At 38.7% G+C, this 63683-nt stretch overlaps 2 pseudogenes; both read right to left on the bottom strand.

Annotated features, from left to right (window-relative positions):
- Window positions 1–14243: 14243 nt before the first annotated feature.
- On the bottom strand, window positions 14244–25255 carry LOC115439489 (PI-PLC X domain-containing protein 1-like; annotated as a pseudogene).
- Window positions 25256–28704: 3449 nt separating this feature from the next.
- LOC115439229 (pepsin A-like) lies at window positions 28705–50337 on the bottom strand (annotated as a pseudogene).
- Window positions 50338–63683: the final 13346 nt, after the last annotated feature.

Genomic DNA, 63683 nt, shown 5'->3' with positions numbered 1-63683 from the left:
TCAGTTTCCAAAAAATGAGACTTTTGTGGCTTGTTTCCAATGGGTCAGGTTTTACAGGGTTAAATGAAACCACTCCAGGCCACTTTGTTCCAGTATTTAATTTGACGAACCCAGTGGTCTTATATATTCTACCTATACGGCTCCTGTGCAGTCACTGAGTGAAATGCACAACGCCAAAGATCGAAAGGAAAACTCTGTATGTATTTTTTGGATCTGTCTAAAGCCTTTAATACAATTAACCATGTCATTGTTCTAGATAAGCTTAACTTCTCAGTATAAAATGAGTCATTGCTGTGTTCACTAATTATCTAACTGACAGACACCAAACTGTTAACTATACACTGTTAAAAAAAAACCCCAAACAAACAAAAAAAGAAACATAAAAAAACGGTATTATTCCGGCAGCAGGGGTGCCAAAAAAATACTATTACATAACGGAAAAATAACCATTTCATAAAAATATGGTAATTTTCAATATTTAAATACAGTTTTTTGCTCTAACTTTGCATGAGATTTTGCATATTTTTTGACTTATTAATGTTTAAAAAAGAATATTTACATGTATTAAAACAATCTAATTACCGATAAATATAATATATATAAATTTTCAATGAGACTAAGTTGACTAAGTGTATGTTTTTTACTATGTGAAAATGTAATTCAAAAAAACAAAATGTGTGCCTTTACCCTAACATCAGTGACGGTGTACAGGCCGTGGTAAAAGTACACCCTGGTGGGGTCAGAGTCATCTTTCTTGCGAGCGATCCTCAGGTCCAAGAAACGAACCCCAGCATCCAGTTGTTGAATGATGTTCACCTCCTGCAACACAAGGATCTCCACTGGTTGAACAGAAAGCTGGTGTTTTTGTTTGTTCTAAGTGTATTTGTTGTGGCTGCTGTATTACCTGAGTGGTTGCCCATTCTTTCACTATTTTGTGGACTACGGAGGCCAATATGTTTCAGAATATCAGGTTCTATTATTGAGGAGTTGATGTCCAAATCATAACTCATGGAGTCATGGCTGCCTAGATATAACATAAAAAGAAAAGAACAACAACAAAACCCACACACATCTTAGTAATGTTAATTCAGTGAAGTAAAGCTTACATGAATTCATTGCTTCACATATTTCCCCCTAATGGTTCATTCATGTAAATTCCATGTATACACTGTAAATAGTGAATCTAAGTTGAAGTAATGGAACAAAATGTGAAAATATCCCAGAGTAAAGGTTGTGTAACACATATGAAGATAAACTGAATATAGTGAAATCAACAACTTCAGCAACAACTTCAACACAGTAAAATGAAAAGATATGGAAATATTTGAATAATGAAAGAGTGTTGACTTCCGGTGGCGATGCGGCGAGGAACGGGTGCGTGCTGAAGAGGCAGAGACGTTGTCGGCCAATTATAACCGTTTAATTTCCGCCAAGGGTCTTAATTTTTGTTATAACTGCGCTGCTTAATTAGTAAAAATGAACAGAGGCAAAAACACACCTCGAGCCCTAAAATCGATCAGATGTTGTCGTCGCAGCCCCATGATTACGAGGCTAACGCTGTTCAAGCTAGCACCAGCATGGAGAAACCTGGTGAAACAGACTCGTCTGTCATAAACGAAATTCGCAACATGAAGCGTGAACTACAGGATAAAATACAACTGGTCGGAACAGATGTGACTACAATTAAAATGAATCTGGACTCACTAAAAACTGATGTTGCCTATCTTGGCAACAGGATTGGTGAAACTGAAAACCGAGTGTCACAACTGGAAGATGAGAATGTGCAACTTGCCCAAGTTACATCAGAACTGAAGAATAAAGTCGCTCAACTTGAAGCTCGGATGCAATATCAAGAAAACTACAGCAGAAGGAACAACCTGAGGATCAAAGGCGTACCAGAACACATAGACAAAGAGAAAAGCGTGACGGAGTGTGTGAAGGACATACTGCGGACTTTACTTCCAAACGAGGAGGATCTAAACCAAATTGTCATCAAGAGAGCCCATAGAATCCCGACTGCACTAAAGAAAGACCGACAACTCATTCCGTTTGGACCCCGACACATCCTGGTCAGATTCCTGCGCTTCTCGGAGCGGGAGAAAATCCGACTCAGAGCCAGAGACCTGGGAACGTTTAACTGGATCGGGAACAAAGACGACTTTTTTCCGGACTTCACCAAGGAGGTACAGGACAAGAGGAATAAATTCACCGAGGTCCGCCGTATGTGCAGGGCAAAAGAACTGAAGTACACTCTGCAGTATCCAGCAGCACTCAAAAAACTGAAACGCTGACTTTAATTAAATTTATTTTGTCAACAGGTTCCACGTAAATGTATTATGTTAGTTGAAAGCAAAAATGTTAAGTTCATCTAACTTAATTTTAGATGAACTTAACATTTTTGCTTTCAACTAACATAATACATGTACGTGGAACCTGCTGACAAAATAAATTTAATTAAAGTCAACGTTTCAGTTTTTGAGTGAGTGTTCTGGGTCACGGTCGGCCGTGAACGGCTCCGGTTTGAGGATGCTGCTGCGGCAAAGAGGAGGGTGGACAACTACCAAGGCCAGAAGGAAGGTGAATGAACGGACAATCTACACCCGACTACCGTAATAAGCTCATGTGAACTATTAAGTTCACTACTGAGGACATTTAATCGGATCTGTTTTCAGACTTCTTGATATGTTGGGCTGACTTATTTGTGAATTTCTTCTCAATATCCCATCAGTTTTGATTATCACTCCTTTATGTTGTAATGTTTAGAAGCCCAGCTCTGTCACTTATTTACCATACTATTCTGTTCAATATCCTTTGGTGGAAAGCTTTATATTCTATTTGATAAATTGATTATTGGTCGTGACGTCTCACTCGGAAGACCTCTATGCTTGTCTTTAGGACTAAGGTTTTGTTCTTTCTGAAAAGGGTTCATAGTTTTGTAGTAGTTGTTCTTGTGGGGTTTTCTAGCCAGTCATGTCTTTTATTTTTGGTGGGCACTATTACAGTAAGAGTTAAACTGGACTTAACCCTGTTAGTCTTAACTACTACTGTGTTATGGGCACCATAGTTAAAATATCTTCCTGGAACGTTAATGGCCTTGGCTCCTACACTAAAAGATGAAAAGTACTTCAGTATTTAAAACAAAAGAAATCAGATGTGATCATGCTTCAGGAAACACATCTATTAGAGAAGGATACTGTAAGAATCAAAGATAGGTGGATCGGCCAAGCCTATCACAATACTTTTATACAAAAGAAGAGGGGAGTGTCTATTATATTTTCTAAATATCTTAGAATTCAAGTGGAGAAGGAATTTAAAGATGAAGAGGGGTATAATTATTCTTTTAGTAAATTTAAATGGACAAACCATGATTATGGAAATATACGCACCTAATGCAGAGGACCTGACTTTTTTCTGCAGTTAAAGAGAATCTTTTTAGATTTTGGTGACTACCCTATTATTTTGGCTGGAGACTTTAATCAGGTACTGGATGTATTTTTGGATAAGTCAGGGAAATCGGTCCCTAAGGCCAGCAAAGCCCAGGATGCTATCAAAGTACTACGTAATGACAATGGTCTTCTAGACGTGTGGAGGCTGTTGAATCCATCTGCTCGGGATTACACCTTCTTTCAAGTAGACACTCTGTTTACAGTCGTATAGACTATTTTCTGATTTCACACTCGATCATTGAAAGTGTTGATAGTTGTAATATTGGTACAATAGCAATAACCGATCATCTCCCATAGATTTGGTCTTACAGCTGGGGTCACATCAGGAAAGGTTCAAAGGATGGAGGATGAACACAAGTATCCTAATGATAATAACTCTGTGTCCAATTACAAGACCTTATTGAATATTTCAAATAAATAATAACACTGCAGAGCAATGGCTCAATTTGGGATGGGTTTAAAGCCTACATTAGAGGTATTTTGCTACAGTGCTCTTCCTTAACCAAAAAACAAGACAAAAAATTAAAACATATGAAGACATATAAAAAATGGAGAAGGAATATTGTGAAAATTCCAATCCTTCGGTTCTTAATCGTTTAGTCAGAGCAAAATACGAGCTAAACACAATATTTTCTAAAAAAGCAGAATATTCACTTTTCAGACTTAAACAGAGGTGGTATGAATCTGGTGATAAAGCCAGCAAATTGTTAGCTAGTCAGCTAAAGACACAACACAGCTCGTCACATTAGCGCTGTTAAAAATGGTGTTGGGAAGATAGTCACTAGCCAGAAAGAAATCAATACAACATTTAAAGAATTTTACAAAAACTATACTCTCAGGAAGTCAATTTGATTTAAATACAGCTGAAAGTTTTTTGGAATTTTAACTTTTCAAACGTTATCTGAAGAGAACGCCAACGAATTAGAAAGACAATCACTCTAGAAGAGCTGAATAAAGCCATTAAAATTCACCTAATGGGAAAACCCCAGGTTTGGATGGTATACCCAACGAGTTTTATACAAACTTTATATCTGAACTTGGTTCAGAAATTTTGAGAACGTTCAACTCGGCTATTGCTTCTGGTCACCTCCCCTCTTCAATGAACGAATCCTTGATCACTCTTATTTGAAAAAAGGGAACGACCCTCTGGAGTGTGGGAGTTATAGGCCAATAAGTCTGTTGTGTTGTGATGCAAAATTATTTACAAAGATTTTCGCATTGTGAATTAACAAAGTTATAGCATCAATTATTCACCCGGACCAGGTAGGTTTTGTCAAGGGCAGAACATCCTCTGACAGTTTAAGGCGTCTCTTCATTTAATCTGGAAGTCCCAACATTTAACTTGTCCTGTAGCAGCCCTATCATTAGATGCGGAAAAAGCATTTGATAGGGTCAGCTGGAGTTACCTATATCATACGCTTGAAAGATTTGGGTTTGGAACTTCATTTCAAGAAATTATTAAAATGATTTGTGCAAATCCAAAAGCGGTCATAACAACCAATGGAATGAGATCATCTCAATTCACACTAGAACGCGGGACCAAACAAGGGGATCCATTATCACCACTACTTTTTATTATTGCACTTGAACCGCTGGCACAAGCTGTCAGACAGAGTATACAATAAAAGGTGTAATAAAGGGTGGCCGAGACAACAAAATGCTGATTTTTGCAGATGACGTACTGCTTTTACTGTCTGACCCTCAAAAGTCATTACCTCCCTACTGGACTTGATTAATGCTTTCAAGACTATCTGGGTACAAAATTAACTGGACCAAATGCAAATAATGCCTTCGTCAAAGTTTGCTGCAAGAGCCATGTTCAAAATTGGACTTCCAGTGACTCCAAAAAACCTTAAATACCTGGGTATACTTTTGAATCCGGGATTGGAAGATATTATACCTGACAATTTTGAGCCGACAATAAATGAGATAAGTCTACTTCTGAAGGGTTGGGATAAAATGCATATTTCACTATGGGGTAGAGTTCAGACAATAAAGATGGTCATCACACCAAAATTAAATTATTTGTTCAACCTATTACCCCTTAAGGTTCCCAAATCTGTGTTTAAGGCCATTGATAAAATGATAAATAATTTCATTGGGCTGGGAAAAGACCCAGAATGACCCTGAAAAAACTCCAGAATAAAACAGAATATGGAGGCCTACGGTTACCGAATATGCAGCTTTACCAAGAAGCCTTTACAAGTGCACAAATAACAACACTTATATCAACAAAAGATAACAGACCGATCTGGGTGGACTTGGAGAGTGAAATAAACTCCCCATTTAAAGCTGCTGACTATCTGTCTCAACACCCTAATGATAAAGTAAAATCTAACCCAGTTATGAACCATACTAGAAACGTACGGCACCGTTTACATAAAAAAGACAATATCTGCCCCTTTCTTCGGGTGGAACAACCCAAAATTAAAGATTGGGGAAAAAATGTTCTTCAGGGCGAGCTGGCACAGTAAAGGTGAGAACATAAACTGCTTTTTTCGAGACAACACCCTATTGTCTTTTCAAGATCTACAGAAAAATGGCCTTAATAGTACTGATTTTTGGAGATTTCTACACTGAGAGATTGCCTCTCAAAATTAAATAAATCTGAAGTAAAGCTATTGGGTGAATCTCCATGTACTCTATATTTAAAAATTAAGGGATTTACCACGTTTAGTAAGCCGCATTTATAACTACCGTATTGAAGACATCAGGGATGTTAATTTAGGGCTCCAAAAGGTGTGGGAAATGGATTTAGGGAAAACATTTGGGGAGGATGAGTGGGATGTATTAATTAAACAAATGTTAAAGCCAATAAGAGATGCACGGTCCAAACTCATCAATTTAAAATTCTCATAGACTATATGGACACCTGTCAAACTATATAGAGCAGGAATATGCAATTCTAATATCTGTTGGTGCAAACAAAGTCCTGGAGACATGGTTCATATGTTTCTCACCTGTCCGAGTGGCATAGTGTCATGGGAAAGATAAGTCGTACTTTAAATTGAATTTGGTCCTGACACCTGCGTTGTGTCTTCTGAATTTCCTGGAACATGATGTTCATTATAAGTCAAAAGAGCACATTGGCTTAAATTGCACTCACTACAGCTAAGAGGTCATACTAAGGCACTGGAAGGGGCAGAACAACCCTACTTATTCTGAATGGTATTCAGCCTCATAGAGACCGCCTCATTTGAAAGACTGATCCACAAGGTAAATGGACAGATGGATATAGATGGAAGTGTGTGGGAACCCTTCTTAACACAGATTGGCTCATATTGAGGGATGCTGATTGAACTCAGCTCATGCTGGAAGATCCAATGTGCCCACCCTTTTTTTTTTTTTTTTTTTTTTTTTTTTATGACTGACTCGCTGGGGGAGAGGGGGGATTGTGGGAAAAAAAGGAAAAGGAAGAGTTGTTCCTTCCACATGGACATCTTACTAATGTGTGTTCTTTCCAATTTAGTGCAAGATGCAATGTGTTCGGCTTTGTGTTAGGGCTGTGGACTAACTGTGATGTCCTTGATTTATTTTCTTAAATGTGACTTGTGAACTTTTGAAGGATTCAATAAAAATAAAATAAAAGAAAAAAATAATGAAAGAGTGTCGCTAAACGCCACCTCTTCCTTCATTGGAAATCTACAACAGCCCCTTCCAGCACACAATGGGTTAATGAGGTCATGTCTTTTAAAAGCAGAGAAAGTTAGAAATTCAAAATGAGGAAACTTGAACAAATTCTACAATAAATGGCAACTGTTTATGGATTTTTTTGAGTCAATGTAATTCCCTTCCCCCTCCCTTTTTTATTTATTTATTTATTTTCTGATGTTTATGTCTCCAGTTTAATTATTTTTCAGACTATGTCTTAGTATTCTTTTCATTGCATTGTTTTTCTGGTTTCATTGTTATTTGTTCCTAAAAAAATTTGCAAATCTGAAAGTAATGGTGTTTCCAAACCTGGTTAATGTTGACATCAGGTTGCCATGGTGTTGGCATGGACCTTTTGTTTTCTTGTATACACATCAATAAAAATATGAAACAATAATGAAAGAGTGATGACATGGATGCTGGAAAATCTTATTCCGTATATCAATAAAAGTTAAAGAAATATTTAACTTGTTTTCCATGCACTGAATTCATTTATAATGGACTATCAATTATTGAATATTTGAAATTCTTGAAAAGGATTAAAAGGGCATGTTTTGTAAAATGCATAATTATGTCTAAAAAATCACTTTGGACCATGTTCAGTGATGCATGACTCAGTTGCTGAAGCAAAATAGTAAAGTAAATTTTGTTTACTATAAATAAATAAATATATACATATATACATATATATATATATATATATATATATATATATATATATATATATATATATATATATATATATATAATTTAATGCAGACTGTAAGCCTTTTCCTTTCTTATCTTCTGTAGCTTCATACCTGGTATGGTCAGTTTCCACAGTGGAATGTTCTGAAGTCCCTTTGGTAGATTGGACATCCAGTCACCGGTGGCTGTTATCGATCCTGTTGGTTCTTTGGTTTGGTTCTCACCTGTAGCCATCTCAAATCTGTATCAAACACATTTCAACTCACTATGATCATTGGAATTTAAAATGAGACTAGATTAGATTAGACAGAACTTTATTGATCCCTTGGGCAGGGCCCTCAGGAAATTAGGATTCCAATAGCAGCACAAACACCAAATACACAATAAAAAAACAGTATGAGAAAATAGTAAAACAATAAATAAATAAATAAATAAATAAAAACACAGGCAATTGCACATTTAAAAGTGTGGGTAAAAACAACAAATACAAAACAAATAACAGAGTAATAATAATGATAATAAATAACTAGTATGTTATGCATGATATACTGTATATAATCACATGATAAGTTATAGTAAAGTGCAAACAGTAATAGTAGTCATAACAGTGATATAAGTAATAAGTAACATAAGTAATAGTTATAAATAAATGATATAACAATGACAGACTGGTGCAACACTACTTACTAAGCTGAGGTAAATTCTTGCTGGAACAGATGTCTCAGACCTGAGAGTCTTTGTCTGTGTGGTAAGGCTGCTGCTGCTTTTATTCTGCAGCTCTCAATGAATCGTAAGGTATTTGCAGGTGTTCAAGATTACTATATGTACAAGGAAATAGAATAAATGAAATTCCACTGTGTTGAGTCTTCCTCATACTTTACAGCTCCTTCCTGATGTTTGTGACACCTGGCAGTTTAACAAAATAAATAAATCAGGAATGCCTTTCTGTCCTCCCACACAACCATTTCAATTCCCACTTTGAAGGTGAATGATTGAATTTGGTTAATTACAAATGCAATAATAAACTTGTTAATATAGGCACGAGAGAAAGGATTTACCATGATTACAACAGAACTTCCTTGAAGAAAATACCTGGCACAAATATTCATTCAGTAAAAATTCAAGCACTGTAAATGGCCCATGTGTCCAACAGAGACAGAGACTGACTTTAAAGTGATCAATAACATCTGTCAGGTAGGTCACTTTCTCAGAAGAAGATTTACTTTGGATGTTGACCCTTGTTCATTCTGTAACATACAGGAAAAAACTGTAAAATAAACAGTGAAAATTCTGTTAAATTACAGATTTTTTAGAGTGTGAGAAAGCACTAAAAGAGGCCTCCTAAATAATTCTTCATGAATAAGTCTTCTACTACACATTCTACACTAACACAATACAGTCATACGATGGTAAAGTACAGTATGGATAAGCAGCAAAGGGTCGAAGAACCAAAGAAATGTGTTGTGTTTGATGTTTCAGCTGTGTTCTAGTGTCTCCATTTGGCTGGAGAATTGTATCTATAATTAGTCATGTTGTCTCTATTGATCCTTGGCTACACTCTAAAAATGATAAGTTGGCTCAACGTAAAAAATTGAGGTAACAATTTCCATTCATGTTTTTCAGTTATTTCAACTTGGCCATAACTGCTTGAATTTCACCAGACTTCTCTAGTTTGGCAAACACTTTAGTGCAAACAACATGATTTGCTTTTTACTCTACAGCTTAATTAAGTCGAACCAACTTGATTGTAATTGTGTAAAACCTCCTCCATTTAGTTAAACTGACTTATTGTTTTATGTTTATTCTACTCAAAAATTAGTGATGTGACGTTCACGAACAAATCAAATCTTTTGAACAGCTCTTTGAAATGAACGATGGGAACCGAGTCTTTGTATAAAAAAAAAAAAAATGAATGGCTCTTTACAAAGACTCGGTTCCCATCGTTCATTTCAAAGAACTGTTCAAAAGATTTGATTCGTTCGTGAACGTCACATCACTACGAGATGCGCTGAGGAAAGGTAGGTTCTGTTACTTTCTGCTGCAATTTCAGTAACTGTTTTGGTTTTATTGAATATTGTGTAGCAGTGTGCATTTATGTGTGGTGGTTTATGTTGCAGATGTGTTGTGTGTCTAAATGTTACTTTTACAACAGACACATGTGTTCTAATGCTGCAGGGCTCTGTGTGCAGCTGTGCTGGAGGGAAAGGCCGCTGCCGTCTGCACAGACAGTGTTTTAATAAGTCACTTTATTGTACAGATGGACTGAAGGAAGTCAACTGCTGAGTCTACAACCGCTCTGGTCCCAGTCCTCCTTCATAATTAACACAACACAGAGTACTAACGGGTTAACGGATGTGCCGCCGATTCCAAGCAAGCTGGAACTAAGAGCCAAGCACTCCCGTTACATATGTACAATAAAATGTTTGAAAATGATCACCTTTTCCCAGGATCCTCCCAGGTTTTCCCTGGATCCTCCCAGGTTTTCCCTGGATCCTCACAGGTTTTCCCTGGATCCTCACAGGTTTTCCCAGGATCCTCACAGGTTTTCCCTGGATCCTCACAGGTTTTCCCTGGATCACAGGTTTTCCCTGGATCCTCACAGGTTTTCCCTGGATCCTCACAGGTTTCCCTGGATCCTCACAGGTTTTCCCTGGATCCTCACAGGTTTTCCCTGGATCCTCACAGGTTTTCCCTGGATCCTCTCTGGACCTGCTGCTGCTCCTCCTCTCTTCTCCATACAGTTCTGATAGTGTTTATTCTACAGTTCCACAGATGTTCTACTTCAGTTTTCTGTGCATCCGCTGCATCCATGTGTCTCCCCCTACGTCCCCCCCCTCTCCCCCAGTCTCTCTCTTTCTCTATCGCTCTCTCTTTTCTCCTCCTTTACCTTCTCTCTTTAACCCCAGCTGCTCCTGTCACTCGTCCATCCTCCTCAGTCTGCTTCTGCTCCAGGTTTCTGCTGTTACAGCTCCTTTTTCCTTCCTCTGTCTCCTCTCACTAGTGTTTGCTTCAGTTGGATTCTGTTGGTTTCTGTAAATTGTCTTCAGTCTGGTTTGGACCAACTCTATATGTACAGTGTCATGAGAGAACTTTTGTTATGATTTGGCGCTATATAAATAAAATTTGATTGATTGATTGATTGATTGGCTTTGATGACAATTTGTCAGGCAAACACATTTTTTTTGTCTTGTGGGGTACACTGAGGGTGATATTTGAAAATAGAAAGGCAGTAAGCCCCAGAATATTATTCTGATACTTTCCCCTGTGTGTCAGGATACACCATGCAAAATTTCAGACTTATCTGGACATTTATGCACTTTCAGTACCCTAATATATGCAATTATCATTTTGCCAGAAGTTTTTCCCAAAAAGTTTTTTTTTTTTGGCCCCTGATGCCAAATGGCCCTGAGTTGGGGGTGGAGCTTATCAACTTGTGATGGCCCAAAGTATGAGATAACAGGAAATAAGAGTGAAAAAAAGGTAGAAAAAAACATCCTGAGTGGTGGACCTGGCTCCTGGCCTAAATACTTTTGGCCAAATACCACATTTACTGGAACAAATGGAGATGGAAGAAACCCTCCTTCCCTTCCTTTTTTAAAATTTTTTTGTTTTGTTTTTTTTACCTCCGCCAGTTATTTTTTGCCAGGGTTTGTTTCCTGTTTTTTTTGTCTGGTCCGTTAGTGTGCACATAACTCAAAAAGTTATGGACAGATTTGGATGAAATTTTCAGGGTTTGTTGGAAATGGGATAAGGAAGAAATGATTACATTTTGGTGGTGATCGGGGGTGGGGGGGCCCACGGGGGGGGGGCCACTGATCAGCCTTGGCAGAGGTCTGCGCTCTCCGAGTGCTTCTAGTTTCTTTTAATTATTTGGAAAAGCAAATATTACAAAACTTCCCTTACAGGTACAATTCAATTTCCACATGTCAAATGGAAAAAAGATGCTAATCCAAGATTGTAGTCACATGTAGAACAAATAACATAAATAAAGAAAAGTGGGCTGGAGCAGAGGGCGTACTCCCTACTTCATCAACAGATGAGACACATTAAGGTGTGCATGTTTACATTAACCTAATACAGAAATGTATATCATATAAAAGTATTCACATCACCGATGTATTCATTTCACATCCATTACAAATTTAACACAGTTTGTCCATTTTGACCAATAGTGAATAAAGATTCCTTTTGACCCTTAAAACAAATGTCCACTTCTCCAGAATGTCAGTGTCCTGTACCATGTCCATCCATTCTTCTGTTGTGGGTGCTTCAGGTTTTAACATTTTCTACTTATAGTCTTTTTACTCCTTGCCAATGAAATGAAATATTTCCTAAATACATGGTTTAACATTTATAAGGAATTTTTTCCAGTAAAGATGTTCTTTAAATGTTCACACAGCTGTTCCCAAAATGGTTCGGTCACTGGACAACTCCAGAAAATATGATAATGACTGGTGTTCTGTGTCCCACAGAGACTCCAACAGGTGTCTCCACTGCCCTCATGTTTTTCCCTTCCCTTGTTTTAGGAATGAATTTAAACTGTATTTTATAGCTCTCTTACTACTTTGGAAACAGGAAAATTGCTAGAATCATCAGCCAACACATGTTAAAATTCAACAATTTTGATCTATTTGCTCCTCCTTTTGATATTTGTAACATGAATTTGTTACTAACTGCTACTGGTTGGCGCCCCCTTGCACATTGGTAATTGTCAGCGAGTGTTTGCATTATGTTTTTGTTTGGCCAAAAATAAACAAATGAATCAGCCAATCAAACACCATTTGTATGGGGCTGATTAAAACCATGTAAGATGAGCACGTGCACCATAACGCTAAGTGTATCATCGGCAGTAGTTCGAGCTTTGGGTCCGTGTCAGAATCACCCTCAGCTGTTCGGGGCAGATGATGTTTGATGTGGCTGCTCAGGCCCAGAGCAGAGCAGAAGAGCCAGGGACACTTTGTGCAGGGCAGGGTGGGTGGACCGAGGAAGGAGGAGCCGCTCTTTACGTTGCTGTCTCTTGGCCTCTGCTTCAGAACGTCGTTGAATCTCCATGCAGGCTGTTGGCCAGTAAGCTAAAAACTGTAACTGTGAATAACCACAAAATTTCAATTTTTTAGAAGAAAATTATTCTTTCTTCACAGAAAATACAGTTAAATACAGTAAAAAAGTTAACGTGTGGAGTAAACTACCTGTGCAGCCCTGTCTATTGGTACTACACATAAAAATCGGACCAATGGTCCTGTATCTTAGCGTCCAAATTCAAAGCTTTGGGAAATGTATCCAGATCCATTTATTCTCCCCCAGTTTCGTGTATTTATTCAGAAATAGTCCATGTTTTGCTCATATTCCAATCAGATCTGTAAAAAATTCAAATTCACACTTGATATCATTGATACTGATTTATTGGATCAATCCACTTCCTATCTCTGATAATGGGAACATTTTTCAAAGTGGCACCAAATCCAGAATCAGTTCCAGATCCAAATAATTTCACTAACTTTTGTTGACATCATCATACAGAAGCTGTATACCAAGTTTGAAGTCAATCAGAATTGTAGTTTTGGAGAAGAAGACGATTGAAAGTTTTGTAATGGACGATGGACGCCGCATGACGACAGTAGCTTACGGCCTGTGGGCCGGTAAACTAAAAAACAAGCACCAGGTTAACCAGTTCCATTCTTTTATTGCATATGAGGAAATATGATCATTTATAAAAGACAAGTTGTTCCAGCATGTTGAAAATCCATCTACTACTGCCCAAAGTCTACAATGAAAATCAGAAAAGCACTAGATTTGTCCCTCTTTCTAAAATCAGATACAGAATTACATCAGTAATAATAATGATAACAATAAATGTTCTTGTTGCATCTGCCAGAGGTGGGGCTATAATTCTTTAATATGCCTATAGTTTTTGTAAGGGTGAAAACATGGTGCAAAAGGGAAATAAATATAAAAAGAAACTTAGGCAAAATTCAGACAGCAGGTCTTCATGCACAATTCAGATTTTTGGTGAAATCTGATTTTTCTCTGTGCTCATTCATATTACACTTTAAATGTGACTTCTATCAGTTTTGAGTCTGAACTGAATGTGACCCTGAAGTGACCCACATGAGCAAAAGAGGTCCTGATGGAATACGTGACCACGCAGGCATGCACTGTGTTTATGGATGCAACACAGTGGAACGCAGAATTGTGACGTTTGTCGCATTTCAGTGATATAAAGGTCGGATAAAATGCAACCTGACCATTCAGGCTGAAGTCACATTCCAAATTATCAGATACGTATCAGGTTTAGGACCACATATGAAAGTGGCCTGGGTCGGATTTGACTAAACTGGCTTTGTGCTGTTCCAACTGTCTTTAACAGATTGGATACAGGTCACATATGGGCAAAAAAAAAAGGGATTTAGTCCACATTTGGCTGTAGTCTGAACCTGGCCTATGACGTAAACGTACATTTTAGGTATTTAGCTGGATGATCGTTGAGATGAAGTTGGCCTGTGTCACGAAATCTGACGCTACGATGTTCAGGTCCGTTATCTGAGCTTGTCTCTGCACCCACATCACCAGCTGTGGGAGGTTCTTCAGTGTGACCACGAAAAGGCTTTTCCAGCGTAAGATGTACTTGAGCGCACTGGCATTTTCCGGAAGAGTCAAGTTCAAGCCACAGGCGAAGAACTCTGAAAGTCATAAAGATAGAAGCGCTTACATTTACAGGATCTAGAACACATGCAGGCAGAACCCAGTCTACTGAACACACCACCTACTGTTAGACGGAGCAGTTTTCAGATCCTTGGACAGTTGTTTCTTTACTTTTGCAGGGTCCATAGTGTCGCCGTAGTAATATGGGATTTTACCCCGCAACTCAGGATGTGTCCGAACTTCTGCATCAGCGTCATATGACACGATGACATTTCTCTGGAGGTCCCAGCAGCGATTAAGTGTTGGAATGTCCTAAAGATTTGAATGCAGAATAATAATAATAATAATATGTTATATATAGACCATTATAAAGGGCTTCTAAAGGCTTTATAATTCTCATATTAATTAGGTGGTAACTACTCAATAAGTTCTCAGTAAACAGCAGTCATATAGATGCTTTTGAACACTGTTTGGCGGACTGCTGCTGTTAAATCTGTGCTTGTACAGATTAAATGTAAGAATAATAAACCCGTCGCTGCTGAATGAGGAGGTAAAACAGCGCACATTAGCAGGTGTCCGCATTTTTTCAAAAAGGGCACAGATTCACCACAATAATAGTCTATTTATGTGCAACATACATAAAATATGCCGGTCTTGCATGATTTCATAATCCCCACATTTTTTCACATAAAGTAGAAAAAATATTGTATTGTAACTTGATACAAGTAGTGATGTAATATGCGACGCACAACGTCATTGGCTGGCGCGTCCACAGAAGGTAAACTAACCGCGAACTGCAGAAAAAATCCTGCAAGGTGATGAAAATGCAGCTCATTTGCTGACAAAAATATCTGACAAAGACAGAGCAAACCAGTAGCAGATGTCCTACAGGAAAGCAGGTTCATACTATCTTACAGCCCATGCAACTGTACGCTGGAACATCAGAGAAAATCGATGCTGGAGCGACTTTTACAGCGTGAAACCTTTGAAAATGGTCTACGATCTATTAACATAAAGGCTCTAACAGCCTTGAAACAGATGGCCTGTTCTACGTGACTTTAGTGAAGCAGGTTCTTTTATTTTTGACACTTGTGACTCAGGAATGTTAAAGCCATGTTTGAGCCAGGCTTAGAAAAGCAGACCCAGCCCTTTGTGGGATGTAGTGTATGCTTACTGCTGTAGGTCTGTTTATCACAGGGTGTAATCAGACATTTTTCATTTAGTGGTCAGCCCTGTGATGAACTGGTCACATGTCCAGGATGAACCCCGCCTTCGCCCATCAGTGGCTGGGAGGCTCCAGTGACCCCCGAGACCCTCATGAGGATAAAGCCAGTTCAGATAATGAATGAATGAATGAAGGATTTCATAGCAGCCTAGTTAGAACAGGGTGTGGGAGAAGAATTTTTTTTTTTTTCTTTGAAACGCATGTTTTTCCAGTTCCTGCATAATTTCGCAACTTTGCACATTTTTTGCAGATTCCCACAATTTCAGCCTCATACAATCACATAAACCCCTGCATATCCGTCGCAGAATTAAAGATTTTGCCCACATTTCTTTGGAGGGACTGTATAACATATGTGTCATTATCTGAGTAAATGTACCGTTTTTAAGATGAGTTTTTGTCCAATAATCCCTTGATGAAGCTGATGAGATGGTTGTGGACTGTCCTGTTAAATCCTTTGAAGTGGGACAAAGCCAGGATGAGGATCTCCGTGGAGTGATTCTCTGCCCAGATATTTATGTCCCTCAGAGCAGACTGAATGAAATACAACAAAGTGATTGTCTGTTACAATTTACATAGAGAAGTCTGGATACTGTTAGGTGATCATTATAAAGGGCTTCTAAAGGCTTTATCATTCTCATATTAATTAGGTGGTAACTACTCAATAAGTTCTCAGTAAACAGCAGTCATATAGATTGTCATATCTGTCTGTTTTCTCTGCTTTTTTCTCTGCTTCTTTCTCTCTCTGACCTCTTACCCTGACACACCTCCTAATTATCATGATTCCATTCACCTGATGAGCGCACCTGCGTCTCATTAGGGGTGTGTATATATTCACTGCTCTGATGTCTGTCGTTGCCAGATTGTTTTCTATCCCGTGTGAAACTCTCCAGCGTTGTTCTTGCCTGATTCTCCGTGCCTGATCCTGTTCGTCCCTGACCTGTCCTGCCTACCCGTTGCCTGATCCCCTGCCTGATCTGTCTGCCTGGTTTTGCCTTCTTCGTCCGTGCCCTGGTACTCGACCTGCCTTTGCCCCTGACCACGTCTCTTCGTCCGCCGCCTGGTACTCGACCTGCCCTTCCTCCTAGACCACGTCTCTGACCGCCGCCTGGTATCGACCTGTTTCCGCCTCAGACCCTGTCTTCAGTCACTGCCCCTCTGGATTCTACGGTCTCTCCGGTTCCTGGATTATCTGCCTGTCCCCGACGCCCCCCTTTGCCTAACCCCTGTTGGTTTACTGAGACTGTGTTTGTGACTTTGTTTAAAACTGTGAACTGTAACATTGAACTCCTGCTAAGCTTCAGTAAAAGCTTTTCCAACTCTTACCTCAGTGTCGGTCTGCATCTGGGTTCCCGTTGTACCCGTTACATAGATGCTTTTGAACACTGATTCATGCTCACTGTTTGGCAGACTGCTGCTGTTAAATCTGTGCTTGTACAGATTAAATGTAAGAATAATAAACCTGTCGCTGCTGAATGAGGAGTACAGCTCAGGTGCAGCTTCCTGGTACTTTCCCTCTTCTATATATCTGCATTCTTCCTGGTGTTTTTGAACATTTACACCGCAGATGGTTCTACCCCTTTGTGAAACAGACTAGGGTGATAAGTTTACGGGGTATTTTTTACCTTCCTGTTCAGCCTGTTATCAGAGGAAATGTAAAACTAAACCTGTCATTGTAGAATGAGGATGAAGTAAAGCTCTGGTGCAGTGTCCTCATACTCTGAGTGTTCCATGTCACTACTGTTTCTGATGTTTATATTATATTATACACAAAGCACTTGTCCTCCTTCCTAAACTTATTACATAAAGTCTGGATACCATAATAACATGAGAGCGCAGGTGTCGAACATGCGTCCCAGGGGCCAAAGGGTCCAGTCCGGCCCTGGGATGAATTAGTGAAATGCAAAAATTACACTAAAATATTTACAATCCTTTTAGTTCAGGTTCCACATTCAGACTAATTCAATCTGCAGTGGGCAGGACCAGTCAGATACTATCAGAATAACAGAAATAATGACAACTCCAAATTCTTCTCTTTGTAAACATAAATATTTTCATGTATTTACACTAAAACAAAGTATAATTTTACAAAAAATGTGAATAACCTGAACAAATTTGAACAACCTGAAATGTCTTAAGAGAAGTAAGTACAATTTTAACACAATTCTGTCTGTTATTAAATGTTTTGTGTGTTTGTAGATCAGAGGTATTTTCTGTCAGACTGCAGTGGAAGCTCAGCTTCCCCTAAAATTACAAAAGTTAAATGCTCAAATCTGTTCAGTTGTTTTCATTTCATTGACTCCAAATGTGTTGGAACACGTTCATCTCTCAGACCAGTTGGTTCAGAATCAGTTTGATCCCAGATCAGTGGACTGGATGTTGTTCACTTCTCCTCCATTCCCGTGTCTGTGTTTGTTCATTCCATCTCTGCTCAGTGCATTTGTCCGTAGACGCTCAGCGTCCATGCACTTCAATGGGACTGAGTGGAACTGCTGGAAACTGACTCTAAACTGGACACTAATTGGATAAATGACACCATGTTGTCCCGTCCCCGGACGCTCGGCGTCTCTGGGGGTGAATGGAGCTGTGGGTGGAGCTCAGCCGGGCCGGATGCTGAGCTTCCACGTGCTGATTGGAGGATCAGTCCAAAGGCTGAATCCCATTTGATTGACAGCTGTTTTCAGATCTGCTCCTTCACTGACACAGTTCAGTTTAATACCGTCACACATTCTGCTGGGAAATCACAGAAACCAAATGAACTGTTCATTTACTGACCTGGAAGAAACACAACCACTGGACTAACTGGTTTCAACTTAACAGAATTTCAGCGTTTTCTTGTTTTCTTGGTACGATAAGGTCACTGAGCATTTTCTTAAAAAGGAACAGAGGGACGAATTTATGTTTAAATAACTGGACCATTTTTTTTATGTAAGCGACAATAAGCTTCCCCTGTCTGAAAGACGAACAGCCGCCACTGTTGGAGATCCACTGTGATCTGTCAGTTATAATGAACATGTGGAAATGATAAACTGAGGCAGAATAGGGTTAAAATTACACTTATTTGTTCAGTTTGTTCATGTTATTCACATCTTTTGAAAGGATAGTTTGTAGATTTAAACCTTTTCATGACGTAAATTTACTTTTTTTGCTCTAAAACATAGAGAAAAGTTTAGAATTGACATTATTTCTATATTATTCTGTTATTATTTTCCTGGTTCGGCCCACTGCAGATCAGATTGAGCTGAATGTGGAACTGAACTAACATGAGTTTGACAGCCCTGTATTAGATGATCATAATAAAGGGTTTATAAAGAGTTTATATTATCATATTAATTAGGTGGTATCTACATAAGAAGTTATGAGTAAACAAAGTAGTTTGTACATTTATTCATGCCCACTATTTGGCAGACTGCTGCTGTTAAATCTCTACTTGTTTGTTGCTCAGTATACTTGTTTCTTTATCCACTGACATGATGAAACAGTTACAAAGACTTTCCAACAGTTTAAAACTTGCAGAAAGTGTAAAATACATGACCAATTATTAAAAAAGTACCAACTTATATGATCCTCACAAAGCTCACAAAGCACTTGTACATTTTACAACCTAATCCTAAACTATACAAATGTCCATAATCCTTCAGTGTGTGTTGAGTGAATCCTGTTGAATCTAGGGTGACCAGGTGTCCTGCTTTGTGTGGGACTCCACAGCATTATGAGCATTTTTCTACATCCCACAAATTGAGATGATGTCCCACATTTGATTGGCTCTGTCTGTCCACAGTGCAGGTCAGTCACCTTTCTCCAAACATGACTTTCATTTTATAGCAGAGACAGCACTATCACCATTGGCTGTGTCCGCTGTCAATCAACCAACATACAGGTGGGGTCAGGAGTCTATCAACCTGTCACCTGTGTCCTCCTGAGCTCCGCCCACTGACACACAAAAAACAAAGGGAAAGACAGCGGCATGCAAATACTGGTGGAAATGAAGGAAACTGTGCACAAAAAAAGAAAATGCAGCTACAGAAAAGACATCGGTGAAAGCGGTGGGGGATGATGACAGGGGTATTCTGCGAACTATGTCCAACTTATTTCTTCATCGCACATGGAGGCGAGTACGACCTGAAGCCACACACTGTCTGTATGAGATGTTTGGGTAGATTTAATCCATATCCCCTTTAACTATTTTTAAGTTTGGAGTTTGAACTGAGAGACTTGAGGTGACAAAATATGCTTTTGTTAAGTACGTGGATATTTATTTTTTGACAAAATTCCACAAGATATTTCCTTTATCTTATTCTATTCTTATTACTGTGTTAGAATGTTAAATATTTGACTGTTGTGTGTTTGGATGTGCAAAGGTTTTAGGTCCCAGTAATGTTAGTTTGGCTGGAAGTAGAAACAGCTGTTCTAATGTTCTCAGTTCTGCCTTTTGTTTTATTGCACATAGATTCATTTACCTTCACTCTCAAAAACAGAGGTACCAGCTTGTACTTAAAGGGTACCATGCTTGTCTGTGGGGGTGTACTTTTTCAGACATTTCTTTCAAAATGGTCCATTTTTGTACCTTAAGTACTTTACATAGAAAGAAAACTCTCATATAGTTGATAATGCCATGATGTTTAAAGTTTGAACCGGTGGACCAATTGAGAAAAAAAAACCCAAAAAACGGCATAGGCAAACTACGACATCAAGACATGGAGGTGTGAATGAAAACTGGATCAAACAGAGATTATGGCAATAATCAGAGGTTCTAATAAGAGAAATAAATTATTAGGCTATTATCATTGAGCTAATTGGGCTGTTAAATTAAAACACAAATTATTATTAAATATAATACAGAGTAATTACAGTATGATATAATAAATAATGTGCTCAGCCTAATGTTTGAACTCTAGTTGGTCCTACTGTTCAGTTCTAGTCTAGAGCCTGTTCTCATGGTCTGCACACAGTTTGAATGCTGCAGGGTTCCTTAGAGTCCACATGTGGACTGGACAGAACTGTGGAGCCTTTTTCACAGTCTAAAGGGGACACTCTGGACTCCTACAGACCAATACTGTACTTTTGAGAGAACAGTCTGAAAAAATGGACTTATAGGAACAGAAATGTTCTGATCTCATACCTCTGTTTTTGAGGGTGTTTGAGGGTTAAGAACGTACTCAAATTAAAAAAAAAAAAAAATTACAATATTTGAAGCTTGAGCGTTCTTTTTCCACTTTTTACAAGCAGATTTTTTGTTTTGTTTTTACAAACAAAAAAAGTTGTTGAAACTTGTCAAAAAAAAGCAAAAATAAATGCCCACTGCAAAAATATGCATACTGTGTGCAACCAAATCAAACTGTTGTTCCTCATATTTCTAACCTGGACCATCACATGCACCTTGTTTAAACATCTACACTGTGTTCCAGCATTACGGTTACGTGTCCCACATTGTCCCACACAAACACACTCCTTGTCCCACATGTGGCTCATCAGCGCCTGGTCACCCTAGTTGAATCCTGTTGGTAAAGATGGAGCTACCGATACCTCAACATCAGTGACCGTGTACAGGCCGTGGTAGAAGTATGTCCTGGTCGGGTCGGGGTCATCTGGCTTATGTGCAACCCTCAGGTCCAGGAAACGAACCCCTGCATCCAGTTGTTCTGTGACGTTCACCTCCTACAACACACATCGCATCAGTAAAACAAACCCTGGGCTCCGTAGTCCATGTTGTTCTGACGGATTATCTACTACCTGTGTGGTGCCCCATTTTTTGACTATTTTGCGGACCCAACGGATTTTGCCAAATTTCGTCAGGATGGTAGGTCCTATTATTGCAGAGTTGATGTCCAAGTCATAACTCATAGTGTCATGGCTGCCTGGGAATGATTAAAAAAAACCACACATAAACCATTTGTCAGTAATATAATAATAATATTTTTTCTGTTCCTGGTACGTACAAGCATAGGCAGACACAAACTGTATTATTATTGAAACTTACTTTATGGATCTCCAGGGCAAAGTAAATTTTCTATCAGCTCAAGAAAATAAAAGAAATTAAGATTTTTTTCTTTTGTCAGTATTGACCCTTTGCACATTACGTCACGCTCTGTTCGCGCCGCAAACAAGCACCATGACGGACGGCGGAAGTGCCAGACTGCACACTGGACGGCAAACTGGCTAATATCGAATTTGATCTGAACGGAATAAAGTAATAAGGTAAAATTATAGGAACACTGATATATGAAGTGATGTGATTAAAATATGACCCAGCATGAATGTGTTTGGGATTGTGTGCTGTCCATGGTGCTGAATTACACATTCCTGTAAAGAATATGTGAGAAAACCCAGACCTGCGCTGTTGAACATAATAAAAATCATAATAAGACATCAAATTTGAAGTAGAAGGTATAAGAATAAAACAAAGAAGAATAACAGTGGGAACTGAATGTTAAAAACACTAACTGTCTGTCACCAAGTTCCTAACCCTACACAGCAAAAACTGGAGAGTGTAAATTTCAGGGTTAAACATTTGAGAGTCAGTTTTCACTCTCAAAGTGTAGTTTGAACTCACTGTGAGTTAAATGTGACTCAGAGTTGGGGTTAATGAAAAGAGTTCATCAAGCCTGTGGAAATTATCTCAGGACAAATGTTGTTTTGCGTCTCTCCAGTGTTAATTAGCCTGGCCCCTGCATTTCAGACCAGGTGAACCTGTGCAGTTTCTGTCAGACTGTCACTGTCAGAGAAAAAAGGAAAAACAAATGTTCTAAAAATGCATCAGCTGTCTCTGAATCATCCTGTTCACATTGAATTTGAACTCATTTTTAATGGATTCACTTTTTTATTATTCAAATTAACAGTACTATCAGAGTGAAAATTCAGTCAAATGAGTGTTATTTTTGTTCCTTTCATGGTGTTAATTTAACTCTGTTTGAGTTAAAGGTCAAACTCTGACAGTGTCAATAATAAATCCATATGGGTTCATTTAACTCAGGTGGGTCAGATTATGAAGGGCGGCTGTGGCTCAGTTGGTAGAGCGGGTCGTCCAAGGACCAAAGGGTTGGCGGTTCCAATCCTGGCTCTGACTATCCATGTGTCAAATGTCCTTGGGCAAGGCACTGATGTCACTGTATGAGTGTGTGTGAATGTGGGAATTGTAAAGCACTTTGGGCACCATGAAGGTGTAGAAAATGCACTATATAAGTTCAGTCCATTTATGAACTCTAGTGAGTGTTGGTAGTTAAATCAGTCAGTGTTAAGTTAACTCAGGTTTCTGAGTTAAAAAGCCAACTCTGGCATAGTGTTACATAATTAACTCCAATGAAAATGTTAATTTAACTCTGTAAAGAGTGGACCTATAGAAACTCTGAAAAAGAGTTAAAATCAACTCTGTGGGAGTTGATTCAACTCCAGTTTTTGCTGTGTAACAGTCTGTCACACACGTTCTGTCCATCAGCCTGATCCTCGTCACCCTGTGGACTCTGCATTATGTCCCTCCAGGTTTTGCGTTGTTTCTTCAGGTTTATTTTTCTGTTAATAAAACACTTTCCCTTCAGCGCCGTGCCTTTGAGTCCAGTCATTCACTCAGTCTTGGCAATTTGCAAATGACCCCCTCACAAATGGCACACAAATGCCGTACTACTGCCTATTATGAACACATTACATCAGTGTTTTTCAACCTTACGGGGGGTCGCCTGGAATTCAAATGGTTTCAGCTGAAATTTCTAGTAAATTGATAAAAATAAAAAACAATTACAAATAAAAAGTATAGGGTGAGTTGAAAGAGACAATCCCAATCCATAGCAGACAAACTGTGGTTGTGAAACTGCAGCACTGTGGTTCTGTTTCTGTGTCACATGTTCACTGTGGTCAGTTTCAGATGCTGCAGCTCTTTCATCATTCATAGTTTCAGTTCTTGTTTGTTCAGTATTAATTGTCCTCCTTGTAAATCCCAGCTGGACTGACTGGACAGATCCTGACCTTTAATCTACACCTGGATTTACTGCCTCTGTCCACAGTAATAGACATTATATAGACTAAATGTTGTCTGAAATTAACATTTATTTGCGAGATAGTATAGCAAACTATTACATGATCAGAAACAAATTAGTTTTGGCAAAAAAAAAAGTGTCTGTTTTTGAATGTCCTTCGGTCGCCAGATGTGATGTAAAATTGTGGTCAAGAGCCAAAAAAGGTTGGGAACAACTGCCTTACATCCACCTTAAGAACGCCGTGTGAATCTCTGTCTGTGTGTTCGTTCGAGTAAACACCATAAGTGGCCCCTAATAACTACATAATGTGTTCTTGTGATCTACTTGAAGCCACTGCAGGAACATGAATGGCGTCCTGATCCACGAACGTCGTGCGTTGTTCTTTGGTTGTTCATAAGGCATTTGTTAGGGCGCCCTACGAAAGGGGATTCTGTAGTGCGTTTGCAGAAAATCTTGCACAAGATCATCCACCTGGCTACAGACGGTCTACAAACTCTCCATTCTTATAAGGCCGCCTTGAGGAGGTCGTACGAAAAGGTCCATAAATCGTTCTCATGGTGTTCGTAGTTGTTCATAACGGCATTTGTGACTGAGCCGGTGCCCAAATTTCAGCCACTGTCAGACTTGTCTTTGTGTCAATGACTAGTGATGGGACTGTTGGTTCTTTGAAGGGAGTCATTCAATCAGGAGTCGTTCACTGAAAAGAGTCGTTCAACAGACTGGTTCTTTTATGTTTTGGCATTCTTTTGAAACACCAGTGTTTTCATGACTAAATCGGCTACATGTGATGATTGACATTCCATTTTAAAGGTGTTTAATTGGCGCAGCAGTAAATATTATCTTAGCGTAAAAAAGAATCGTTAGTTCAAATGTGTGGGTTAAATCCATGACATGAGAGGTGACATTAGACAAATGATGGAACTGGACCAAAAACATCCCAGTACATTATGTGGACTAGTCTGTAGAATAAAATTAAGAAAAATAAAACATTTTCTTATGAAATAACATTCTATTCTCCTCAAAACAAGAACAAGAAATGTGTGGAAACATACGGAAAAAAATGCACAAAACACAACAGTGATGAATCAGTGCAGTTACTTAAATACCTGAACTGGAGTCACATTCTCAGAACTAGAACAGTCTGTGTGGAAACAGACAAAAAATGCACAAAACACAAAAGCCATTTATCATTTATTTTTTCTGCTGGAACATTCTCCTCCTGCCCAATGTCTCCCCAGTGATGCTAACTGAGAGGCAATCAGACACTCCCTCCTTAAAAAAATAAAATAAATAAAAATAAAATAAAAAATGAACGGCTCTTTACAAAGACTCGGTTCCCATCGTTCATTTCAAAGAGCCGTTCAAAAGATTGGATTGGTTCGTGAATGTCACATCACTGTCAATGACATGAAGAGAAACCTGGAAAGAACCAACCGCTGTGACTGTTGAACTAAAGCTATAAAAGGGTTCAGCAAAAAGTCCGCAAGTAACTGCCAGTGATGCACATGCACATTCACCTTCATACCTGGTATGGCCAGATCCCACAGAGGAGCATGTTGACGTTCAGGCGGAAGCGTCGACATCCAGTCAATGACACCAACTTCTTTTTTCTGTGTGACTCCATCCTTAAATATCATCTTGAATCAAATACAGACACAAAGGCTAATGATGAACACTGTCACAAAAATACACGAGGTGAACAGTTTGAAGAAGTGCTTCTTACCGTTCCAAGACCAGTGTCTGCTGTCGCGTAGTTATTGATTAAATGGGATTCAAAGGAAAAGTGAAACGTCTGTCCAGGCTGTTTGTCTGGACGGTGCTGTCTTCAGACTGCTGCTCTGATTTCACCGCTGTGAAGCTTAAATAGTGAACAATGAAATATGAAGCATAGAAGGTGGTTTGACAAGTATTTTTTGTCCCCACAGTCTTCTTTAAGGGAAACTGTAATAATAGAAGTGTGTGTACCATCACTGTTTAAACAAGATTAATCAGCCTTTCCACATACTTTCACTACTCGACATATCAAATGAAAATATTTACAGGTTCAGCTGAATATAAAACCATGTGACAGCATCGTGGATACTGTGGTCTTAGTAACACTATATGACTGGCAGGTGAAAACTGGGTGGCTCTGAACTTTCACCCGTTGATGAACTTATCGAAGAGGTGAAGTCAGGGACAGGAAAAGGATGACAGGCACCAGAAGGCCTGGGAATCAAACCTGAAACCTCCACCTCTGTGGTGCATTATTCACCAGCTGGGTATGTACAGAGAGAGAGACAGAAAGGATTAGATCGTATCACTTTTGGGTGGTTTGGTTAACCCTTTAACCCAGGGCTGGCAAACTCATTTTCTTTCAGGGGCCACACCAGACCAGTACAATAACAACATGATAGCCAATAAACCATGACAACTCCAAATGGTTTTAGTGCAAAAAATTACATTCAATTATGCCAATATTTACGTTTACAAACTACCCAAACAAAAAGGATGTGAATAACCGGGAAAAAATGAAATTTGTAAAGAAAAATAAGTACAATTTTATCAATATTCTGCCTGGATTTATCATTTCTACATATGCATTACAGATCAGATCTACAAAGGCACAAAACATTTAGTAACAGGCAGAAAATTGTTAAACTTGCACTTAATTTTCTTTAGACATTTCAGGTTGTTCATATTTGTTCAGTTTATTCACATTTTATTGCTAAAGGATAGTTTGTTCATGTAAACATTTCCATAATTGAATGTTTTTGCACTAAATCAAAGAGAAAAAAAAATGAAGTTGTCATTTTTTTTATAGGTTATTATGATATTATTTTTGAGTTTGATGCCCTAACTTGCACTTTGCAAATTCATCCCGTGGGCCGGATAGGGATCTTTGGTGGGCCGGTTTAGGCCCCAGGATGCATGTTTGACGCCTGTGCTTTTACCCCTGATGTGTCTGTGGTGAGCGTTCTGAATGTACGAGTTATTTTAAATATTCAGAGGGAAAACATGATTGAAAACATTTGCAAATGTACTGATAGAATAGACCTTGTTCTTTCCATAAACATCTGAGCATGCTCAGTGCACCCCCCACCACCTGTGGAATGGGGGGTAAAACACAGAGCAGTGAGTGAAACCGACTCAACATAAAAATAGATGGTTTGGGCTTTTTTTTAAACTTTTCCTTGTGTTTTTTTGTTTTTACTGCTGTTTCCAGTGTGGTGATTTTCCTTTATTTTTTTGTTGAGTTTTTACTGAGTTTTGCCTGTGTACCTGCTTTATGGATGACACGACACAGACCTCTACTCTGACAATGTTTCAGTCCAGAAAACAGCTCTGGTTTCATCTGTGCATAGAACACAAAAAGGCTGTAAAAACCATCAGTGTTTGCTCTGATTTAGACGTTGTATTGTAGTGGATTCCCCCTGGAAAACCTGTTCTGTTATTTTCTTGTTGTGTACATTGTTTGTATACTCTACTCCATTCAGTAAAGATTTAATGAAAAAATAATAATAAAATAAAACTTCTGTGGGCCCATCATGTGATACCATCACAGATCTGAGGTCGGAGCAGTGCCTTGCATTATGGGCTGCTCACGAAAACGACACTGACTTCTGTTGTCGTTTGTAGTTTTACCCAAAATCGAAATTGAAAATTGAGTTTTTAGAGGAAAAAATCAGAATTTTATTTTTTGCCAAAATTGTGCAGCCCTAGTGTGAACCATGTGTAATTCTGCAGTGAAATGCTGTCTATTGTTTATTCCAGTGAAAAATTTTGTTTTCTTGCTGTAGGCAATTTAGTTCTCTCACTTCTTCTTCTTCTTCTTCTTCTTCTTCTTCTTACTCGTATACTTATATTACTTGGATATCATTGTTATGACTACTATTACTGTTATTACTTTATTTTAACTTTTATTCTGTGATTATTAAAGTATTTTACACACACACACACACACACACACACACACACACACACACATTGTGCATGAGACAGACCTCTACTCTGATAATGTTTCAGTCCAGGCTGAAAACAGTTCTGTTCAACTGTGCACAGAACAACTGAAAGGGATCTATCTGCACTCTTCTCTTTTACTTTACTTTAATTGATTATTATTTATGTTTTATTGATTATTACCTCCGCCAGGAGGTATTGTGATCGCTTTGCTTTGTGTGTGTGCATGTTTGTTTTTTGTTGCAAGATAACTCAAAAAGTTATGGATGGATTTTCATGAAATTTTCAGCAAATGTTGATACTGACACAAGGAAGAAATGATTAAACTTTGGTGGTGGTGGGGGGCAAGCCCGCCCCCCACCACCAAAGATTCTAACATGGCCCATGGGATGAATTTCCACAGTGTCTAAATTCCACAGTCCAGGCTGTGGAACTCATGTTAGTGTGGGTTCCACATCCAGACCAATCTGATCTACAGCCAAATAATAACAGCAGAAGAACCCACACAAAGAAGGACTGCAGATTTACTACTGGGTTAGATGGAAAAAAATATTACATTATGTCTGTAAATAAGGACAACTTCAAATGTTTGTCTTTGTTTTAGTGCAAAAAATCACATTAAATTGTGAAACTCTTTCCATTTCCAAACTCTCCTGCACCAATAAAATGTGACTAACCTGAACAAATGTGTCCAACCTGAAATGTCTGTATTAAATTCAGTCCAGTTTGAACTCTTTTCTTCCTGTTCCTCAGTGTTTAGTGTCTTTGGAGATCTGATCCAGAATGCACATGGACTAATAGAAGTGGAGGAAAGACTGAGAAAATTACACTGAACTTTCTGAAGAAATGTCAGTTTTTTCAGGTTATTCACATCTTTTTTGTTTGGATAGTTTATAAAAGTAAGTATTTTCATCATTTAATGGGTTTTTTTTGTGCTAAAACAAGACATAAATTGTCATTTCATTATTTCTGGGTTCTTCTGTTCCTATTTTCCTGGTTGGGTCCACTGCAGATCAGACCAGACTGAATGTGGAACCTGAAAGAACAGGAGTTTGACAACCCTGGGTTAAAGGGTTAGAAGACATGAACAAAGCACCAGTCGCAGTGATTTAATGTTTTATTGCATTTTAAGACAGTTGATCGTTTATAGGGTGAGAATAAGGATGAACTGATCTGAAATCATTGTTGGTATAATCGTAGGAGGTGGAACTGCTCTTCATGAGACTGAAGGCAGACAGGTGACATCAGGTGGATTATCTGGAGCGGGCCAGACCCACCATGTTCTGGGCTCTGTTGAAGATGGAATAGTAGTGTCTGATAAAGACATCACCCAGGATCCACAGGCTGTCACCCCCCCACTGAAGCCGGTACGGCAGCCAGAGTACTGAGACTGGAGACAAAGACAGCAGTCAGACAGACAGACCAGCCCACACAAACCAACTAATACACAGTCTACAGTCTGGTCCAAGTCAGACAGACCAGCCCACCACAAACCAACTAATACACAGTCTACAGTCTGGTCCAAGTCAGACAGACCAGCCCACCACAAACCAACTAATACACAGTCTACAGTCTGGTCCAAGTCAGACAGACCAGCCCACCACAAACCAACTAATACACAGTCTACAGTCTGGTCCAAGTCAGACAGACCAGCCCACCACAAACCAACTAATACACAGTCTACAGTCTGGTCCAAGTCACAGACCACCCACCACAAACCACTAATACACAGTCTACAGTCTGGTCCAAGTCAGACAGACCAGCCCACCCACAACCAACTAATACACAGTCTACAGTCTGGTCCAAGTCAGACAGACCAGCCCACCACAAACCAACTAATACACAGTCTACAGTCTGGTCCAAGTCAGACAGACCCCCACCACAAACCAACTAACACAGTCTACAGTCTGGTCCAAGTCAGACAGACCAGCCCACCACAAACCAACTAATACACAGTCTACAGTCTGGTCCAAGTCAGACAGACCAGCCCCCACAACCAATACACAGTCTACAGTCTGGTCCAAGTCAGACACCAGCCCACCAAAACCAACTAATACACAGTCTACAGTCTGGTCCAATCAGACAGACCAGCCCACCACAAAACCAACTAATACACAGTCTACAGTCTGGTCCAAGTCAGACAACCAGCCCACCACAAACCACTAATACACAGTCTACAGTCTGGTCCAAGTCAGACAGACCAGCCCACCACAAACCAACTAATACACAGTCTACAGTCTGGTCCAAGTCAGACAGACCAGCCCACCACAAACCAACTAATACACAGTCTACAGTCTGGTCCAAGTCAGACAGACCAGCCCACCACAACCAACTAATACACAGTCTACAGTCGGTCCAAGTCAGACAGACCAGCCCACCACAAACCAACTAATACACAGTCTACAGTCTGGTCCAAGTCAGACAGACCAGCCCACCACAACCACTAATACACAGTCTACAGTCTGGTCCAAGTCAGACAGACCAGCCCACCACAAACCAACTAATACACAGTCTACAGTCTGGTCCAAGTCAGACAGACCAGCCCACCACAAACCAACTAATACACAGTCTACAGTCTGGTCCAAGTCCTACCTGACGAACATAAGCAAAGCAGGCAGAGGGAACTCCTGTCCATGGTTTGGAAGGTGAGGTCTGGCATCTGAGCAACGCTGTTACAGTTAACCAGGTACTGAGAGAGGACAGGGAGGAGGAGGAGGAGGAGCAAGGAGGGGGAGAGAAAGAGGAAAGGAGGAGGGAGAGAGGGAGGGAGGAGGGGGGGAAAGAGGGAGTATGGGAGGAGAGAGTAGGAGGAGGACAGAGGAGAAGGAGGAGAGAGAGGAAAAGAGAGAAGAGAGAAGGAGGAGGTGGGAGGAGAGAATATGAGGAGAGAAGACAGAGAGGAGGAGGAGGGAGGAGAGAGGAGGGGAGAGAGGAGAGGATAATCATGTGTGCTTGTCCTCATGTCATAAATGTCCATAAGTTTGTGGACATGTTGAATCCAGTGTTTCTTTTCTAACAGAGGTCTGGGAAACAAAACAATGAAGACTAATGTCAGAAAATCTGTACTCAGTGCCGTTAAACATGCAAGGGTCAGAATAAAATGTATATTTGGAGATGTGTTAACCCTCCGATATCCAGGTGTGCCTTTTAGGCACACTTTGCACTTTGTGTTTAAAACTTCATATTATTTTTCACAATTTAAATAAGGTTAGAATTCAAAGTTGTTCATTTTTTCATGATCTTTAAAATTCTGTCCACCAACTCAAATGTGCACATTGTAAACAAAAGAAAATGAGCAGACTAGCATCTGTCTGCCAAGTGTGCCTAAAACGCACTATTTCTAACATTAGATCCACTGTTTTTGATCCAAAACCTTTAAGGCAGAAATCCTGCTTTTACTGAGATCTGGGCTTCATTTGAGAGGGGAGGGGCTAAATTAATTTATTAATGTTGTTAATGTTGCTGTTAATCATTGACATATGGCAGGCTGCAAAAATCAATAAGTAATCCAATTTTTATGTAGTATTCTGAAAAAAACAAAAAAAACATATTTTGTGTTTTTTGCATCAAAAATGTTGTGACATCATGATGAAAAGAGATCATTTAAAAGGTTTAAAAAATGTAAAATGAATGATATTATGATCTGTATGATTAGGGCTGACCTGGATTTACAAAATAAAATCAAATTAGAGCAAAAATAAATCAATATATATTTAATAGTTTGATTTATAGGTGTGCATTTTACGCACACTTGGTGACAGTTGCTAGTATTTTTGAACATTTGACATAGCGCCAAAAATAATAATGCAAATTAACCAGTGTTGGAGTTAATCATTGACATATGCCAGGATGAAAAAATTAAATAATATGTGATCCACTTTTTATGTAGTAGATTGAAAAAAATAATTTTTTATGCTTTTTGCATAAAAAAAATGGTTTGTTCACATTACAACTCGGTATTTAAAGGGTTAAAAATGTGACAATTATTGAGTGTTTGGTATTTTTATTTACGACTCAAGTTGATGAAATAGAAAAAATTGTAAAAGAATTAAAAACAAACTGTATGAAATTTTTTTTGACATCATTCCACAAGTGTGTGAAAAAGGCACACTGTGTGCTTAGTAAGGGCCTTGGTGGACGGTACTGGAGGGTTAAAGTAACTGGTTGGGGGTTACTTTCATATTCAAGAGGGAAGCACTGACCATTAGAGAATGAACTGTGGTCAGATTGTGGTCATCTGAACATGTTCATTCAGTCACTGAATACAGGGACTCACAAACTCAAAGTGTCATCATTCAGTATCAGCTGTGTCCACCTCTGCCTTCCAAACAAGCAGAGCAGCAGCAGCAGCAGCGCATGGAGCTGAGTATGATCATCCTGTCCTGAGGTCCCATCACTCAGACCACTGACTGTACTGTGACCACAGCTCAAATGGCGAGCGACTTCACCACGGCTCAGACCTGTGCGTGACATGCCAATGACACGTCATGACATTATGAGCTGACAAAAACTTTTGGCCGCTTTCTCTTCTGCCTTATAGGAGTCAATATGTAATAACAACCCATAACATAAAGACAGAGAGAGATTCTATCACAGTTCTGTCTAATAAATGAAACTTAAATACAATGATATTAATACATTATTACTTTATTGACTCAGTTATTACATTTGCAAAGAATTTTTTTTTTTGTTCACCAGGACAATAACGTAATAACCTACCGATATGTAATAAGTTATTATGTTATCGGTTCAGGACTTTTATTACGTCGTTGGCCAGTTATTACATTATTGGCCTGTTACACTTTAAAGGTCCCGTATTATGCAAATCTGACTTTGTGACAGTTTTCTTACAGTAGTGTGTGTTGCAGTAGCCTCATTATGAGGTTGGAATTTGAAAACTGTCTGTTTCCCCTCCTGCCTTGCTACACCACATGTTGTGAAAATACTCAAACGGCCCAGTTTGAGTTGGGTCCGCTTATGATGACATAAGCGGATTTAACTCCTCCCCCTGACTGTGCCTCCACCCTGGCAAAGCGAGCCCCCCCTGGAAAAGTACCTCTTGGACAACAAACATGGCGAAGGCGAGACACGCAGGTTGTGGTGTTGTTGGCTGCACACACCAACACCAGAGTTTAGTTTTGCTCCCCACTTCCGAGCCTCTCCATAAAAGTGTCTGGATTCTATCTGTGATGGTCATGGACCAAACAACATTCCCAAACGTGTGTATGTGTGCCCGGCATTTCACGGACGAGTGTTTTTCGAACATGGGCCCATACAGCTGCGGCTTAGCACAAAGACTCCGAATCAAGAAGGACGCAGTACCAACGCTTCGTGACCCAAGTCCAAGTGTGGGAGATGTAAGTTCTTCTCATTTTTTGGATCTTTACTGCATAACCCTACATTACGGATAAGCTGGTGGGTGTTGATGTGTACGTCTAACGTTAGCATGGCAGCTAACATAGCTCGGTTACTGCTGCTAACGTTTGCGTCCCCGTTAACATGCAAGACTGATAATATCCAGAGACATTGAACAGAACTACTGTGAACTCGGGCCTTTTGTGGTTAGCATCAGTACAGTTAGCATCAGGCTTGTTAGCAGCTGCCTGCATTAGTGGCGGCAGGCGTCTTTCCGTGTCAAGTCCACGAACCCGACACACAACACCGCCGTTTTCCGTCGGGGCTCAGTCACGCCTCAAGGCAAAGAAAGCCAGTGTTTGGAAAGACGTTCTGTCTGAGACATGTGTATGATGGCTTCACAGTCAACATTAGCGCGTAGTACTGCTAGTGTAAGCCGCGTCCTCTCCCAGAGGGGAGGGGGAGTGGGCGTGGACAGATGCGTTCATTTGCATACCTGGAAGCAGGCCCAGAAACAGCCTGTTCTGAGGAGGGCTGGGGAGAGGGACTTTTTCCACCGCTGAAACTCTGAACAAAGGAGGATTTGGGGCGAACAAACTTAAATACTATGTTTTTGGGCTTCTGAGACCTATATGACGTGACTGAAAAATAGCATAATATGGGACCTTTAAAAATAGCAAATTTATTATGTTATGGGTCATCATTACGTTATGAGAAAAGATAATGTAAACCAAACTAACCAATGCAATGATATTTAGCCCATAATATAAAACTCTATTCTGACATTAGTCATTATGTTTTGGATCCCAACCCCTGTTAGAAAAGAAACACCTGAATTCAACGTGTCCACAGACTTCATGACACACTATATGACTTCTGTGGTGATCTGGTGTCAGTATTCTTCACTGGTCTCCACTTACATCTCCGTACTGGTTGCCGTTGGCTCCCACATATCGGTTGATGTTGCTGATGTCGTTCTGAGGTCCGGCGATCAGAGACGTACCGGTGTCAACAATCATCTGGCAACCGCCGTTACATGCCACCACCTGACCGTTGATAGTAACACTGGAAGGAAAGCCGAGAACGCCACGCATCAGCTCACATGACTTCAGCTGTGGGAATCTGATCAAGTCTTAGGTGTGTGGATCTTATTTCGTGGAGTCAAGTAACTTCTGGTAAATCGTGCTTGTGTTTCCAGTTTCCTACGTCACCATGACCATGACATGTGGACTGATCGGCCTTGGCGTGCTTTTCTTGTTGCTAATGTTACGATCAAGTACAGTTTGTAGAGGTAAACATTTTATTATGGAACTGTACTTTTTCAAAAACCACAGAGGAAACTTTGGAGATGACATTATTTCTAAGTTCTTATCCTATTATTTATATTATTTTCCTGGTCCGGCCCACTTTAGATCACATTAGCCTGTATGCGGAACTGAACTAACATGAGTTCGACACCCATGCAGTATATACTGACGTCTGTCTCCAGTTTTCCCATCAGTCTTTGTGTGAGATGGTGCGTTCAGGGTCAGTCTTCTGTACTGACCATCAGACTCAGACCATGTGCCTGTACCTGTCCACGCTGATCTGCCAGTACAGCTCATGGGACAGAGGGATCCAGGAGATGGAGCCGCTGAAGTGGCTGGGGTCCACCCCCCGAAGGTCACCACACTGCCCTGCTCAGAGGAACTACAGGCAGACGCCACAAGAGGCATTTACAGGCAAACAAAACACAGAACACATACAGAAAAAGGATCACAACCAATATGTTGAGGAAAATGAGGAAGTATTAAGATGTTTTCTATGATTATAAACTGTCTTATAATGTGTTTCATTATTATACACTTAATTGAGCTGTATTATATTATATGATTATAAATGATGTATATAATGTGTATTATTATACAATGTAACATAATTATTTTCTAATGTTATGTCATTGTATAATGTATTGATATATAATGTATTATGCAATGTTAATAATGTGTATAATAAATAATATTGTATTGTAATGTGTATTTAATTATACAATATTAAGATGTATTTTATTATATAATTGTAAATTAATTAGTACTGTCAAATGATTAAAATATTTTAGCAGATTAATCACAGGGTTGCTGTGGATTAATTTTGATTAATCACAATTAAATATCATTCATTTTTAATCTACACTGTAAAAAAAAAAACCCATAAAAAAAATGTAATGTTCCTCATCATCTATGTCATAAAAATACAGTAATTTTCCATAATTAAAATACGTTTTTTTGCCCTAACTTTACATGACAATTTTCTTTTTTTTTTTTTTTTTCTTTTTTGACTTTTTAATGTTTAATACAGAACATTTTCATGTATTAAAACAATCCATTCCCTATAAATAATATAATAATTTCAGTGAGACTCAGTTGTCCAATCCACTGATAAAAACTGTATTTGGACAGTTTATCAGTGCTTATACATGTTATACATTCACAAAAATACATTTATTCAACATTTTTGTTGTGAAACCTCCTGTAATTACACAGATATTTGTCAATTAACAAACAAGTCTGGTTCAACTGACAGAACTAATACTTCTGTTACCGTTAACTGTCAGTAATTTTATCTGGTTTTAATTTATTTTTTAAAGTAAAAGACTTTAAATTAACAGTTTAATCTCATGAATAAAAAGAAATATCTGTGAAATTATGATACATTTGCAAATGTATTTTAAATGTTTTTTCTGTGAAAAAAGAAAAAAAATTCTTTAAAAAATGGAAATTTTATGGTTATTCACAGTTACAGTTGTTTTTTCTGTCCTTTTGTGTTTTTATAGTAGTTAAAGTGAAAAAATAATAGACAGATGATCTAGATGAAGTTGTGCTGAAAAAACAGATCCCACACATGGTATAGTAAACATTTGTTTCTATAGTATATAAAGGCCAAATCAAAAGGACTGAAAACAGACAGAACAGACTCAGACCACTAAGGGTTAATATTTGAATGTTTCTGACACAGAAGGAACAGTGGGACTGTTATTGTATTTTATTGTTTTTTCAAAATACAACTTGGTTAAATTCTTTCAGTGTGTGTATTAGTACTTTTTGAACATTTTAAGCACAGTTTCCATAATACCGCGATAATCTGATAATCGTGATAATTTTGGTCACAATAACTGTGATATGACATTTTCATATGGTTCCATCCCCATATATGATTCTAAATAATGTAACAGGGTGAGTCAGAAAAAACGCTCTTTTCATTTAAAGAAATTGTACCACTGAAATGGAAATGCTTATTTTTCTTTTGATCATACAGTCATATTGATGTGGTTATTGAGCATGTCTGGCGATTGAATCATTGATTTATGGCATAGCATAACAGAGGGAATGTCCATTGTTTATTGTGCACCGAAATATCTGCCAACACAGTTTATGCCATCGTGAATGAAATTGAAATTGTCAACCATTACAGCATGTTTCTCGCCATCAAATGTTTTGTCTCAACGAAGTCGTCCGGCACGACCTTCAACCGGCTACCATTCAGACTGATGCAAATCTGTGCTCGTTGTCGCATCTCTAACACAGCTCTTCTCACCATTCGTGTTCGTCGTAGGGCTCGGATTTCAGCCGTGATGCAATTTCGGAGTTCCTGAAGAGTTTGTGGAACAGTCTGATACACACGGTTTTTAAGATACCCCCACAAGAAAAAATCAAGGGGGGTCAAGTCCGGGGATCTAGGTGGCCACTCTCTCTCCTGACCCAAACAGACAACTCGATGAGGAAATAATACCTGCAATCGCTGTGGTCTTACCATGATGAAAACTCCCTGGGCACTGTCATGTAGGCCTATGTCCTGAGTGTGAAAGCAAAGCCCCGACTCCTGTAATTGTTGTCAATTTCAAGTTTGTTCACTGTGGCATACACTGTGTTGGCAGGTATTTCAGTGCCCAATAAACAATGGACCTTCCCTCTCTTATGCAATGCAATAAATCTATGACTACATCAGCAGACATGCTCCATAACCACATCAATATGACTGTATGGTCAAAAGAAAAATCAGTGTTTCCGTTTTAGCAGTACAATTTCTTTAAATGGAAAGAGCGTTTTTTTCTGACTCACCCTGTATGATATACATGTGTATCGTGTATATAGATTTGGACAAAGTTTATTTTTCATATGTATAATATTTTGTAATTTTTTTGTAGACCATGGGACTTTGTGTCCAGTAGAAAAAGATGGAGTAAGGGGAGGTATGTGAGTTACACTTCAGCCCACTCCTTTTCCAACATGTTTTTTTTTTTTTTCTTTCTTAGTATTTTTTTTTTATACTGTTTTTGGGTTTTAAATGCAAAATAAAAAACAAACAGACAAACCACCCACCTCCTCCCTTTGGTGTTCAAATCCCCCTGTGGTTCTAGACCTGTGATACTATGCACCAGTCCAGGGTGAGTGTGCCTTTGAGCAGCGCTCCTGAACCATCGTCCTCTGCAGATCACACACACCTCCTCTGTCTGTTTTCAAATCCCTTCTTCAAACCCATCTTTTCTCCTTGGCTTCTGAAACCATGTGAGATGTTTGAGGGTACTATCTTTATTCTATTGTTTTTATTTGTAGTGGTTTATGTATGTATGTATGTATGTATGTATGTATGTATGTATTATTCATTTATTTGTGTTTTTAATTGTATAGCTTTTTAATCTATTCTTGTATTTTTTCTTTTTATTTGTTTATTTATTCTTCTGTATAACACTGTTTTCTTTTTTGTACAGTTTCTATGTCTTTAAATCTATTCTGTATTTTATTCTTCTATTTTGTTTTACTTCTTCTTCTGTACAGAACTTTGGTCCACTGCGGCTGTTTTAAAGTGCTTTACAAATAAAGTTGGATTGGATATGATGACAGATCTGACCTCAGTGAATCTAAGTGTTTACTTACGAGGACAGGTAGACAGAGAACAGGTCCTGGCTGACCAGACTCTGCTTCATCATGTTGTCAAACACCGGCGTGGCCCTGGAGGCAGACAGAGGGTAGGCCAGACCCAGGATCCCATCAGGATGAATGTACTGCATGAACGGAGCTTCAGTCTCACTCAGACCAAAGACCTGGTTCTTCACAGCCAGGCCCCCCACCTGACAGACAGACAGACACACAGACAGGCAGACAGACAGACAGGCAGACAGACAGGCACAGACAGACAGGCAGACAGACAGACACACAGACAGAAACACAGACAGGCAGACAGACACACACAGACACACAGACAGGCAGACACACGACAGGCAGACAGGCAGACAGACAGACACACAGACAGGCAGACAGACAGACACACAGACAGGCAGGCAGACAGACAGACACACGAGAGGCAGGCAGCAGAGACAGACAGACAGGCAGACAGACAGACACACGCAGACAGACAGACAGGCAGGCAGACAGACAGACAGACAGACAGACAGACAGACACAGACAGACAGACACACAGACACACAGACAGACAGGCCGGCAGACAGACAGGCAGACAGACACACAGACAGGCAGACACACAGACACACAACACACACAGACAGGCAGACAGACAGACACACAGACAGGCAGGCAGACAGACAGACACACAGACAGGCAGACACACGACACACAGACAGACAGCCGGCAGACAGACAGGCAGACAGACACACAGACAGACAGACAGACAGACACACAGCAGCAGACAGACAGACACACAGACAGACAGGCAGGCAGACAGACACACGACAGGCAGACAGACAGACAGACAGACACACAGACAGACACACAGACAGGCTTCATCATCATGTCCACTGTGGACAGTGGCCCAGGGCCTGTGTCCAGCTGTGCTTTGGTTTCTTACGGTGACGGTGTCGTATCCCAGGAAGCCGGTCATGCTGCCGTGCCGTACTGGATACTCAGGGGCTGACCGTTGTGTCTGTAGGTGCTGCTCAGGCCCGGGTTGAACCTGTCGTGGTTCTCTGGGGGGGGGGGGGAGGGGGGTGTAAAAAAATATATATTACTAAAAGCAGTGTTGGGAGTACACACTACAAATAATGTATTAAAGTAACAGATTTTTTTTGCCGTAACACGTAGTGTAAGGCATTACTAATACATCATCAGCATAAAGACTTATTTTGTGATCTATATTTCTGGTACGGACTCCCTTTATTTCTTCCTGTTGTCTAATGGCAGCTGCTCAGGGTTCGATAAAGATGGTAAACAGTGAGGGCAGAGTGGGCAGCCCTGTGGGGTGCCTCTGTGCTTCAGACTGAAGTTTGGAGAAGTTTGATCATTGGTCCTCACACATGCATGGGGGGTCTTATACATATATTAATTAGGGATGGGAATCGTTAAGAATTTAATGATTCCAATTCCATATCGATTTTTCTTATCGATCCGATTCTCTTATCGATTCTCATTGAATGAGGGAATAAAAGAGTACAAACAGGTGTGTTTGCATGAACTGTCTGTTATATTTCCATCTGCACAGAAAATAGAACATATACAGTATGAACTAATTATAACATGATGCTGGGCCCGGTTGGGGGTGTACAGTGACAGTGAAACTACAGACTCTTTACTAATTCCCCTATTGCCGCATTTCTACTACGTGGAACCGGTTCGACTCGGCTCAGTTTGTCTCCCGTTGTTGTGCACCTCATTTCCTTTCCCTTCTTACCTTCGGAAACTTGACATTTGTTGCCCACACCAGAACCGGCCCAGCGTTCACTCTGCCGCTACATTCACAAGCACCGCTAAGTACTACTCTACTCCAATCTAATCTAATCTAATCTAATCTAATCTAATTTAATCTAATCTAATCTAATCTAATCTAATCTAATCCTTTTGGGCCCCAGTCCTACATTTGAGACAGGTTTCATGGTTTCAGGGGTGTCAGCTCTGGTCCACACTCAGACAGAGTCAGTGATACTGGTGCACATGAACAGTGGACACACTCATCTGGACGTACACACGACTCATTCTAAAGAAGCAGAAACAACAACACTTCTTATTTTCAGGGGACTATGCACTAATGGGAATAGTTCTGAATGTCATCATCTGCTTCTGCAAACAGATTCCCTCTGAAATCTTACAAAACCAACCGAAAGTTCAAATCCAGACTAAGCAACAATCACCTAGATCACAGGTGTCAAACATGGGCCCAGGGGCCAAATCCAGCCCCCCAAAGGATCCAATCCTGGCCCGCGGGATGAATTAGTCAAATACAAAATCACACTGAAGATATTAACAGTCAAGGATGTCAAATCATTTTAGGTCAGTTCAATCTAATGTGGGTCAGACCAGAAAAATATTATCATAATAAACTATAAATGCTGAAAAACACAAACTTTTATCTGGGTTTTAGTGTAAAAAAAGTTAAATTACACAAAAATGTTGACATTTACAGACTAGGCTTTTACAAAAATGTGAAAAACCTGAACAAATATGAACAACCTGAAATGTCTGAAGGAAGTATGTGGAATTTTACCAATATTCTGCCTGTTATTAAACATTTTTTATTTGTAGATCCACTGTAATCTGTAAGTCATGATGCATATGTATAAATGATAAACTAAGGCATAATATTGTCAAAATGGCACGTATTTTTCTTCGGAATTTTCAGGTTATTCTTATTTGTTCATGTTATGTTCAAGTACAGTTCATAGATGCAAAAATTTTAATGACAGAATTTTATTTTTTCACTCAAAAACATACAAAAAACTTTGGAGTTGACATTAATTACCAGTTCTTATCCTATTGTTATATTATTTTACTGGTCCGGCCCCTTTGGATCAGATTAAGCTGCATGTGGCCCCTGAACTAAAATGAGTTTGACAGCCCTGACCTAGATAGAAGCTATGTGTGTTCAGAGAGAAGCCAGCGTGTGTGTTCAGATAGAAGCTAGTGTGTGTTCAGAGAGAAGCCAGCGTGTGTGTTCAGATAGAAGCTAGTGTGTGTTCAGAGAGAAGCTAGCGTGTGTTCAGATAGAAGCCAGCGTGTGTGTTCAGATAGAAGCTAGTGTGTGTGTTCAGATAGAAGCTAGTGTGTGTTCAGAGAGACCAGCGTGTGTGTTCAGATAGAAGCTAGTGTGTGTGTTCAGAGAGAAGCCAGCGTGTGTGTTCAGATAGAAGCTAGTGTGTGTTCAGAGAGAAGCTAGTGTGTGTTCAGAGAAGCCAGCGTGTGTGTTCAGATAGAAGCTAGTGTGTGTTCAGAGAGAAGCCAGCGTGTGTGTTCAGATAGAAGCTAGTGTGTGTTCAGAGAGAAGCCAGCGTGTGTGTTCAGATAGAAGCTAGTGTGTTCAGAGAGAAGCCAGCGTGTGTGTTCAGATAGAAGCTAGTGTGTTCAGAGAGAAGCTAGCGTGTGTTCAGATAGAAGCTAGCGTGTGTTCAGATAGAAGCTAGTGTGTGTTCAGATAGAAGCTAGTGTGTGTTCAGATAGAAGCCAGCGTGTGTTTCAGATAGAAGCTAGTGTGTGTTCAGATAGAAGCTAGTGTGTACGTTCAGAGAGAAGCTAGTGTGTGTTCAGATAGAATAGTGTGTGTTCAGAGAGAAGCCAGCGTGTGTGTTCAGATAGAAGCTAGTGTGTACGTTCAGAGAGAAGCTAGTGTGTGTTCAAATAGAAGCTAGCGTGTGTTCAGATAGAAGCTAGCGTGTGTTCAGATAGAAGCTAGTGTGTACGTTCAGAGAGAAGCTAGTGTGTGTTCAGATAGAAGCTAGTGTGTGTACAGAGAGAAGCTAGCGTGTGTGTTCAGATGAAGCTAGTGTGTGTTCAGATAGAAGCTATTGTGTACGTTCAGAGAGAAGCTAGTGTTGTTCAGATAGAAGCTAGTGTGTGTTCAGATAGAAGCTAGTGTGTGTTCAGATAGAAGCTAGCGTGTGTTCAGACAGAAGCTAGCGTGTGTTTCAGATAGAAGCTAGCGTGTGTGTTCAGATAGAAGCTAGCGTGTGCGTTTAGATAGAAGCTAGTGTGTGTTCATAGAAGCTAGTGTGTGTTTAGATAGAAGCTAGTGTGTGCGTTTAGATAGAAGCTAGTGTGTGTTCAGATAGAAGCTAGTGTGTGTTCAGATAGAAGCTAGTGTGCATTTAGATAGAAGCTCGTGTGTGCGTTTAGATAGAAGCTAGTGTGTGTGCAGATAGAAGCTAGCGTGTGTTCAGATAGAAGCTAGCGTGTGTTCAGATAGAAGCTAGTGTGTGTTCAGATAGAAGCTAGTGTGTGTTCAGATAGAAGCTAGTGTGTGTTCAGATAGAAGCTAGCGTGTGTTCAGACAGAAGCTAGCGTGTGTGTTCAGATAGAAGCTAGCGTGTGTGTTCAGATAGAAGCTAGCGTGTGCGTTTAGATAGAAGCTATGTGTGTTCAGATAGAAGCTAGTGTGTGTTCAGATAGAAGCTAGTGTGTGCGTTTAGATAGAAGCTTGTGTGTGTTCAGATAGAAGCTAGCGTGTGTTCAGATAGAAGCTAGCGTGTGTTCAGATGGAAGCTAGTGTGTGTTCAGATAGAAGCTAGCGTGTGTGTTCAGATAGAAGCTAGCGTTTGTTCAAATAGAAGCTAGCGTGTGTTCAGATAGAAGCTAGCGTGTGTGTTCAGATAGAAGCTAGTGTGTGTGTTCAGATAGAAGCTAGTGTGTGTTCAGATAGAAGCTAGTGTGTGTTCAGATAGAAGCTAGTGTGTGTGTTCAGATAGAAGCTAGCGTGTGTTCAGATAGAAGCTAGCGTTGTTCAGATAGAAGCTAGCGTGTGCGTTCAGATAGAAGCTAGTGTGTGTTCAGATAGAAGCTAGTGTGTGTTCAGATAGAAGCTTGTGTTTGTTCAAATAGAAGCTAGCGTGTGCTCAGATAGAAGCTAGTGTGTGTGTTCAGATAGAAGCTAGTGTGTGTTCAGATAGAAGCTAGTGTGTGTTCAGATAGAAGCTAGCGTGTGTTCAGACAGAAGCTAGCGTGTGTTCAGATAGCTAGCGTGTGTTCAGATAGAAGCTAGCGTGTGCGTTCAGATAGAAGCTAGCGTGTGCGTTTAGATAGAAGCTAGTGTGTGTTCAGATAGAAGCTAGTGTGTGTTCAGATAGAAGCTAGTGTGTGTTCAGATAGAAGCTTGTGTTTGTTCAAAGAAGCTAGCGTGTGCTCAGATAGAAGCTAGTGTGGTGTTCAGATAGAAGCTAGTGTGTGTTCAGATAGAAGCTAGCGTGTGTTCAGATAGAAGCTAGCGTGTGTGTTCAGATAGAAGCTAGCGTGTGTGTTCAGATAGAAGCTAGCGTGTGCGTTTAGATAGAAGCTAGCGTGTGTTCAGATAGAAGCTAGCGTGTGTTCAGATAGAAGCTAGCGTGTGCGTTCAGATAGAAGCTAGCGTGTGCGTTCAGATAGAAGCTAGCGTGTGCGTTTAGATAGAAGCTAGTGTGTGTTCAGATAGAAGCTAGTGTGTTCAGATAGAAGCTAGTGTGTGTGTTCAGATAGAAGCTAGTGTGTGTTCAGATAGAAGCTAGTGTGTGTTCAGATAGAAGCTTGTGTTTGTTCAAATAGAAGCTAGCGTGTGCTCAGATAGAAGCTAGTGTGTGTTCAGATAGAAGCTAGTGTGTGTTCAGATAGAAGCTAGTGTGTGTTCAGATAGAAGCTAGTGTGTGTTGATAGAAGCTAGTGTGTGTGTTCAGAGAGAAGCTAGCTGTGTGTTCAGATAGAAGCTAGTGTGTGTTCAGATAGAAGCTAGTGTGTACGTTCAGAGAGAAGCTAGTGTGTGTTCAGATAGAAGCTAGTGTGTGTTCAGATAGAAGCTAGTGTGTGTTCAGATAGAAGCTAGCGTGTGTTCAGACAGAAGCTAGCGTGTGTGTTCAGATAGAAGCTAGCGTGTGTGTTCAGATAGAAGCTAGCGTGTGCGTTTAGATAGAAGCTAGTGTGTGTTCAGATAGAAGCTAGTGTGTGTTCAGATAGAAGCTAGTGTGTGCGTTTAGATAGAAGCTAGTGTGTGTTCAGATAGAAGCTAGTGTGTGTTCAGATAGAAGCTAGTGTGTGAGTTTAGATAGAGCTCGTGTGTGCGTTTAGATAGAAGCTAGTGTACGTTCAGAGAGAAGCTAGTGTGGTTCAGATAGAAGCTAGTGTGTGTTCAGATAGAAGCTAGTGTGTGTTCAGATAGAAGCTAGTGTGTGTTCAGATAGAAGCTAGCGTGTGTTCAGACAGAAGCTAGCGGTGTGTTCAGATAGAAGCTAGCGTGTGTGTTCAGATAGAAGCTAGCGTGTTCGTTTAGATAGAAGCTAGTGTGTGTTCAGATAGAAGCTAGTGTGTGTTCAGATAGAAGCTAGTGTGTGCGTTTAGATAGAAGCTAGTGTGTGTTCAGATAGAAGCTAGTGTGTGTTCAGATAGAAGCTAGTGTGTGTGTTTAGATAGAAGCTCGTGTGTGCGTTTAGATAGAAGCTAGTGTGTGTTCAGATAGAGCTAGTGTGTGTTCAGAGAGAGCTAGCGTGTGTTCAGATAGAAGCTAGCGTGTGTTCAGATAGAAGCTAGTGTGTGTTCAGATAGAAGCTAGCGTGTGTGTTCAGATAGAAGCTAGCATGTGTTCAGATAGAAGCTAGCGTGTGCGTTCAGATAGAAGCTAGCGTGTGCATTCAGATAGAAGCTAGCGTGTGCGTTTAGATAGAAGCTAGTGTGTGTTCAGATAGAAGCTAGTGTGTTCAGATAGAAGCTAGTGTGTGTTCAGATAGAAGCTAGTGTTTGTTCAAATAGAAGCTAGCGTGTGCTCAGATAGAAGCTAGTGTGTGTTCAGATAGAATAGTGTGTGTTCAGATAGAAGCTAGTGTGTTCAGATAGAAGCTAGTGTGTGTTCAGATAGAAGCTAGTGTTTGTTCAAATAGAAGCTAGCGTGTGTTCAGATAGAAGCTAGCGTGTGTTCAGATAGAAGCTAGCGTGTGTTCAGATAGAAGCTAGTGTGTGTGTTCAGTTGTACGTACGACAGGCTGGACTGCTGCAGTAGATGGAGGGAATCCACAGGTTAGAAGAGCCGGTGTCAAAGATCACCTTAAAGGACTGAGGAGGAGTTCCAACGGAGATGACGCCATAGTAAGCCAACTGGACCATAGAATAGAATAGAATAGAATAGAATAGAATAGAATAGAAAGTGTTTATTGTCATTGTGCTACTCCAGTCAGTGCAACAATATTAATAAACACCTACTGTAAAAAAAGAAAAAATCTGTAATTTAACAGAATTTCACTGTTTATTTGACAGATTTCTCCTGTATTTTTCAGATACAGGAAAATATCAATGAAATGACACAAACAGATTGTGATTTTACATGTCAAATGGAAAAGAACAGGAAAGAACTGGAACTGTGAAGAACCAGAAAATTTCCATTTTTCAAAATAATTTTTTTCTTTTTTCACAGAAAAATACAGTTAAAATACATTTCCAAATGTATCATAATTTCACAAATATTTATTTTCTATTTATGAGATTAAACTGTTAATTTAAAGTTTAATCTTGTAAAAAAAATAATTAAACCAGATAAAATTACTGACAGTTAACGGTAACAGAAGTATTAGTTCTGTCAGTTGAACCAGACTTGTTTGTTCATTGACAAATATCTTGTGTAATTACAGGAGGTTTCACAACAAAATTTTGAATAAATGTATTTTTGTGAATGTATAACATGTATAAGCACTGATAAACTGTCCAATACAGTTTTTATCAGTGGATTGGACAACTGAGTCTCACTGAAAATTATTTATATATATATATATATATATTTATAGGGAATTGGATTGTTTTAATACATGTAAATTCTTTATTAAACATTAAAAAGTCAAAAAAAAAAATGAAAAAACTCCTGTAAAGTTAGGGCAAAAAACTGTATTTTAATGATGGAAAATTACCGTATTTTTTTGAGATAGTTATTTAATGTTAATACTGTTTTTTTTTTTTTACTTTTTTTTTTTTTACAGTGCAGTTTTACAAAAATAAGAAGAGAGCAAATATAAAATTACAAAAACTAAAGAATAGATTACAATAGAATATAAATTTTACAGTTTTACAAAGTAACATAAGAATAGAGCTAAGTAGAATAAAAGGAATATTACAGTATTATTGATATGAATATTTATGAAAACAGTCTGTAAATTTACAAAAGGTACTGAAGTGGAGAGTTCTGTGGAATACACCATCTGTCCACTGTGTGTGTGTGTGTGTGCGCAAGGGTGTGTGTGTGTATGTACGTGTGTGTGTCTGTGTGTGTGTGTATGCGTGTGTCTGTGTGTGTATGTACGTGTGTGTGTCGGTGTGTCTGTGTGTGTGTATGTACGTGTGTGTCGGTGTGTCTGTGTGTGTGTGTGTATGTGCGTGTGTGTGTGTATGTACGTGTGTGTGTGTGTCTGTGTGTATGTGTGTGTCTGTGTGTGTGTGTGTGTGTGTCTGTGTGTGGTATGTACGTGTGTGTATGTGTGTGTATGTACGTGTGTGTGTATGTGTGTCTGTGTGTATGTGTTGTCTGTGTGTGTGTATGTGTGTGTGTGTGTGTCTGTGTGTGTGTATACGTGTGTGTGTGTATGTGTGTGTATGTACGTGTGTGTATTGTGTATGTGTGTATGTGTGTGTGTACGTGTGTGTGTATGTGTGTATGTTGTGTATGTACGTGTGTGTTGTCTGTGTGTGTGTGTGCGTGTGTCTGTGTGTGTGTATGTACGTGTGTGTGTATGTACGTGTGTGTGTGTGTATGTGTGTGTGTGTGTGTGTGTGTGTATGTGTGTGTATCTGTGTGTGTGTATCTTCATCCTCTGTCACTCACGTCAGCGTCGTTGGTCATGTGTTCGGTCCCCACAGCGAAGCGTGGGTTGAACTTGGCCATGGGGTTGTATGGGTACTTCAGGCGGTACTCCTCCCACAGACCCTGCTCCTCCAGCAGCTCCCTGGCGGTCTTCCCCTTCTGCAGAGGGACCCTAGGGGTCAAAGGTCACCAAAACCCACCTGAGTACAGTCTGCTCTATCACACTCACAGACCTTAACACAGTGTTTTTCAACCTTGGGGTCGGGACCCCATGTGGGTCACCTGAAATTTCTAGTAATTGATAAAAATAAAAACTTACTAAAAAAATCTATGGTGAGTTGAGCAAAACAATCACATACATAACAGACCTGACAAACTGAGTGTGAAACTGCAGCACTGTGCTTCTGTTTGTGTCACATGTTCACTGTGGTCAGTTTCAGATGCTGCAGCTCTTTCATCATTCATAGTTTCAGTTCTTGTTTGTTCAGTATTAATTGTCCTCCTTGTAAATCCCAGCTGGACTGACTGGACAGATCCTGAGCCTTTGTGCAGTAATCTACACCTGGATTTACTGCCTCTGTCCACAATAATAGACATTATAGACTAAATGTCCACAATAATAGACATTATACAAATGTCCACATATAGACATTATACAGACTAAATGTCCACAATAATAGACATTATATAGACTAAATGTCCACAATAATAGACATTATACAGACTAAATGTCAACAATAATAGACATTATACAGACTAAATGTCCACAATAATAGACATTATACAGACTAAATGTCCACAATAACAGACATTATACAGACTAAATGTCCACAATAATAGACATTATATAGACTAAATGTCCACAATAGACATTATACAGACTAAATGTCCACAATAATACATTATACAGACTAAATGTCCACAATAACAGACATTATATAGACTAAATGTCCACAATAAGACATTATACAGACTAAATGTCCACAATAATACACATTATACAGACTAAATGTCCACAATAATACATATATAGACTAAATGTCCACAATAACAGACATTATACGGACTAAATGTCCACAATAAGACATTATACAGACTAAATGTCCACAATAACAGATATTATATAGACTAAATGTCCACAATAATAGACATTATACAGACTAAATGTCCACAATAATACATTATACAGACTAAATGTCCACAATAACATACATTATAGACTAAATGTCCACAATAACAGACATTATACAGACTAAATGTCCACAATAATAGACATTATATAGACTAAATGTCCACAATAATAGACATTATACAGACTAAATGTCCACAATAAGACATTATACAGACTAAATGTCCACAATAATAGACATTAATAGACTAAATGTCCACAATAACAGACATTATACAGACTAAATGTCCACAATAACAGACATTATACTAAATGTCCACAATAATAGACATTATACAGACTAAATGTCCACAATAATAGACATTATACAGAATAAATGTCCACAATAATAGACATTATACAGACTAAATGTCCACAATAACAGACATTATACAGACTTAATGCCCACAATAACAGACATTATATAGACTAAATGTCCACAATAAGACATTATACAGACTAAATGTCCACAATAACAGATATTATATAGACTAAATGTCCACAATAACAGATATTATATAGACTAAATGTCCACAATAATAGACATTATACAGACTAAATGTCCACAATAACAGACATTATACAGACTAAATGTCCACAATAATAGACATTATACAGACTAAATGTCCACAATAATAGACATTATACAGACTAAATGTCCACAATAATAGACATTATACAGACTAAATGTCCACAATAATAGACATTATACAGACTAAATGTCCACAATAATAGACATTATATACTAAATGTCCACAATAATACATTATACAGACTAAATGTCCACAATAACATTATAGACTAAATGTCCACAATAATAGACATTATACAGACTAAATGTCCACAATAATAGACATTATACAGACTAAATGTCCACAATAATAGACATTATACAGACTAAATGTCCACAATAAGAGACATTATACAGACTAAATGTCCACAATAACAGACATTATACAGACTAAATGTCCACAATAACAGACATTATAGACTAAATGTCCACAATAACGACATTATACAGACTAAATGTCCACAATAGACATTATACAGACTAAATGTTGTCTGAAATTAACATTTATTTTCAAGATAGTATAGCAAACTAGTACATGATCAAAAACAAATTAATTTTAGCAAAAACAGTGTCTGTTTTTGAATGTCTGGGGTCGCCAGAAATTTGTGATGTTAAAACGGGGTCAGGAGCAAAAAATGTAGGGAACCACAGCCTTAACATCTGCAGTTACATTCATGTTTCATCGTCTCCATGTTACTGATCTGTTTTCGTCCATGCTGGAAAATCACACCAATCTGAATCTAAATTTTGTTGAAGAACCTCTAATAAAGTTTGATTAATAAAACCAAATAATACTGTGGTCAGATTTGCACTGTGTGGTTTGGAGGTGTTTTCCACTTTGTTACACATTATTCAAATGTTACAAATAACATTTTAATGCACTGTAAAAAAAAAAAAAAAAAAAAAAAAAAAAAAAAAGGAAAAAAACAGTATTATTCTGGCAGTAGGGGCTCCGAAAAAATACTGTAAAATAATGGAAAATACCATCTCATAAAAATACGGCAATTTTCTATCATTAAATACAGTTTTTACCCTAACCTTATATGACAATTTGCCTCTTTTTTTTGTTACTTTTTAATGTTTAATAAAGATATTTTTCATGTATTAAAACAATCCAATTTCCTATTAATATATATATAAATAATTTTCAGTGAGACTCAGTTGTCCAATCCACTGATAAAAACTGTATTTTGGACAGTTATCAGTGCTTATACATGTTCTACATTCACAAAAATACATTTATTTCAACATTTTTGTTGTGAAACCTCCTGTAATTACACAAGATATTGTCAATTAACAAAAATGTCTGGTTCAATTGACAGAACTAATACTTCTGTTACCGTTAACTGTCAGTAATTTTATCTGGTTTGATTTTTTTTTTTTTTTTTTTTTACAGTATTAAACTTTAAATTAACAGTTTAATCTCATGAATAGAAAAGAAATATTTGTGAAATTACAATACATTTGCAAATGTATTTGAACTGTATTTTTCTGTGAAAAAAAGAAAACATTCTTTTAAAAAATTGAAATTTTCTGGTTAGTTCACGGTTACAGTTTTTCGTGTTCTTTCTCCATTTGACATGTAAAATCACAGTCTGTTTTTGTCATTTCATTGATATTTTCCTGTATCTGAAAAATACAGGAAAAATCTGTCAAATAAACAGTGAAAATTTCTGTTAAATTACAGATTGTTTTTACAGTGTGGGTTACAGAGTCATCTATACTAATATAAATACTGGTGCATTTCAGAAGCAGGGTTTCTGAAAAACTGTTCATCTAAGTGTCAACAGATGGTTTGTGGTGAGCTGCTGAAGTTCAGGTGGCAGTAAAACTGAAACCCCAGTCGAAGCTGTGGACTTACTGGACCAGGGACTGAGCCAGAGCCACCGCTGCACACAGAACTAAAGCCCACTGCATTGTGTGGTTCCTCTGTCAGCTGAATAAAACACCTGTCAACAAAAACAGCCCAGCAGCAAGTAAAGATATGAACTAAACCTACTCACAAGTAAAGATATGAACTAAACCTACTCACAAGTAAAGATATGAACTAAACCTACTCACAAGTAAAGATATGAACTAAACCTACCCACAATTAAAGATATGAACTAAACCTACTCACAAGTAAAGATATGAACTAAACCTACTCACAGTTAAAGATATGAACTAAACCTACTCACAAGTAAAGATATGAACTAAACCTACTCACAAGTAAGATATGAACTAAACCTACTCACAAGTAAAGATATGAACTAAACCTACTCACAAGTAAAGATATGAACTAAACCTACTCACAGTTAAAGATATGAACTAAACCTACTCACAAGTAAGATATGAACTAACCTACTCACAAGTAAGATATGAACTAAACCTACTCACAGTTAAAGATATGAACTAAACGTACTCACAAGTAAGATATGAACTAAACCTACTCACAAGTAAAATATGAACTAAACCTACTCACAAGTAAAGATATGAACTAAACCTACTCACAAGTAAAGATATGAACTAAACCTACTCACAGTTAAGATATGAACTAAACCTACTCACAGTTAAAGATATGAACTAAACCTACTCACAAGTAAAGATATGAACTAAACCTACTCACAGTTAAAGATATGAACTAAACCTACTCACAGTTAAGATATGACTAAACCTACTCACAGTTAAAGATATGAACTAAACCTACTCACAAGTAAGATATGAACTAAACCTACTCACAAGTAAAGATATGAACTAAACCTACTCACAAGTAAAGATATGAACTAAACCTACTCACAAGTAAGATATGAACTAAACGTACTCACAAGTAAAGATATGAACTAAACCTACTCACAGTTAAAGATATGAACTAAACCTACTCACAAGTAAAGATATGAACTAAACCTACTCACAGTTAAAGATATGAACTAAACCTACTCACAGTTAAAGATATGAACTAAACCTACTCACAGTAAAGATATGAACTAAACCTACTCACAAGTAAAGATATGAACTAAACCTACTCACAAGTAAAGATATGAACTAAACCTACTCACAGTTAAAGATATGAACTAAACCTACTCACAGTTAAAGATATAACTAACCTACTCACAAGTAAGATATGAACTAAACCTACTCACAGTTAAAGTATGAACTAAACCTACTCACACTTAAGAATGAACTAAACCTACTCACAGTTAAAGATATAAACTAAACGTACTCACACTTAAAGATATGAACTAAACCTACTCACAGTTAAAGATATGAACTAAACCTACTCACAAGTAAAGATATGAACTAAACCTACTCACAGTTAAAGATATGAACTAAACCTACTCACAAGTAAAGATATGAACTAAACCTACTCACAGTTAAAGATATGAACTAAACCTACTCACAAGTAAAGATATGAACTAAACCTACTCACAAGTAAAGATATGAACTAAACCTACTCACAAGTAAAGATATGAACTAAACCTACTCACAGTTAAAGATATGAACTAAACCTACTCACAGTTAAAGATATGAACTAAACCTACTCACAAGTAAAGATATGAACTAAACCTACTCACAAGTAAAGATATGAACTAAACCTACTCACAAGTAAAGATTGAACTAACCTACTCACACTTAAAGATATGAACTAAACCTACTCACAGTTAAAGATATGAACTAAACCTACTCACAATTAAAGATATGAACTAAACGTACTCACAGTTAAAGATATGAACTAAACCTACTCACAATTAAAGATATGAACTAAACCTACTCACAGTTAAAGATATGAACTAAACCTACTCACAAGTAAAGATATGAACTAAACCTACTCACAAGTAAAGATATGAACTAAACCTACTCACAAGTAAAGATATGAACTAAACCTACTCACACTTAAAGATATGAACTAAACCTACTCACAGTTAAAGATATGAACTAACCTACTCACAAGTAAAGATATGAACTAAACCTACTCACAAGTAAAGATATGAACTAAACCTACTCACAAGTAAAGATATGAACTAAACCTACTCACAAGTAAGATATGAACTAAACCTACTCACAAGTAAAGATATGAACTAAACCTACTCACAGTTAAAGATATGAACTAAACCTACTCACAAGTAAGATATGAACTAAACCTACTCACAAGTAAAGATATGAACTAAACCTACTCACAGTAAAGATATGAACTAAACCTACTCACAGTTAAAGATATGAACTAAACCTACTCACAGTTAAAGATATGAACTAAACCTACTCACAAGTAAAGATATGACTAAACCTACTCACAAGTAAGATATGAACTAAACCTACTCACAAGTAAAGATATGAACTAAACCTACTCACAAGTAAAGATATGAACTAAACCTACTCACACTTAAAGATATGAACTAACCCTACTCCAGGTGATTTAACCACATCACACATCTGTCATAGTGTCTTACCTGCAGACTCCACAGTGTCCACAGACAGTCTGACAAACTCTTTTATATGAGCACACTGACATTTTACCATTATGTTCAGATAAGGCAATCAACACACAACACACACACACACACACACACACACGTACACACACACACACACACACACACACACACACACACACACAGATCAGAAGATAAGTTAAGAAAACCAAATAACAGACATGGCTGACCTTAAGACAATGTCAGTTCTGTGATTAAAAAGAACAACAGGTGCTGTAAACGTCTCTGTAGTCGACACAAAGCTGATGGAAGAGGATGTCCAGAATGTTCCACTGCTGTAGCAAAGATCAGACCCAGTGTGTTTTCCTGGATAATATTAGTAAGAATTATTGACATTTTCGCACATAATGTTGTGAACCTGAGGTTCGTTTCTGCACTAGTTTGTTAAATCGTTCAGCCCAGCGCAACGCAAAATGTGTCTATTTATCGCATTTTGTGCTATCCTGTTTCTGGGCTCGCTCTTTGTTCATTAACAACTAGTACAACGCAAAAATGCGTTTGTGCATTAGTTTCGTTAACCCCAATGCAAATACACTCTCCTGTTCTGGGCTAGTTGGTTCAAAGTGTGCGCCGCTCAGTTCCTCGTTAAAGGGCTGATTTTAACGCAGACCTCAGAGGTCCGCGTTAGAAGGAGGATGTATTCTGTAGCTTCATTTCATTTCACCTTCTGTCATGGATTTCCTCTGAAATATTATTTACATTTGAAAAAGAAGATTTTTAACACAAGTCTGATAATATCTGTAATGAGATCAGATTTTTTCCCATGGACATTTAGCACCGAGTTTTACCAAGTGAGGACTGATCTGAGCACTGAAGTTAATTTCTATGGATTATGGGTAACGAGAAAGCACTCAGAGAGCACAGACCTCCACCAAGGCAGGCCCCCCCCCCCCCCCCCCCCCCCCCCCCCCCCCCCCCCCCCCACCCCCCCCCCCCCATCAGCCACCAAAATGTAATCATTTGTTCCTTGTGCAGTATCAACATTTACTGCATTTTCATCCAAATCTGTCCAGAACTTTTTGAGTTATCTAGCACACAGACAGACACACACACACACACACACACACACAGACACACACACACACACACACACACACACACACACACACACAGACACACACAGACAGACCACACACACACACACACACACACACACAGACACACGACAGACAGAACACCACACACACACACAGACCGACACACACAGACAGACACACACACACACACACACAGACACACACAGACAGACACCACACACAACCACAGACACACACACACACACACACACACAGACAGACACACACACACACACACACACACAACAGACAGACACACACACACACAAACACACAGACAGGACACACACACCACACACACACACACACATACGACAGACACACAGACAGACACACACACACACACACGACACACAGTACATACACACACACCACACACAGACACCACACCACACACACACACAGAGAAGACACACACACACACACACACACACAGACGACACACACACACACACACACACACAGACAACACACACACAGAACACAGACAGACACACACACACACACACCACACACAGACAGACACACACACACACAGACACACACACACACACACACACACAGACAGACACACACACACCACACACACACAGACACACACACACACACACACAGACAGACACACACACACACACAGACAGACACACACACACACACAGAAAGACACACAGACACACACACACACACACAGACACACACACACACACACACAGACACCACACACACACAGACACAGACACACACCACACTGACAGACAGACACACAGACACACACACACACAGACCAGACACACACACAGACAGACACACACCACACACACACACACAGACAGACACACACACACACACAGACAGACAGACACACACACACACATACAGACACACACACACACACACACACACACACACACCAACACAGCTACACACACACCACAGACAGCACACACACATAACACACAACTCAGACACACACACACACAGACACACACACACACAGACACACACACAACACAGACCACACACCACACACACATGCATACACACACAACACACACAGACACACACACAACACACACACAGACAAACCAGTGCTGACAAAACAGAACCTCCTTGGTGGAGGTAATATAGATTAGTTCAGGACAAAGTTTGTGTGGCTTTGAGAGATGAATGAATGAATGAATGAATGAATGAATGAATGAATGAGAACCGTATGTGGACCAGAGCCAGCGAACTGGTGCCACACACTCCAGTGTGTGGGTGTGTGTGTGTGTGTGTGTTGTGTGTGGGGGGGGGTGGTCCATCTATATTCAGATGAGGGTGAGCAGGTCTGTCCACACAGGTGAGGGAAGGGAGGAGCTCACAGATATCCCATAATAGTTCTTCCTTCTCCCCATAGTGCTGTCAGATCAGATGAGTGGAAACATCTGGAGCAGAGGTGTTCATTCTGGGTTCAATAGTGAACACACATGTTCAACGCACCCTTCAGTGCAAATAGTGAGTGAACGATGGTTTAGTGAACTCAACGAGCACAGAAACAGATTCTGCGTTGGTTCAGCCTCTGCATTCGCAGACCCATCATTCACTCACTATTTGCACTGAAGGGCGAACAAACGGCTGCGTTCACTATTGAACCCAGAAACGAAGCCCAGGTTTGTAAAGGGCACTTTTAGGCGAGCACTGTGTTTGGTAACATCTGTTTGTGTGTGAGCTGTGTAAGGGTGTGTGTTGTAATGTCAGACTTCTAACATCCATCGTATTTCATCTGGGAGGTTTGGAATTCACAGCTCAACCTTGGATTCACTGTAAAAAAAAAAAAAAAAAAAACTGTAAAAAAAAAAACAGTATTATTTCGGCAGCAGGGGCGCCAAAAAAAAAATACGGTTAAATAACAGAAAATAACCATCTCATAAAAATACGGTAATTTTCCATAATTAAAATACAATTTTTTGCCCTAACTTTACATGAGATTTTGCATATTTTTTTTTTACTTTTAATGTTTAATAAAGAATATTTACATGTATTAAAACAATCCAATTCCCTATAAATATATATATAAATAATTTTCAGTGAGACTCAGTTGTCCAATCCACTGATAAAAACTGTATTTGGACAGTTTATCAGTGCTTATACATGTTATACATTCACAAAAATACATTTATTCAACATTTTTTTTTGTGAAACCTCCTGTAATTACACAAGATATTTGTCAATTAACAAACAAGTCTGGTTCAACTGACAGAACAAATACTTCTGTTACCGTTAACTGTCAGTAATTTTATCTGGTTTGATTTATTTATTTATTTTTTTACAGTATTAAACTTTAAATTAACAGTTTAATCTCATAAATAGAAAAGAAACATTTGTGAAATTATGATACATTTGGTAATGTATTTTAACCTATTTTTCTGTGAAAAAAGAAAAAATTTCTTTAAAAAATGGAAATTTTCTGGTTATTCACAGTTCCAGTTTTTTAGTTTTATTTTCCATTTGACATGTAAAATCACAGTCTGTTTTTGTCATTTCATTGATATTTTCCTGTATCTGAAAAATACAGGAAAAATCTGTCAAATAAACAGTGAAAATTCTGTTAAATTACAGATTTTTTTACAGTGTTGAGCAGGAGTTGACTTGGGACTGTTTTAACATTAAAAGTTCAGACTTGTTGCTTTGACATTTGTTACTCCCTCCTACTCCAGTGTTTTTTCTGTTCTGAGCTGGTTTAGTTTCGAGGACATAAACTCTAATGTGCAGTAATGATCCATCCTAATGCTGGATGCTAAAAGTTATAAAATGAAAAATGTCCATTGTGAGTTCCTGTAGAAACATTAACTCCATGAGACCTGCTCCCTCTGAAGATCTAAACGTCTCATTCTAATACACGGCTGTCCAACTCATGTTAGTTCAGTTCCATATTCAGCTCAATTTGGTCTGCAGTGGGCCGGACCAGAAAAATAAGAACAGAATAACCTAGAAATAATGACAACTCAAAAATTTTGTCTTTGTTTTAGTGTAAAAAAACAACATTAAATTATGAAAATATTTACTTTTATAAACTATCCTAAAAAAGAAAAAAAAAAACCCTGAAAAAACTGAAATTTAAATTAAAAAACGTAAGAAAATTTAGTGCAATTTTCTCAGTCTTCTTCCTCCACTTGTCATTAGTCCATGTGCATTCTGGATCAGATCTACAAAGACACTAAACACTGAGGAACAGGAAGAAAGAGTTCAAACTGGACTGAATTTAATACAGACATTTCAGGTTGGACACATTTTAGTGTTACAGGAGAGTTTGGAAATGGAAATATTTCATAATTTAATGCTATTTTTTGCACTAAAACAAAGGAAAAAATGTAGTTGTCAATTCTAGATTTTTTCAGCTTAATTGAAGATTTTTTTTTTTTTGCTTAATTCAAGATTTTTTGCTAAATTTGAGATTTTTTTTTTTTTGGCTTAATTGAACTTTTTTTTTTTTTACTTAATTGAAGATTTTTTTTTGGCTTAATTGAGGATTTTTTTTTTTTTTTTAACTTAATTGAAGATTTTTATTTTTTTTTTTTTTGTTTGATTAAAGAGTTTTTCCTTAATTCAAGCTAAAAATTTTTTTTTGCTTAATTCAATTCAAGACTGTGGAACTTGGCAAAAACATCCCCAGGGGCCGAACTGGACCCTTTGGCAGGCCGGTTTTGGCCCCCGGGCCACATGTTTGACAGCCCTGTTCTAAGGTAATAACAAACAGCTCTTATATTCTGTTCATGTTCTATTCTCTAAGTCCCTGTAACTCTTCCACACAAGGCCTTGAATATAAGTTTACTTCAGACAAACAGCAGTCAGTCACCTTAGAGTATCATTAAAAATACTGTTTACTCCTTATCGTCTGTTTACTCTTCTATCAAGTTCTTTCCTGTAGATACTTTATAATTAAAACTGATATAATGTTCTGTGTATCGTGTTATCGCTTAAAATAAATAGAAAAACGTGCTTGTTGAACAGTGTTTAACCCTTTCATGCACAGTGGTCACTCCAGTGGACAGTTCTTCTGCAGCTGTTCTCTTGTATATTCATGGATTTTATTGTTTTATTTGCATATCAACCACCACAGTGGACGCTTATGCACCATCCCATAATACACTGCAAATCATAAACCTGATAAACCTGGTCTGCACTAACATATGTGAGTGTAAATCCATTAGACTGTAACGAACAGTTTGTTTTAAAACAAAAAGGTTTTTTTTTCATATTATCTGAGTGAGTAATCGCTAGTTTTATAGTATGTTACAATGTGAGAAAACATCAGATTAGGAGCATTAAAAATGATTTCATAGTTTTCACACAATATGACAGTAAATACATTTTTTTTTTGTTTCAAAAATTAAGTGAACGGTGTCCAGCTGAGTGGACATGTTTGCAGCTCCATGAAAAATATGTTCATAAAAAACAGTTCAATCTCATTGGTTTTTTTCATACCTAAAGAGGAATAAAAACACTCAGGAAAAAAAAAAAAAAATCTTGGTTAACCCTTTCATGCACAGTGGTCACTCCAGTGGTCACTCCAGTGGTCACTCCAGTGGACAGTTCTTCTCCAGCTGTTCTCTTGTATATTCATGGGTTTAGTTGTTTTAGTTCCAGATCAGGACTCTTATGCATCATCCAAAACACTGCAGTTCATACAATTACTGTAACTGTGCTGTTCCTGATAAACCTGACCTGCACTAACATGTTTGAGTGTAAATCAGTTACTATTATTATTAGACTGTAATTAGCACTTTTTTTTTTTTTTTGCATATCCTCCTGAGACCCAGTAATGCATTTTGTCCTCTGTAGGGGACAAAAGTTTGACAGCTTTACTTTAAAAAATGCTGTGCATTGCAAAGGACATGCCATTAAAAAAATCAATCAATAAAAAAAAATCATTTTAAAAATGTATCTGAAAAAACTGTTGCATTATGCAGTTTCCAATCAAGACAATTTTTAAATGTAAAAAAGCTAAAACTGTCCATTTCCTGGGTCTCAGGAGGATTTTATTTCCATGAAATGAGTAATAACTAATATTAGAGTGTGTGAAAATGGGAGAAAACAGTAGTGATTTAGCAATTAGTGGCTTTAAAATGTTTTTATTTCATAGTTTTCACTCAGTATATCACTTTCTGATGACGATTTTTAAATAAATGTTTCTTTGCTTCAAAACTTCAAAGCATGCTGTCCAGCTGAGAGGACATTTTTGTGACTCCATGAAAAATAGGTTCATTAAAAAAAAAAAAAAAAAAATCAATTGAATTCTTTTTTTCATACCTAAAGAGAAACAAAAATGATAATGAGTGCAAAACTATAATTACTGATGTCCTGTAACTGTTCAATTCCACCAACAGCAGCAGGCTTCCCCAAACATCTGCGCACATGTGGATCCAAAACACCTGAAACATCTGCTCACATGTGGATCCAAAACACCTGAAACATCTGCTCACATGTGGATCCAAAACACCTGGAACATCTGCTCACATGTGGATCCAAAACACCTGAAACATCTGCTCACATGTGGATCCAAAACACCTGAAACATCTGCTCACATGGTGGATCCAAAACACCTGAAACATCTGCTCACATGTGGATCCAAAACACCTGAAACATCTGCTCACATGTGGATCCAAAACACCTGAAACATCTGCTCACATGTGGATCCAAAACACCTGAAACATCTGCTCACATGTGGATCCAAAACACCTGAAACATCTGCTCACAATGTGGATCCAAAACACCTGGAACATCTGCTCACATGTGGATCCAAAACACCTGAAACATCTGCTCACATGTGGATCCAAAACACCTGGAACATCTGCTCACATGTGGATCCCAAAACACCTGAAACATCTGCTCACATGTGGATCCAAAACACCTGAAACATCTGCTCACACACCTGAACATCTGCTCACATGTGGATCCAAAACACCTGAAAACATCTGCTCACATGTGGATCCAAAACACCTGAAACATCTGCGCACATGTGGATCCAAAACACCTGAAACATCTGCTCACATGTGGATCCAAAACACCTGAAACATCTGCTCACATGTGGATCCAAAACACCTGAAACATCGTGCTCACCCTGTGGATCCAAACACCTGGAACATCTGCTCACATGTGGATCCAAAACACCTGGAACGCTGCTCACATGTGGATCCAAAACACCTGAAACATCTGCTAACATGTGGATCCAAACCACCCTGAAACATCTGCTCAGCATGTGGATCCAAAACACACTGAAACTCCGCTCACATGTGGATCCAAAACCCTGAAACATCTGCTCACATGTGGGATCCAAAACACCTGGAACATCTGCTCACATGTGGATCCAAAACACCTGGAACATCGCTCACATGTGGATCCAAACCCTGGAAACATCTGACGCACATGTGGATCCAAAACACCTGAAACATCTGCTCACATGTGGATCCAAAACACCTGCAACATTCTGCTCACATGTGGATCCAAAACACCTGAAACAATCTGCTCACATGTGGATCCAAATCTGCTCACATGTGGATCCAAAACACCTGGAACATCTGCTCAATGTGGATCCCAAACACCTGAACATCTGCTCACATGTGGATCCAAAACACCTTGAAACATCTGCTCACATTGGGATCCAAACACACCTGGAACATCTGCTCACATGTGATCCAAACACCTGAAACATCTGCTCACATGTGGATCCAAAACAACTGAACCATCTACGCACATGTGGATCCAAAACTCTGAACACATCTGCGCACATGTGGATCCAAAACAGCTGAAACATCTGCTCACATGTGGATCCAAACACCGAAACATCTGCTCACATGTGGATCCAAAACACCGGGAACATCTGCTCAAATGTGGATCCAAAACACCTGAAACATCTGCTCACATGTGGATCCAAAACACCTGAAACATCTGCTCACATGTGGATCCAAAACACCTGGAACATCTGCTCACATGTGGATCCAAAACACCTGGAACATCTGCTCCATGTGGATCCAAACCACCTGAAACATCTGCTCACATGTGGATCCCAAACACCTGAAACATCTGCTCACATGTGGATCCAAACACCTGGAACATCTGCTCACGTGGATCCAAAACACCTGAAACATCTGCTCACATATGTGGATCCAAAACACCTGGAACATCGCTCACGTGGATCCAAAACACCTGAAACATCTGCTCACATGTGGATCCAAAACACCTGAAACATCTGCTCACATGTGGATCCAAAACAGCTGAAACATCTACGCACATGTGGATCCAAAACAGCTGAAACATCTGCTCACATCTGGATCCAAAACACCTGAAACATCTGCTCACATGTGGATCCAAAACACCTGAAACAGTCGCTCACAATGGGGATCGCAAAACACCTGAAACCATCTGTCGCACATGTGGAGTCCAAAAACACGCTGAAAACAGCTGCTCACATTGGAATTCCAAAACCTGAAAAACAATCTGCTCGACATGTTGTGAGCCAAAAACACATGAAACAGCTGCGCACATGGTGGATCCAAAACACCTGAAACATCTGCTCACATTGTGGACTACCAAAACACCCTGAAACAATCTGCGCACATGTGGATCCAAAACACCTGTAAACATCTGCTCACGATGGATCCATAAACACGCCTGAAACATCTACGCACATGTTGGATCCAAAACCACCGTAAAACATCGGCCTACACCATGTGGAATCCAAACACCTGAAACATCTGCGCACATGTGGATCCAAAACACCTGAAAACATCTGCTCACATGTGGACCAAACGACCTGAAACATCTACGCACATGTGGATCCAAAACACCTGAAACATCTGCTCACATGTGGATCCAAAACACCTGAAACATCTGCGCACATGTGGATCCAAAACACCTGAAACATCTGCTCACATGTGGATCCAAAACACCTGAAACATCTGCTCACATGTGGATCCAAAACACCTGAAACATTTGCGATAAAACAAACAGCCAGCGTCCATGAAGGTCATGTGCTGAAGTCAAAACAGCTCATGAATGAAACCTTCTGTCAAAGCAGGTACATGACATTTCATGCGGAAAACAGACTTAATATAAAAAAGTCAGTGTGTTCATGGTGCAGTTGTTACTATTTTATCAGATGTTTGGGATTTATTTTCCTGATGCGTTCAACTGTACGTTACATTTTACTGTTGGACATGTTTCAGATTGAGCTCATCTGAACGTTTTAACCTGGGGGGGGGGGGTCAAACTCAGGTTCGTTCAGGGGCCACATACAGCCCAATATGACCTGCAGTGGGTCAGATCATTCAAATAATAACATAATAATTCATAAATAATATCAGTTCCAAAATTTGTATGTGTAATTTCTATGTTTTAGAGTGAACAAAGTAAAATTATACTATCAAAATTTTTACATCTACAAACTATCTTTTAAAAAAATATGGAAAAACATGAACCATGACAAAAATGAAATTTATTAAGAAAAAAAGTGCAATTTTTAACAATTTATGCCATTATTTGGCCTCAGCCTCTCATTTTTCCATGTTCATTATAACGTACAGATCCCAGTGGATCTACAAACACACAAAACATTTCATAACAGACAGAATATTGGTACAATTACACTGAATTCTCTGACGACCATTTCAGGTTGTTCATGTTTGTTCAGGTTTTTCCACATTTTTTGTAAAAGGCTAATCTGTAAATTTTAACATTTTTGTGTAATTTCACTTTTTTTTTACACTAAAACAAAGAGAAAAATTTGTGGTTTTCATTATTTATAGTTTATTATGTTAGTATTTTACTGGTCTGACCCACTTTAGATGGAATTGAACTACAATTATTTTGACATCCTTGATCGTTCATTTCTTCAGTGTAATTTTTGTGTTTCAGTAATTTATCCCATGGGCCAGATTGGACCCTTAATTGAAGATTTTTTTTTTTTTTTTGCTTAATTCAAGATTTTTTTTGCTAAATTTGAGATTTTTTTTGGCTTAATTGAACTTTTTTTTACTTAATTGAAGATTTTTTTTTTTTTTTTGGTTTAATTCAAGATTTTTTCCTTAATTCAAGCTAATTTTTTTTTTCTTAATTCAATTCAAGACTGGAATTTTTGCACTTGGCAAAAACATCCCAGGGGCCGAACTGGACCCTTTGGTGGGACGCGTTTGGCCCCCGGACCGCATGTTTGACACCTGTGTTAAACTGTTGGTAGATTAATCTACAGAAATACATCATACATTCTCTAAGATCATCACACTATTTTTGTAAGTGTTGCTGTTCTTTGAGAACTCCATGTCTCTGAAAAGCCAACAGGTCTATTTTTCAGTTTTGTCACAGTGCATTTTTCACCAACATCCAAGAGGGTTTTCAAGAGTTTATCAAACTTCAAGTGGAGGAGAATCCATAAAGGAGTCGATGCAAACATCCAGAACCATAACCGTACTCATGAACTGTAATAGTCTGATCACTGACAGGTGAGATGCACTGTAAAAACAAAAACAAAAAAAAAATCTGTAATTTAACAGAATTTTCACTGTTTATTTGACAGATTTTTCCTGTATTTTTCAGATACAGGAAAATATCAATGAAATGACAAAAACAGACTGTGATTTTACATGTCAAATGGAAAGAACAGGAAAAAACTGGAACTGTGAAGAACCAGAAAATTTCAGTTTCACAGAAAAATACAGTTCAAATACATTTACAAATGTATCTTAATTTCACGAACATTTGTGTTCTATTCATGAAATTAAACTTTTAATTTACAGTTTA

Source organism: Sphaeramia orbicularis, chromosome 19, assembly GCF_902148855.1.
Source record: "Sphaeramia orbicularis chromosome 19, fSphaOr1.1, whole genome shotgun sequence".
Classification (NCBI taxonomy): domain Eukaryota; kingdom Metazoa; phylum Chordata; class Actinopteri; order Kurtiformes; family Apogonidae; genus Sphaeramia; species Sphaeramia orbicularis.
The sequence above is the reverse complement of the archived record's forward strand: the minus strand, read 5'-3'. Positions and strand labels throughout refer to the sequence as shown.